Source organism: Salmo salar, chromosome 09 (assembly GCF_965601325.2).
Source record: "Salmo salar chromosome 09, fSalSal1, whole genome shotgun sequence".
NCBI lineage: Eukaryota > Metazoa > Chordata > Actinopteri > Salmoniformes > Salmonidae > Salmo > Salmo salar.
In genome coordinates, this window is record NC_138299.1 from 135,164,315 (window position 1) to 135,236,403 (window position 72,089).

Here is a 72,089-nt window from a genome sequence, read left to right on the forward strand (position 1 = left end):
TGTGCATGCCTTAATTCTACAAAATCGCATTTGGAAAATATTTTCGATATTCAAAATTGGAAAGCCAGTTGAGTGTAGTCTCCCACATCGGGGAGATGTTACAGTTGAATCTTGGTTAAGTAAGTAAGCCTTGACTGAGGAATCTCTAGGGCAGAATCTCCTGTTTCTGTAGCGAGAAGCAGCTTGATGAACAAGTACAGAACACTAGTGAATGTCGGTTAAAATGTACGATTTAATGTTAATTATCTAATTAGCTGGCCCCTATGACATCTCTGACCTTTCTCTGTGATTGAACCGGGAAAGGAACAGGGTCAGGGATAACCATGAGTGAAGACACTGATGGACTGGCAGAGCTGGCAGAGCTGGACTCTGAGCACAATGCAGAGCTGGCTGACATGGTGGCCGCCATGAACGTGGCATCCAACCGGATGACCCCTCCCAACGGCCATCGAAGGCCCCTTGCACCAGCGCGCCGGAAGCTTTCATTGTCAGACAGGAAGCTATCATTGCAGGAGCGATCAACCCAGCCGCGAGAGGCTCGACAGCCCACCATCGAGTCCAAGCGGGTGTCCATTTCGGATTCCCAGGTCAGAGGTCAGGCCTGTGTCCCAAATGGAGATCAGGGTTCTGTCCCGAATGGCACCCTATTCCTTATATAGTGTACTACTTTTGACAAGGGCCCATAGGGGAATAGGGTGCCATTCGGGACGCAGTATATGGGGGATAGGGTGCCATTTAGGACCCATCCATGAAGTCTCAAAAGAAATAGGCATGAGCCTAAATAATGTGTAGTCAATGTGCATTATCCCACCACCTTCACTTTTTCTCTCCCTAGGATTGTATCCAGCTCAACCAATACAAGTTGAAGGATGAGATTGGAAAGGTAAGAAAGTAAAAGTTAGAATAGATGCTGAATTTGTCTGACAAGAGAAAACATTATTTCATAAAGAATTCTTGTGTAATAAGTCAAAATGATTCTGTCAGACTTTCTTCTTTTTCTATTCTAGGGCTCATATGGTGTGGTGAGATTAGCTTACAATGAAGATGATGAACAATACTATGTAAGAATCTCTGCACATTTCGTTCTTTATCATCTCCTTTGTGGGAGCAGAGAAATGTGCAGTTCCTCAGCCCTCTGTTTTGGCCTTTTTGACTATTATACCATAGGAGCAAACTGATCATGTCTTTCCTTGCGTAGGCAATGAAAGTTTTTTCAAAAAAGAAGCTGATGAAGATGTGTGGATTTCCTCGTAGGTGAAAATGTTCCTTTTAAGTCTTTAGTACTGGTATGAACATGAACTGGTGATGATCACCACTATATATAATGGCGGTTGGTTATAGGACGCCCCCCTCCTCGAGGAGCCAGCACAGAACAGGGACTGCCACCCAAACCCCTGGGGCCACTGGAGAGAGTCTACCAGGAGATCGCCATCCTGAAGAAACTAGATCACCTTAACATTGTCCATCTGGTGGAGGTGAACATATTGACATACATAAGTGGAAGATTTAAAAGGTTCATATGGTTCATTTACATTTAGTTTTATTAATTTCAGAGATTTACACTTTCCAATTGTAGGTTCTCGATGATCCTGCTGAAGACAATCTCCACATGGGTAAGTATGCATTCATCATGTCAGTGCATTGAATGGTGATACAAGGTGTTACATGGTAAACTATGTTTTCTGTTGTATCTCCTTGTACTAGGTCCATAGTTTGTATATTATAATACTCTATCCAGTTTGATTATTACATAGAAACTAATATGACTAGTCATTTCATTCTCTGTTTGTTTATTTTCTAGCCTTTGAGTTAATGCCAAAAGGGTACGTTTTACTCCTTTCTGAAATATACTGTATTACATTACATTATAACACTGGTCCTTTGTAGCTCAGTTGGTAGAGCATGGCGCTTGAAATGCCAGGGTAGTGGGTTTGATTCTTGGGACCACCCATATGTAAAACGTAACTACGCATGACTGTAAGTCACTTTGGATAAAAACCATCTGCTAAATGGCTTATATTCGTATTATTATATTATTACACTGTACATAACACTTAAATTATGAATTTTGTTATTTATATATAACTCCTCCAGTTACGGAATTTGGTGAATATAAGGTGTCCATTTTTAAGGGATATAAGATACCAATGACAAGGTTCAGGCATTGTTAGTGGTAGGAAGACCACTGTTTGGAAGATTATGGTGGTGATGCTTACTTACCTTTCTCTGTTGCTTTTCCTGGGCCCTAGCCCAGTGATGGAGGTGCCCTCAGACACTCCCTTCACAGAGGAACAAGCCCGCTTTTACTTCAGAGACATCATCCTGGGGATTGAATACTGTAAGTCCTCCACCTGGATTTCGTCGCAAATGGCACTGTATTCCCTATATACAGTAGTGCACTACTTTTGACCTGAACCCTAAGGGCCATGGTCAAAAGTAGTGCACTAAATAGGGAAATGAGTGCCATTTGGGACGTATGGCCTAATAGCATTCTGCTCAGAGACCTGCAGCATACTGCTAACCCTGCTGATGTTTTAGCAAGACATTGGTTTGAAAGTCACTAGTCAGATACGTTCTGAAAAGACAGGATCAGTTGGTGCTTTGACAGCTGAATGTCAAGACCTAAATCAAATGGGCAATGCTGTTTGTATACTTATAAAAGTTTATCTAAAAAGAGAACTAAATCAGTGTTTCCTGTCCTTTTTCCCTGGTCCTATTCTCACACTCACCTCCTTCTCAGTGCACTACCAGAAGATCATCCACAGAGACATCAAGCCTTCCAACCTGTTACTGGGAGACAATGGGCATGTGAAGATTGCAGACTTTGGTGTCAGTAACCAGTTTGAGGGGAGTGATGCTCTCCTGTCCAGCTCAGCAGGGACTCCAGCCTTCATGGCCCCAGAGATGATGACTGATCATGAACAGAGCTTTACTGGCAAGGTTAGACACTAATTGCTAATTTATCTAATCAGGTCACTCATCTTTGATTGTATCCTAGAAATAATATTTACCCCATGAAAATGTATTGCATTGACTTGGTATCAAACGTCAACATTTTACTGTACTGTAAAATATACAGCAAGCTCTCTTTGTAAAGTAATGGTCAATGTTCATGTTTGTTAGGCCTTGGATGTGTGGGCCATGGGAGTCACCCTGTACTGCTTTGTCTATGGGAAGGTAGGTTCTGTTATTATCATAATGTACAGTATTCTGCCATGGATTATTTTGGCCCACTAGTTTCTGATTTGCTGTGTCCATTATGCTGAGGACTACAACTATTGTTTGATCAACCGTTGCATCTCACATTACATTTACATTACATTTAAGTCATTTAGCAGACGCTCTTATCCAGAGCGACTTACAAATTGGTGCATTCACCTTATAATATCCAGTGGAACAACCACTTTACCATAGTGCATCTAAATCTTTTAGGGGGGGGGGGGGGGGTAGAAGGATTACTTTATCCTATCCCAGGTATTCCTTAAAGAGGTGGGGTTTCAGGTGTCTCCGGAAGGTGGTGATTGACTCCGCTCCCCATAATAATGCTTTTAAAATAAATACATTTAATGGTTTATTTGGGAAACAGACAGCATGCGTATGCATGTAGCCTATCCTTTTATAGCAGCATTTTAATGCCTTTTCTTCTTCACTATCTTCCTATATCAGTGCCCTTTCATCGATGAATACATCATCGGCCTGCACAATAAGATCAGGAATAGGCCTGTGGAGTTCCCAGACACGTGAGTTCCACTAAGGGACACTATTTACCATGCAAAAGCAATTTAGTCTGCTCTCTATGCACCACTCTAAAATATGGGTAGAACTTCACATTATAGCATGTAATAACTTGATAATAACATAGTAATAGTATTGTTTTAACATTCCTAGCCATTCACTGCTACTGTAGTTACTGTACTGTAGACGGGTCTATTGTATTTGGTAGGTGGTCATCTCAGTCACTCTTTGGTACCACAGGCCTGAAGTATGCAAGGAGTTGAAGGAGCTTATTATAAGGATGCTGGATAAAAATCCTGATACAAGGATCACCATTCCTGAAATCAAGGTAAAAGGGGGCAGATCTAGACCTTCAATAGTGCCTATAAAAAACAAATCCTTCATGAAACCATCTATGACACTTTAAATGAATGTTTTACTGTCCTGGTAAAGTGTTGTGGGACGATTGTGTTCCCCCTCCTGTTTGTTGCCAGGAGCACCCGTGGGTGACGGAGGATGGCACTGACCTTCTACCCCTGGAGGAAGAACACTGCACTGTGGTGGAGGTGACTGAGGAGGAGGTCCAGAACTCCATCAAACTCATCCCCAGTCTGTCTGCTGTGGTGAGTCAGTTCACTAGTGTCCTGTCCAGGGGATATACAGCTCTTGTTCTGGCTCGGACAAGGCTTACTTACTAACTTACTCATCTATCACAAATAGGGCCAGGAGTTTTTGTGTCTTAACAAGGGAAAAAGTCTGGGACCTACACCAGGGCCCAGAGTTTTTCCAGGTCAATACACATGGTCAGGGAACATTTTTGTCATATGGCAGATTGCTACAGTGAATGTGTGTCCCAAACGGCACGCTTTTCACAATATAGTGCACTACTTTTGACGAGGGTCTATAGGGCTCTGGTCAAAAGTAGTCCACTATAGAGAATAGGTTGCCATTTGGGACGCACAGCTGACACTCACTCTCCCCACGTTAGATCCTGGTGAAGTCCATGCTGAGGAAGAGGTCCTTTAGTAACCCCTTTGAGTGTCACAACAGGAGGGCAGAGAGGTCTATGTCTGCTCCAGGAGGTCTCCTTGCGTAAGTCCCCTATAAATCCTCCTTATCTGCTTTCTTTATCTGCCAATTTTGGGATTAGGAAACAAACAAAACAAAACAAAGTGACAGAAATACACAGAGTCGGTTAGATATATAGGCTACTGTAAATGGGATTAACACAAAAGAAGCGTACATATACAGAATACTGTAAGGACAGGTGTATGGCAGAAGACTGAAGCTACAATGAGAAACATGACATACAGTGAGCTCCAAAAGTATTGGGACAGTGACACATTTTCTGTTGTTTTGACTCTATACTCCAGCACTTTGGATTTGAAATGATACAATGACTAGGAGGTTAAAGTGCAGACTGTCAGCTTTAATTAGAGGGTATTTTGTTCGATTTTTTGCATTTTGTGTAACTTATTTTTGAACTTATTGTGTACATAATGTTGCTGCTACCGTCTCTTATGACTGAAAATAACTTTACCGCGGACTAGAAGAAACTTTTTCCTTTAACGAGTCCGACGAGAAGGATATCCTGCTTTCACTGGAACAGGCCCAGACCCATTTGGCAAATCTGACCATAACTCTATCTTCCTGCTTAAAGCAAAAACAAAAGCATAATAAAGGTATATTCTTTTAAAAAGTATGTCTGTATATATGTGTATATGTACGCATGCATGTATGGATATATATATTTACCAAGAAAATATAAGGGGGATTGGAAATGATGCAGATAATTACATTGATGGAAGCAATATTCTTTCCGCAATATTAAGCTGATCGACCCCTAAAAAAAAATATATTTTAATTTTATTTTAAATAATTTTAAAATAAAAATAAACAAAAAAAAGCAGGAAGTACCAGTGACTCGCTCAATACGGAAGTGGTCAGATTGTCACGGTTGTCGTAGGGTAGAGACCAAGACGCAACGGGAAAATGTACACTCATCTTTTTTTTTTTTTTGGTGAAGAAGGAAAACACATAAACGTATACAAAACAAAACGAACTTGACAGTCTCATCAGCCACACAGCTAAACAAGAAACAATCTCCCACAAACTAACAGGTGAAAACAGGCGACCTAAGTATGACTCTCAATCAGCAACAACGATGTACAGCTGTTCCTGATTGAGAGCCACACCAGGCCAACACAGAAATACAACACTAGACCAGCCCCCTAGAAATACAATACAAGAACATACCCAACAACCCGGAACACCTAAATCAAACACCCCATCTTACATAAATACATATCTAATAAACCCCGAACCACTTAAATCAAATACCCTTTCTACATAGATACACCACTAAACCCAGAAACACTCTACAAAAAATAACCTTCTATATAAACACATAACCAAAAACATGTACAACAAATACCCTCTGCCACGTCCTGACCAAACTACAATAACAAATAGGCAGAGATGACTCGGATGCTACACTACAGGACTGTTTTGCTAGCACAGACTGGAATATGTTCGGGGATTCATCCAATGGCATTGAGGAGTACACCACCTCAGTCATCAGCTTCATCAATAAGTGCATCGACGACGTCGTCCCAATCAGAAGGCATGGATTACAGGCAACATCCGCATCGAGCTAAAGGCTAGAGCTGACGCTTTCAAGGACCGGGAGACTAATCCGGTCGCTTATAAGAAATCCCGCTATGCCCTCAGACGAACCATCAAACAAGCAAAGCGTCAATACAGGACTAAGATTGAATCCTATTACACCGGCTCTGACGCTCGTCGGATGTGGCAGGGCATGAAAACTATTACGGACTACAAAGGGAAACCCAGACGCGAGCTGCCCAGTGACGTGAGCCTACCAGACGAGCTAAATGCCTTTTATGCATTTAGCTGAAGCATGCACGAGAGCACCAGCTGTTCTGGATGACTGTGTGATAACGCTCTCGGTAGTCGATGGGAACAAAACCTTTAAACAGGTCAACATTCACAAAGCCACTGGGCCAGACGGATTACCAGGGCGTGTACTCAAAGCATGCGCGGACCAACTGTCAAGTGTCTTCACTGACATTTTCAACCTCTCCCTGACAGAGTCTGTAGTACCTACATGTTTCAGGCAGACCACCATAGTCCCTGTGCCCACAGAAGCAAAGGTAACCTGCCTAAATGATTACCACCCGTGGCACTCACGTCGGTAGCCATGAAGTGCTTTGAAAGGCTGGTCATGGCTCACATCAACAGCATCCTCCCGTACACCTTAGACCCACTCCAATTCACATACCGCCCCAACAGATCCATAGATGATGCGATCTCAATCGCACTCCACACTGCCCTTTCTCACCTGTACAAAAGGAACACCTATGTGAGAATGCTGTTCACTAACTACAGCTCAGCGTTCAACACCATAGTGCCCACGATGCTCATCACTGAGCTAAGAACTCTGGGACTAAACACCTCAATCTGCAACTGGATCCTGGACTTCCTGAAAGGCCGCCCCCAGGTGGTAAGAGTAGGCAACAACATGTCTGCCATGTGTACTTAGTTCCCTCCTGTATTCCCTGTTCACCCACGACTGCGTGTCCAAACACGACTCCAACACAATCATTAAGTTTGCTGACGACACAACAGTGGTAGGCCTGATCACCGACAATGATGAGACGGCCTATATGGAGAAGGCCAGAGAACTGGCAGTGTGTTGCCAGGACAACAACCTCTCCCTCAATGTGAGCAAGACAAAGGAGCTGACCGTGGATTACAGGAAAAGGCAGGCCGAACAGACCCCCATTAACATCGATGGGGCTGTAGTGGAGCGGGTCGAGAGTTTCAAGTTCCTTGGTGTCCACATCACCAACAAACTATCATGGTCCAAACATACCAAGACAGTCGTGAAGAGGGCACAACAAAACCTTTTCCCCTCAGGAGATTGAAAAGATTTGGCATGGGTCCCCAGATCCTCAAAAGGTTCTACAGTTGCACCATCGACAGCATCCTGACTGGTTGCATTACCACCTGGTATGGCAACTGCACGGCATCTGACCGTAAGGCGCTACAGATGGTAGTGCAAACGGCCCAGTACATCACTGGGGCCAAGCTCCCTGCAATCCAGGAACTATATAATAGGCGGTGTCAGAGGAAAGCCCATAAAATTGTCAGAGACTCCAGTCACCAGTTATAGACTGTTTTCTCTGCTACTGCACAGCAAGTGGTACCGGAGCGCCAAATCTAGGACAAAAAGACTCCTCATCAGCTTCTACCCCCAAGCCATAAGACTGCTGAACAATTAATAAAATCTCCACCGGACAATAGATATTGACCCCCCCCCCCCCTCCCTTTTGAACGCTGCTGCTACTCGTTGTTTATTATCTATGCATAGTCACTTCACCCCCACCTACATGTACAAATTACCTCAACTAACCTGTACCCCCGCACACTGACTCAGTACCGGTGCCCCCTGCATATAGCCTCATTATTGTTATTCTTATTGTGTTACTTTTTATTTTATTCTACTTGGTAAATATTTTCTTAACTCTTCTTGAACTGCACTGTTGGTTAAGGGCTTGTAAGTAAGCATTTCACAGTAAAGTCTACACTTGTATTCGGCGCGTGTGACAAATAAAATTTGATTCGATTTGATTTTGATTTGATTTTTATCCATATCGGGTGAACCTTGATTGAGCCTACTATTCCTAATGTGATGAGTAGATTGGATGGCCTAATAATATAACTCAATCACTGTTCACAAAAAGACCGATCAGTGCTTGGCTGAGCATGTAGTGCCTACAGTAGGTCTAGGCTATATTTTTTATATTTTTTATTTAACCTTTATTTAACTAGGCAAGTCAGTTAGTAACAAATTCTTATTTACAATGACGGCCTACCAAAAGTCAAAAGGCCTCCTGTGGGGACAGGGGCCTGGGATTAAAATAAATAAATAAATAAATACGATATAAATATAGGAGAAAACACACAACACTACATAAAGAGAGACCTAGGAAAACAACATAGCAAGGCAGCAACACATGACAACACAGCATGGTAGAAACACAACATAACAACAACATGGTAGCAACACAACATGGTAGCAGCACAAAACATGGTACAAACATTATTGGGCACAGACAACAGCACAAAGGGCATAGGCTATATAAGATACGTTTCTTCTCCTTTCTTTGCATGGGAAAAATTTGTTTTTTTATAAACACATTTCATGCAATTCTACACTTCATATGACTGGAGACATTAGCAGAATCTTTTTTAATACAACAATAATTGCAGGGTAGCCTACTCCGCTGACACTGACAAACTGACAAATCAATAAAAACGACATTGATCCATCTAATATGGCTATGAGAAGAGGAGACACAAATACAATATGACGTCCATCTAACCTGGGGGAAGAAATTATTGTCCAAAAACAAACTTTCAAATGGCACTGATCCAACAATGATAAAGAGTGAATATACACACTCACTGTGGACATGGCCAATGTTCTCCATTCTCTCCAATAAGATAGGCTACACTGTTCGCTAAATTAAGTTGACAATTTTGCTAACTAATAGACAGAGTATTTTCTTTGTCTTCTCTTTACAGCATTAGCCATTTGCTTTCCAAACTGTTTTCTTGCAATTGTATTTTGAAATATTGCAATATACAGTGCCTTCGGAAAGTATTCAGACACCTTGACTTTTTCAAAATTTTGTTACAGCCTTATTCTGGGTTCAAAAGGCACTCGCACATCTGAGCAATCTTGTTACAGGTGCATGGCAACAGTTGAAACAGGATGAAGGAAAAAAAGGAAACCGCACACTGTTCTTGATAGTATCACTGATATTTAATAAGCTTACGTATCGGCCTCACGGCCTTCGTCAGAGCTTTTGTGAATTTTCTGAAAACAGCACCTCTATGTAGACCTAGCCCCACCCACATCCGTTCCACGTATGGAAAGGGGTTGGAGGCAAAGGAAAAATAAATAAGTGCTACCAAACATAACAATATGCATTTCACAAATATTACAAAAGTGTATAGACAAGACGCACCGAACACGTCCATAAAATCACAACGAGGACATAGCAAGTTTTCATTAATCATTGGGTACATCATACGAAAAAACAAAGTAATCTTAAATAGAAACATATTTTAAATTCACAACATAACATACATAGGCAATTCATCATTAAGTCCTTTAGGAAATAATGTCTGGAGGGTGAAAATCCAAAAACATTCTCTTTTGCTCAGAGTATTATTAATATCACCTCCCCTGTCTGATATCTTGACTTTCTCTACGCCACAAAATCTAAAGGTAGAAATGTCATGCTTTTGGTCATTAAAATGTACTGCGACTGGATAATCCCTGTCGTTTCTCCTGATTGAACTTTTATGTTCACTAATTCTCTGTTTGAGAGAGCGGGAGGTTTTACCGACATAGCAGAGCCCACATGGACATTTAATAATGTAAATAACATGGGTGGTGGTGCACGTGATGATATCGTTAATTTGAAACCGTTTTCCTGTGTGTGTGTGGCAGAAATATTCACACTTCATCATATTGTTGCACTGTGCGCATCCTCTACATTTATAGCTACCATTTGGTAGAGGGCGTAAAAGAGCCTGGCTGATTTTCTTTCGTGGCTGGCAGTTGGCATGAACCAATTTATCGCGCAAATTGCGACCTCTCCTATACACAATGAGTGGTGGATTCTTGAATTCAGCCGGCAAAGCTGGGTCCGATGATAAAATATGCCAATGTTTCTTAACCACACCTCCCACTTTTCGCGAATTCAAAGTATATGTGGTTGTGAACATAACGGAGTGTTCTTTTGCTTTAGCTGGTCTTTTTTGTAACAATTCTCTGACGTGTTCGGTGCGTCTTGTCTATACACTTTTGTAATATTTGTGAAATGCATATTGTTATGTTTGGTAGCACTTATTTATTTTTCCTTTGCCTCCAACCCCTTTCCATACGTGGAACGGATGTGGGTGGGGCTAGGTCTACATAGAGGTGCTGTTTTCAGAAAATTCACAAAAGCTCTGACGAAGGCCGTGAGGCCGATATGTAAGCTTATTAAATATCAGTGATACTATCAAGAGCAGTGTGCGGTTTCCTTTTTTTCCTTCTTACAGCCTTATTCTAAAATTGATTAAAATGTTTATTTTTCCTCATCAATCTACACAAAATACCCCATAATGACAAATTAAAAACTTTTTTTTTTTTTTTATGAAATATTACATTTGCATAAGTATTCAGACCCTTTACTCGGTACTTTGTTGAAGCACCTTTGGCAGCGATTACAGCCTCAAGTCTTCTTGGGTATGGCACTACAAAGCTTGGCACACCTGTATTTGGGGAGTTTCTCCCATTCATCTCTGCAGATCCTCTCAAGCTCTGTCAGCTTGGATGGGGAGTGTCGCTGCACAGCTATTTTCAGGTCTCTCCAGAGACGTTCGATGGGGTTCAAGTCCGGGCTCTGGCTGGGCCCCTCAAGGACATTCAGAGACTTATGTTTTCATCAAGGATCTCTCTATACTTTCCCTTGATCTTGACTAGTTTCCCAGTCCCTGCCGCTGAACAACATCCCCACAGCATGATGCTGCCACCACCATACTTCACCGTAGGGAAGGTTCCAGGTTTCCTCTATTTACATTTTAGTCATTTAGCAGACGCTCTTACCCAGAGCGACTTACAGTAGTGAATGCATACATTTCATACATTTTTTTCCAAAATTTTGTTTCCGTACTGGTCCCCCGTGGGAATTGAACCCACAACGCTGGCATTGCAAACACCATGCTCTACCAACTGAGCCACACGGGACCATCCTCCAGATGTGCCGCTTGGCATTCAGACCAAAGAGTTCAATCTTGGTTTCATCAGACCAGAGAATCTTGTTTCTCATGGTCTGAGAGTCTTTAGGTGTCTTTTGGCAAACTCCAAGCAGGCTGTCATGTGCCTTTTACTGAGGAGTGGCTTCCGTCTGGCCACTGTACCATAAAGACCTGATCGGTGGAGTGCTGCAGAGATGGTTGTCCTTCTGGAAGGTTCTCCCATGTCAACAGAGTAACTCTGGAGCTCTGTCAGAGTGGCCATCAGGTTCTTGGTTAACTCCCTGACCAAGGCCGTTCTCCCCCGATTGCTCAATTTGGCTGGGCGGCCAGCTATAGGAAGTGTCTTGGTGGTTCCAAACATCTTCCTTTTAAGACTTATGGAGGCCACTGTGTTCTTGGGGACTTTCAATGCTGCATACATTTTTTGGTACCCTTCCCCAGATCTGTGCCTCAACACGATCCTGTCTTGGAGCTCTACGGACAATTCCCTCGATTTTGGCTCTTAAATGCACTGTCAACTGTGGGACCTTATATAGACAGGTGTGTGCCTATCCAAATCTTGTCCAATCAATTGAATTTACCAAAGGTGAACTCCAATCAAGTTGTAGAAACGTCTCAAGGATGATCAAGAGAAACAGGATACACCTGAGCGCAATTTCGAGTCTCATAGAAAAGGGACTGAAGATTTATGTAAATACGTTTTTTTGTTTTATTTTTAATAAATGTTCAAAAAAATAGAAAAATCTGTTTTTGCTTTGTTGTCATGGGGCATTGTGTGTGGATTGCAGAGGATATATATTTTTTCATCCATTTTAAAATAAGGCTGCAACGTAACAAAATGTGGAAAAAGTCAAGGGGTCTGAATACTTTCTGAAGGCACTGTACCTGGCTGGGCCCTACTTTTCATTGACAGTTGCAACTCAACACTCATATATTTGGCATTTGCCGCGTGCGCTGCCCAAACTCCGACTGTAGGCAATGTGATTTAAAACAATCCACAGCAACAAAAAAAATGTAAGAAGCTAATGATCCTATGTGTCCAAATCACGCTTTCTGGTGTAGTAGCCTCTTTTGAATGACTTCATGTATTTCTGTCTCAACAGGAATAGGCTAATTAGGCTATATCATTTTGGCAATTCAATTTACTTTAGTGGAAGCTGGACGCACCGTCTATGGTTATACAACTAACTTGATTGATAGCCTGAAATGGCTTCTTGATAGCAAGTTATGAGTTTGGGAGACTAGGAACCTATCTGGGTTAGCTAATGCCAACTTCATAACATTTCAAAGTGGCTAGTAGTATTACAGAGAAACAACAAAACATAAAGCAAAACATTTAAATTATGATTATTATTATTGAAAAAAATGACAAATCTGAGGGGGCACATGCCCCTGTGCCCTCTGAGCATGACGACTCACACACTTACAGTTCAGCTCAGTCAACTACATCAGGGCACACAACAGCTTTGATGACATTGCTAAGTGGTTTATTAGATTGTGCCTTAACGAAATATGCTAATATTAATTAGTCCATCATAGATGTTCAGATTTTTTTTCTACAGTATCTATCTCCATCATGTAATGTAACTTTATGATTACATTGCTTATTTACCATTGACGTGCAGTCTTTAACAAGCACATATTTGCTGATATTGTCCTTTTCTTGTCTATCTCTTACCCATTGCAGGGACTCTTGGGGGCGACTGGAAACCGAGGTTCATCCTTCATTGAGGTAAGAGCCCTGGTTAAAAGTAGTGCATACTCTATAGGGAATATTTTGCAATTTGGAATTGGGACGCAACACCAGTCTTGTGCTAACAGGTTTTCTTCTGGGGTTTGATCACTATCATTCTACTCTATGTGATTCTATTTCTATGGTCTCAGTACTGTCTATTTATGCGCTGCGTATTGGACCTGATTGGTAATGCTGTTCCTGACATGCATGGCATTTAATGCAGTGTTCTTGTCATGACCCTTCCCCCTTCTAGTTGCCTTTAACAACACACAGTAGCAAGGCAACAGTAAACATGTTGTCCCCCACGAATGATGCAGAGCCCCCCTTGGGGGCCAATTAGTGACAATTATTGGCAATTATACAAATGTATGTCGCGTGGATTAATGAGAAAGATAAAAAAACATATTTTTTCCCTTGCTGGAAATCAAAACTTGATAGCTGACAATGGACGGGATGTTAGAGACCGGACTCCACTGTCTGATAGGGAGATGCATTGATATAAAACAGGACTTATCATGAGGAGATGCATACATTTTTTTCTCTCGCTTTGTCATTATGGGGTATTGTGTAGATTGATGAGAATTATTCTTTTTATTAATCCATTTTAAAATCAGGCTGTAATGTAAAAAAAATGTGGAAAAAGTCAAGGGGTCTGAATACTTTCTGAATGCACTGTCTGTACAAAATGTCATGACTGTAGCTCAAAAGGCACTGGAGATATGCTTGTAAAACATTTGCTGGGAGACAAAATGTATAGTTTCTGGAAATTGTAATAGGCCGAGATAATAGGTCCTTATGGGACACGTGTTGCTCATGAGGAGATGCTTTGCAAGTTGCAAAACTATTCAGACCCGTTTGAGTTCTTCACATGTTGTGTTACAAAGTGGGATTCAAATGGATTTAATAGTAATTTTTGGTCAACAATCTACACAAACTACTCTGTAATGTCAGAGTGGGCAAATAATTATATATTCTGTATATATTACATAGCTAAAATATAGTCTTTGCATAAGTATTCAGACCCTTTTTAGGCAAGCCTAAATTAGTTCGAGTAAAATATTGCTTAACAAATCACATAATAAGTTACATAGACTCATTCTGTGTGAAATAATAAGGGTTGACATGATTTTTGAATGACTAAACCTTCCTCTGTCCCTCATATATACAACATCTGTAAGGTCCCTCAGTTAAGTATTGAGTTTCAAGCACAGATAAAACTATAAAGAACAGGGAGCTTTTCGAAAGCCTCATAAAGAAGGACAGTGATTGCTAGATGGGTAACAACAACACATCATACATGGAACATCTCTTTAACTATGGTCAAGTTAATAACTATGCTGTGGATTATATAGTAAACCACAAAAACACATCAAAGATAAAGTCGTCCATCTGAACTGAGCTTTAGGACAGGAATGAAACTGCTCAGGGATGTACGAGTGGCAGGTAGCCTAGTGGTTAGAGCATTGGGTCAGTAACCGAATGGTTGGTGGGTTGAATCCCTGAGCTGACAAGTTGAAAATCTGTCACTCTGCCCTTGAACAAGGCAGTTAACCCACTGTTCCTAGGCTGTCATTGAAAATAAGAATTTGTACTTAACTGACTTGCCCACTTAAATAAAAAATTGGTGATGCCATTGGTGGTTTGAAAACAGCTACAGAGTTCAATGTCTGTGACGGTAGAAAACTGAGGATGGCTTAATACCATTATAGTACTCAACAATAATGAACTAAATGAAAAAAACATACATCTTGGTTAATACAAGGTATTAAGGAATCAAATCCAACACAACACATCACTGAGTAACTGCCTTGTGTTTATGCATGGTGGTGGCTGCATCATGGTATGACATCAGCAAATGCTGGGGAGATTTTCAGGACAAAAAGAAACGGGATAGAGCTAAGCACAGGCAAATCCTAGAGGAAAACATGCTTCAGTCTGCTTTACACCAGAGGTTGGAAGAGGAATTCACATTTCAGCAGGACAATAACCTACTACACAAAGCCAAATCTACACTGGAGTTACCAAGAAGACAGTGAATGTTCCTGAGTGGCCAAGTTACAGTTTTGACTTAAATCTGCTTGAAAATCTATGGTAAGTCTTGAATTGCTGTCTAGCCATGATCCCCAACATCTTGGCAGAGCTTGAAGAATTTTGAAAAGAATAAAGGGCAAATCAAATAAACTAAAATCAAATCCATTTTTATTTGTCACATGCTGTAACGGCTGTCTACGGAAGAAGTGGACCAAAATGCGGCGGAGTTAGGGTTCGTCATTTTTAATGTTACGAACACTATGCAATTAACAAAAACAACAAAACTGACAGCCAACACAGTCCTGTCAGGTGCAACAACAGTGACAAGCACAATTACCCACACCACACAACGGAAACGTAGGCAACTTATGTGTGACTCCCAATCAACCACAACCCTCTACAGCTGTGCTTGATTGGAAGTCACACGGCCAAAATTAAATGAAACAATAAAACACTTACTCCCTTCTGCCACGTCCTGACCCAACTACACCCTCTACTGGTCAGGACGTGACAGTACCCCCCCCTCAAGGTGCAGACCCCGGGATGCACCTAAAAAAAGGAAAACACAAAAAAAATCCCCAACAAAAAGGAACACCTAAACAATAAGGGAGGGAAGGGAGGGTGGCTGCCGTCACCGACGGCACTGTGCTACACCCTCCCTCCCCAACCCACCTATCCTGGAGGTGGCTCAGGTGCAGGACGTGGACCTCGCTCCACCTTCGGCGTCGCCCACTCTGTTGGCGCCGATCGCTGCGCCGGGCAGACGGGCCACTCGGGCTGACCCTGGCAGACGGACCACTCGGGCTGGGCCGGAGGGCATGCGGGCCACTCGGGCTGGGCCGGAGGGCATGCGGGCCACTCGGGCTGGGCCGGAGGGCATGCGGGCCACTCGGGCTGGGCCGGAGGGCATGCGGGCCACTCGGGCTGGGCCGGAGGGCATGCGGGCCACTCGGGCTGGGCCGGAGGGCAGGAGGACCACTCGGGCTGGACCGGAGGGCAGGAGGACCACTCGGGCTGGACCGGAGGGCAGGAGGACCACTCGGGCTGGACCGGAGGGCAGGAGGACCACTCGGGCTGATCCTGACAGGCCGGGCACCCTGGCAGATCAGGGCAGGCGGCCACCTCTGGCAGAACCGGGCAGTCCGGCCACCTCTGGCAGAACAGGGCAGTCCGGCCACCTCTGGCAGAACAGGGCAGTCCGGCCACCTCTGGCAGAACAGGGCAGTCCGGCCACCTCTGGCAGAACAGGGCAGTCCGGCCACCTCTGGCAGAACAGGGCAGTCCGGCCACCTCTGGCAGAACAGGGCAGTCCGGCCACCTCTGGCAGAACAGGGCAGTCCGGCCACCTCTGGCAGAACAGGGCAGTCCGGCCACCTCTGGCAGAACAGGGCAGTCCGGCCACCTCTGGCAGAACAGGGCAGTCCGGCCACCTCTGGCAGAACAGGGCAGTCCGGCCACCTCTGGCAGAACAGGGCAGTCCGGCCACCTCTGGCAGAACAGGGCAGTCCGGCCACTCTGGCAGAACAGGGCAGTCCGGCCACTCTGGCAGAACAGGGCAGTCCGGCCACTCCGGCAGAACAGGGCAGTCCGGCCACTCCGGCAGAACAGGGCAGTCCGGCCACTCCGGCAGTTCAGGGCAGTCCGGCCACTCCGGCAGTTCAGGGCAGTCTGGCCACTCCGGCAGTTCAGGGCAGTCTGACCTCTCTGGCGACTGTTGACTGGCGGGCAGCTCTGACGACTGTTGACTGGCGGGCAGCTCTGACGACTGTTGACTGGCGGGCAGCTCTGACGACTGTTGACTGGCGGGCAGCTCTGACGACTGTTGACTGGCGGGCAGCTCTGACGACTGTTGACTGGCGGGCAGCCCTGACGACTGTTGACTGGCGGGCAGCTCCGACTCAGGATTCACCAGGCTGGGGAGACATAACGGAGGCCTGGCTTGAGGAGGTGGCACAGGAGAGACCAGGGTGGAGAGACCCACTGGAGGACCGGTCCGTGGAGGAGACACGGGCTTGACCAGGATAGGGAGATCCACTGGAGGACTGGTCCGTGGAGGAGACACGGGCTTGACCAGGATAGAGAGACCCACTGGAGTACTGGTCCGTGGAGGAGGCACGGGCTTGACCAGGATAGGAAGACATGCAGGAGGCTTGGTTCTGGGCGTAGGTACAGGATGTGCAGGGCTGGGAAGACATGGAGGAGGCCTGTTTCTGGGCGCAGGCACAGTCTTTACCAGACAACCAGCACGCACCTCAGGACGAGTATGGAGAGCTGCCTCAGGTGACATCATACCCACGACACGCTCATTAGGGCGAATGCCGTACTTTATGCACCACACTAGCAGCTCTCTCATCTCTCTCTCTCCTAATTTTCCCATTAACCCCGTCACAGTCTCTGTCTCATAGCCCTCGCTCACCTCCAATGTCATCCCGACTGGCTCTGGTTCCGACCTCAGCTCCACCGACTGTCCCGTGTGCCCCCCCCAAAAAAAATATTGGGGCTGCCTCTCGCGCTCGTTGCGCTCTCTCTCCTCGTAGTATCGCCTCTCCGCTCTCGCCGCTTCAATCTCCCACTGCGGGAGGCGATAATCCCCAGCCTGAGTCCATGGTCCCTCTCCGTCCAGGATCTGTTCCCATGTCCATTTGTCCATAACGCAGTAGTCCTGCTGCTCCTTCCTCTTCCGCCGCTTGGTCCTGGTTTGGTGGGTAATTCTGTAACGGCTGTCTACGGAAGAAGTGGACCAAAATGCGGCGGAGTTAGGGTTCGTCATTTTTAATGTTACGAACACTATGCAATTAACAAAAACAACAAAACTGACAGCCAACACAGTCCTGTCAGGTGCAACAACAGTGACAAGCACAATTACCCACACCACACAACGGAAACGTAGGCAACTTATGTGTGACTCCCAATCAACCACAACCCTCTACAGCTGTGCTTGATTGGAAGTCACACGGCCAAAATTAAATGAAACAATAAAACACTTACTCCCTTCTGCCACGTCCTGACCCAACTACACCCTCTACTGGTCAGGACGTGACACATGCGACGAATACAACAGAGCTTACTGTAAAATGCTTACTTACAAGCCCTTAACCAACAATGCACTTAAGAAATCAGAGTTAAGAAAATATTGACTGAATAAACTAAAGTAAAAAAAGTAACACAATAAAATAACAATAACAAGGCTATATACAGGGGTAACCATTAAACCATTAGACCTCTCAATAAAGGATTCAGTAATGCAAAAGTTATACTTAAATCCAAACTGGTTCTCTAGCAGATTAGTAAGAACGTCTCTTTTCCCGTTTTCCAGATTACAACATCTCACTTTTGGTTTTTTGAAAATGAAATAATCTCCAAAATAACATTTTTAAAACAAGCCATAGAAAGTTGGTTGCAATTTCAGTTTAATCCACCAGAAAAGACAGAACAAATAATGCAACAAAAATGATGGTTAAACTCAAATATACTAATAAAAATAAGGTATCATCTTTGGAAATTAGATCACAAATAGGACTGGTGGAGTTACGTCACACATGCAGCTAAAGAAAATATATGGAAATGTCTGCTCTGACCCAAATTACAACCAACTAGTTGCAGCATTACCGCAAAAATGGAAGACGCAAGTGAAAGAAGGAAAAAGTAAGTAACTTGACTGTCGGCCCTGCATTAATAACTAAAATTGGTTAAAGAAAATTGTGATCAATAAAAAGGTATAACAATTTAATTTAAGGACCCGAAAAATTGACAGCTGTGCCATATAGATTGCAAAATAGTTCGATAGATATTTTTGATGTACCGAATCCATGGCACATGGTGTATGAACTGATACGCAAAACACCTCCCGGATTCAAAACTTTGAATTATTATACAAAATTCTTGCAACCAAAAGAATGTTATGTATATGGGGGATACAACCATCCCAGCTCTGCAGATTTTGCTGCGAAGAGACAGAATCATTAGATCATTTGTTTTGGTAGTGTCCATATGTAGCTTGTTTTTGGTAGCAGGTCCAGGAATGGCTGAAGAATTGTAGCATTTACCAGGAGCTAATTCTGCAAATAGCACTGCTAGATGATTTGAAAAGTCATAGTCAATCGATCGATAACATACAGTTGAAGTCGGAAGTTTACATACACTTAGGTTGGAGTCATTAAAACTCGTTTTTCACCCACTCCACAAATGTCTTGATAACAAACTATAGTTTTGGCAAGTCGGTTAGGACATCTACTTTGTTTATGACACAAGTAATTTTTCAAAAAATTGTTTACAGTCAGATTATTTCACTTATAATTCACAATTCCAGTGGGTCAGAAGTGTACTTACACTAAGTTGACTGTGCCTTTCAACAGCTTGGACAATTCCAGAAAATTATGTCATGGCTTTAGAAGCTTCTGATAGGCTAATTGACATCATTTGAGTCAATTGGAGGTGTACCTGTGGATGTATTTCAAGGCCTACCTTCAAACTCAGTGCCTCTTTGCTTGACATCATGGGAAAATCAAAAGAAATCAGCCAAGACTCAGAAAAATAATTGTGGACCTCCACAAGTCTGGTTCATCCTTGGGAGCAATTTCCAAACACCTGAAGGTACCACATTCATCTGTACAAACAATAGTATGCACGTATTAACACCATGGGACCACACAGCTGTCATACCGCTCAGGAAGGAGACGCGTTCTGTCTCCTAGAGATGAACGTACTTTGGTGTGAAAAGTGCAAATCAATCCCAGAACAACAGCAAAGGACCTTGTGAAGATGCTGGAGGAAACAGGTACAAAAGTGTCTATATCCACAGTAAAACGAGTCCTATATCGACATAACCTGAAAGGCCACCCAGCAAGGAAGAAGTCACTGCTCCAAAACCGCCATAAAAAAGCCAGACTACGGTTTGCAACTGCACATAGGGACACAGATCGTACTTTTTGGATAAATGTCCTCTGGTCTGATGAAACAAAAATATAACGGTTTGGCCATAATGACCATTGTTATGTTTGGAGGAAAAAGGGGGACGCTTGCAAGCCGAAGAACACCATCCCAAATTATGTGGATATATTGAAGAAACATCTCAAGACATCAGTCAGGAAGTTAAAGCTTGGTCGCAAATGGGTCTTCCAAATGGACAATGACCCCAAGCATATTTCCAAAGTTGTGGCAAAATGGCTTAAGGACAACAAAGTCAAGGTATTGGAGTGGCCATTACAAAGCTCGAACCTCACCCTATAGAACATTTGTGGGCAGAACGAAAAAAGCGTGTGCGAGCAAGGAGGCCCACAAACCTGACTCAGTTACACCAGCTCTGTCAGGAGAAATGGGCCAAAATTCCCCCAACTTATTATGGGAAGCTTGTGGAAGGCTACCCGAAATGTTGTACCCAAGTTAAACAATTTAAAGGCAATGCTACCAAATACCAATTGAGTGTATGTAAACTTCTGACCCACTGGGAATGTGATGAAGGAAATAAAAGCTGAAATAAATCTTTCTCTCTGCTATTATTTTGACATTTCACATTCTTAAAATAAAGTGGTGATCCTAACTGACCTAAGACAGGGAATTTTTACTAGGATTAAATGTCAGGAATTGTGAAAAACTGAGTTTAAATGCATTTGGGTAAGGTGTATGTAAACTTCCGACTTCAACTGTAATAAATACTTTTTGCAAACATTTTTATATTTAATTTACATTCTGTAGAAACTAGGAGAATAGAAAGGTTCAGAACTTTTGTGAAACATCACAGCACAGTTGAAAAATATATGGCAAATAGAAAAAGAAAATGAGATAGATGGGAGGGGTTGAGTTGAGGTGAAGGGTGGGACTAAAAACAACAAGATAACTAATGTAAAATATACTGTATCCATAAAATGTATATAGGTGCAGACTTTTGTGAAGCAGCACAGTTAAAAATATATGGCTAATAGAAATGGATGGTCTTCAGAGATAGATGGGAGGGGTTGAGGGTAACTGAAGGATGGGATTAAAAACAAACAAAACTTAACTATTGTAAAATACATTGTGTCTGTTAAATGTATATAGTATGTTTAAGCTGGAAGTAGAAGCCTAAGTGTTGTTGTCCATTAGTTTACTCCAATTTGGGGAGGGGTGGTAGGGTTAGGTGAAAATAACAATGGAAAATATATTGAAAGTAAAAATATATATACTGTATATATATTTACAACAAAATATATGGGGGATTGAAAATGATGCAGACATTTACATTGATGGAAGCGGAAATCTATCTGCAATATAAAAAATATATTTTTTAAAGAATTATGGGCAAATATTGCACAAGCCAGCTGTGCCAAGCTCTTATAGACTCACCGAAGAAGACTCATAGCTGTAATCGATACCAAAGGTGTTTCTAACATGTATTGCCTCAGGAAGCTTAGTAGTTATGCAACAACTATATTTTAGTTATTTAATTTCTATTCATCTTTAAAAATACTTTTTTATCCCATTTTGTAACATCATAAAATGTGACGAAATCCAAAGGGGTCTGAATACTTTTGCAAGGCATTGTATGTACAAAATGTCATGACTGGAGGTCAAACGGTACAGGAGACATGCTTGTTCCAATTTTGGAATTTGAGTTGATTACAATAGCGCCTCCCTTGGGCCAATCTGGGTAATTTTGTAAATGTGAATCTTTATGGCAAGACACATCATTCACTCAAGTTTCGCCAAAAGATGTTGTGTGGGACTAACGTATGTACAAACGTATTGAGACTGATCCATAGTCGTCCCCCTTGCCCCGATTTCATCATGGGGGACAATAAAACATGTGTTGCCCGCAGGAAATCAAGCAGAGAAGGAGAGTTGGATGGAAACGGAGAAGGAGAGTTGGAGGACCTTACTGAAGATGATGGTGCAGTTGCAGAGGGCTGGTAAACCTTTTTTTCCTGATAGACCTGTTTAAATTAGGGGACAGACCTGTACAAAGCAAACTCTTTGCTGTATCTTCATATAATATGTAATATTAATGTAATATATTTGAAGAGAGATCCAAATGAAAGAGCTCACCCTTACAGTCTTTTAGAAAGATTTGTGATAACTACAGTACAAACCATGTATTAGGTTTTTAACCTTTGTCTTATTCCATCTGCGTGATGTTTGTGTCTGCTGTTAACATAGGGTTTCATTGTCTGTTCATGATGCACTGTACTATATTACTCATAATAGTCAATGCCTTTTGTACTATTAGCTCTGTGTTTTCCAAATATTACACCTATGGATTGAACTGAAATGTGGTTGTTACAATGTAAATATGTACCATTCTAAAGAAGTAATTTTTGCATGCTTTCATACAGTTGATGTTGAAGATAATTAAAGGTAGCAAATGAACATTCTTGTTTGTTCTCTGTATGGCTCTCTCGCTAACATGATGTGCTGGCTCTTGTACGCAGGTGTTATAGCAAGCAATCTTTCATCTGGGGCCGTTTCAAAAGAAAGAGTAGAAGTAAAGGCTTTATTTTGAATATATATCTTTTTTACTGTTTTACAAATTGAAGTGAGTGATATCACATCTAGATGTCAAATGGACTTCTGGAACATGTGTCAGAATAGCCTGACCCAGCTTTTAGGATTTAAGAGGGGAAAACAAGTTAGGTCGACACAAAGTCTGCATTGTGAGGAGCTAAAATGTGCAGCTTATTCTGAATCATCTCAGCTGACATGAAAGTCATATAATATCACAATGTAAACACTTGAATAAAAAAAAATCCATCTGTTTTTGTTTTCGGTCAGATTTTTTAATTGGTATTTCTGAAATGCTGAAGTATACCACATCATTTTCCAAAATATGACCACCTATTTGTTCAATAGTTGATATTGATATTCCCTCATGTCACGGCCCAGTGGGCTAGTCAAGTATGGCTCTCTGACACCATCCACATGCTTTTGTAAAAAACTAACTGGAATAACACTTGTATTATTGTGACAGGGTAGGAACCTTAGTTTTGGTCAGTGTTTCCCCTGTGACCTTAATTAGGATGGGACAGGTCAAACGTATCAAAGCGCCCCTGTGACTTGTTTAGGTAAGAGATTTTGTACCTGAAGTTGGTGGAAACTGTGTCTGAGAACAATTTTGAGAACAATGCTGTTTTTAATAAATATTTGTGGTGTGTAAAGTTTGTGTTTACTTTGGTTATCAGTGTTTGTTTATTCAAAATTGACAGACAAATAGTCATAGGCCTTATGTTCAAAGTCCCTGTTTCTTTGTAAATATACCACTAGATGGCATCCTTGTGTCTGACTGTATTATCTATTGTGCCTCAGGTCAGTTTTTTCTTCTTCATTGTTCTTCATACAGAGGCTACATTAGGCTTACTTCAGACAGACATGTCACAATGTATTTGACACCAACTTCCTTCTGTAGAATGATCTAATACCACTTGCCAACGACCACAATGAAACATCATGCCATTTGTCCCATGCTTTTTTTCTTTCAACAGTCAGGGAACACAATGCATGTAAAGGTGTGCCCACTCTTGATAAGAGGTGTACATATGAAGTCCTTATGTCTCTGTCATGCACTCCTCAGCAAGAAGAGGTAAAAATAGGTATGTTTATCCTGTGATTGAGTACTATAGAGCCATTTATCTCAAGGGGCTGTCATCCTAGTCATATGTGTTATGACAGGGGATTTGGCATGACACACAGTCCCTTTATCTAAAAGAAACACTCCAGGGGTTAAGTTTCCCTATACTGAAGTGTCTGACTTCCTGTACAGGTGTCAGGGGTACATGCTGCATGCACAGCCTCCATGTGAGCTGTAACAAAATAAAAAAGGCATGTTCATTATATGTCCATTCATGTATTGTATTGAAGCATGCCCATCACTTTGGACCATATTTAATCATTCTTTACATTAGTTAGCATTTTTGTGATCAGTTTATTTTCCCATTGCTATACATGGCACTCCTCGAAAACCACAGTGGAATGTTTCTGAGCAAGGGTTACTGTGGAAACAGTTGCCAGGCAACAGCACAATAGTGCTCTGTTTTTGATCGGACCACACCTTAGAAATAGAATGCATAAAACTGACTTGTTTCTCCACATTACACATCAAAATCCATTGGTCTACTGATAGAGGTACAATTCAGTTGGTAATTGATTGTTATGATTCCTTACATAAAATAGACTACACAGGAAACAGAAAATGTGTTGTATTGTAACTGATAAAAAAAACGATCTCCCTAAGCCTGTGTGAAGTACATACCTGTGTATGGTAGAGCACACCTCCCTATGTGCTCGGGAGACCACCAACCCTCCAGCACAGCCTGTCTTCTTTGGGAGAACTGTATGGTGTATAGCTGATCATTCTCTGCTCCCTTGCCAGTGACATCTGCCATGACAGCCTCAGCAACAGGCTGAGCCAGCCAGGCCAATGCAGAGGCCAAGTGGGACTCCCCCGGCCCAGCTAAACCCATTACAGCTGTTATAACCCAGTCAGCTCCATCATGGGCTTGGGTTTCTCAGAGTCCATTTCCCATCCCCAACTCTGTCAGTCTGTTCCAAGTCCCTCACGACTCCATCATGCTAGCAGTCATGTTGCCCATGTCTCTTTCTCTCTGAGCTTCATATAACTGACTGGTTTGCAAAACCCAGCCAAAACACACTAAGGTCCCAGTTGATTTTCACACAAAGACAATGCTGGTGTCGCTGACATGCTGTCAAGTCCTAAACACACAAATTAAACAATCACTTTCAGACCTGCCAATGCGCCAGAGAGCTCATCTCTCGGCTATACTCCTTGGTAGACTGTTTTCACAGTCCTTCAGTTCATGATTCTTAATAACAAAACGTTTCATCAAATTGTTTTTGAAACTCAATGCAAATAACTGCAGATTACAAAGTATTTGTTTTCATTTGCAAGGTCTTGACAAATCTCCACTGCTGTATACTGTCTCTGTTGGGTCTGCTCTCTGTCTCTCCCTCAGTGTGTGGATACTAACCAACCAGAACCAACAATAGATAGCAAAACAGGAAATACACAATTACACGTTTCAATCAAAAAGGTAATGATTTACATGATCAAAAAGTGCAACAACAGGAAATAAAATGACTATTTGCAATGCTCAAGCCGAGCCTTTGTTGCTACCGCTGCGTTTTGCAGTGTAATCCTTTGGGCGTGTTTGTTGTTGCTTTTGTACCATGAGGTCTGTGCAGTAGGTACGGTGTATTATTTACGTTCCTGCTGTGTGGGCCCACAGCATGTCACACCCAGCATAGAGAGATTACCTCTAATGTCCATGGTCCTGCTACACGTCATTTTTTCCATGGTGGGTACAGAATATCTCATATATATGTCTTAGGACACATGAGCTTATCTTTGATTATTTATATGGCTCCACTGTTGTGGATGAATGGTTGGATGGATGGTGGTGGTGTATTAAGCGCTTAAATCTGTACAATCTTGTTCATGTTCTCTGAGTGTGGACAGTTGTCAAGGTGTATGGAAATAAACAACTAAAGTGCTTCTGGCCGGGCCTGTATGTCAGACCAGACATGTGTCCCTCCTTTTTATTTATTTATTTACTACAGTCATTGGCACATATAGCAACTGGTTGCTCCACTTGACATGCATGTTTCTGGAAAATCGCTCATGGCTTGCTAACAGCTTAGCTGTTTGGAGCAACTGTACCACTGAAATGCATTCCTCTCTCTTTTTGATATTTTAACCACAAGGCATTGTATTTTAAGGACTGCAAGTAGCCCATTGAGATGGATTTGCACTGTATGGTTTTTGAAAGCCCATAAAACTACTGGACAGACAAAGCTAGAAGATATGCTACATTTCTTAGTCATGTACAGTACTGCAGCCTATAGTTAAGGGTCAATGCCAAATCTTTGTTGGTAAAGGTATCCCAGAGCAGCTGTAGGAGGGAGACAAGCCTTTTAAAATAGCAGCCCAATACACATACAATATACTACAGCCAGGTGCACTCTAAAGCATATACTGTAGACCGAACTCAATGTGGGAACTAACAGTCATACACCTACTGTACACACTGAAGATACACTCCAAACCCCAATGTGTCTGTCATATCAACAGGAAAGCACTAGGAGAGAAGAGATGAACACGGCTACGTGCCAAGGCACTTCACCAGGAAAATCACATGAGTACAAAGCAGATCATTTGGATAGTTATCAAACTGTAAATCTAAAGTAACATCTCTTGGGTGATGATTGCAATGATACGTCCCAAATGGCACACTATTCCTTATATGGTGCACAACTTTTGACCAGAGCCCTTTAGGCCTTGGTCAAAAGAAGCACACTACAGTATAGAAGGAATATGGTGCAATTTGGAATGCCGACATGGACAATAATAACTTCTGCCACATGAGAGTACTCTCCTCTGATAGAAACGTTTTCTGTCTCCTGGCTGCAGCCTTCTCCCCGGTGTGGACTCTGAGAAGGTGACCTCCTCTCTCTCTCCAGAGGGTGTGCCCAGCGTCGAGGCCCCACTGCCCTTGCCAGCCATACAGGAAGGAGGCCGCTCCATGGCCATCAGCAATAAGTAAACTCCCCATGAGTAAGCTTCCAACGACTCAGTTACACCAGCTCTGTCAGGAGGAATGGGCCAAAATTCACCCAACTTACTGGGGGAAGCTTGTGGAAAGGTACCCGAAAAGTTTGACCCAGGGTAAACAATTTAAAGGCAATGCTACCAAATACCAATTCAGTGTATGTAAACTTCTGACCCACTAGGAATGTGATGAAAGAAATAGAAGCTAAAATAAGTAATTCTCTACAGTTATTTTGACATTTCACATTCTTAAAATAAAGTGGTGATCCTAGCTGACCTAAAACAGGGAATTTTTACTAGGATTAAATGTCAGGAATTGTGAAAAACTGAGTTTAAATGTATTTGGCAAAGGTGTATGTCACGCCCTGACCATAGAGAGCCTTTGTTTCTCTATGGTGTAGTAGGTCAGGGTGTGACTAGGGGGTGATCTAGTATTTCTATGTCTATGTTGTGTTCTAGTTTCTTTTTCTATGTTGGTGTTCTGTATGATTCCCAATTAGAGGCAGCTGGTAATCGTTGTCTCTAATTGGGGATCATATTTAAGTAGCTATTTTTCCACCTGTGTTTGTGGGATCTTGTTTCTGTGTAGTTGCATATGAGCACTGCTTGAGCGTCATGTATCGTTTATTGTTTTGTGCATTTCACTTAAATAAAATATGTGGAACCCAGATCACGCTGCACGTTGGTCCGAGTATGCTTCCAGTTCGTACGATGATTGTGACAGTGTATGTAAACTTCCGACTTCAACTGTATATATATTTCATGGCCAAAGGTAACAGACAAATCTGAGTAAGAGGAAATTAATCCTCAAAACAGGTCAGCAAATCTTGAAGTTTGATAAAGGATTAGATTGGGACAATTGTCTGATAGAATGCCAGATTTAACCAGTTTCAAACTTCTCAAGCAATAAGGTATGCCATTCCCAACCCTGCAAGCTGTGGTTATCTGTATCCCAACATGGAACTATGAAAATGCTTTGTTTTGGTACTCCTAACTTACTAATACTTGTATCTTTGGTACTTGTAATTTACTGCATGTAAAATATACCAGAAGACAAGCAGATGCATTAGATCACCATGCATTTTGTTATTAATAATCCAAAATGTGAAGGGAAAAAGAGAATACCAGTGGAGCTCCAGAAATATCATCCTATTAAAAAGCTAGAAGTACTGTAGAATCTGAGTACACAGATAATTCTAATAACAGTACTCTCCGCCTGCAGCCTGTGAGTAGACACTGAGAAGACTGGGTACATCAATGTGACAGCCCACCCCAGAGACTAGGCTACTGTGTAGTCAGTCCATCAGAGACCAACATACTCTTGTATAACAAGCAAAAATCTCTGAGCCAAATTTAGCACACCACCTCACTCTACGTTATGATAGTCATTTACACTGTAAATAAATACTTTGTAGCACAGCAGGCTAGCTTCAGATTCCACAGTGGACGTAGCAGGCAAATTATGTAATAACATTACTGTAAGAATACAATACAATAGCATAGTTAATTCTGTCAAAGACTATTAACACATGTAGTGCACGGTTCAGATGGTGCCCGTGAGGTTTCCTCTATACACTGTACACACAGCTTTTGTCAGGAATGAATGAAAACACAAAACATGTATTGTCTTGAATGAAGTTTATAGAGTTGAAGTCGGAAGTTTACATACACCTTAGCCAAATACATTTAAACTCAGTTTTCACAATTCCTGACATTTAATCCTAGTAAAAATTCCCTGTCTTAGGTCAGTTAGGATCACCACTTTTTTTTAAGAATGTGAAATGTCCGAATAATAGTAGAGAGAATCATTTATTTCAGCTTTTGTTTCCTTCATCACATTCCCAGTGGGTCAGAAGTTTACATACACTCAATTAGCATTTGGTAGCATTGCCTTTAAATTGTTTAACTTGGGTCAAACTCCTGACAGAGCTGGTGTAACTGAGTCAGGTTTGTAGGTCTCCTTGCTCACACACGCTTTTTCAGTTCTGCCCAGAAATGTTCTATAGGTTTGAGGTCAGGGCTTTGTGATGGCCACTCCAATAACTTGACTTTGTTGTCCTTAAGCCATTTTGCCACAACTTTGGAAGTATGCTTGGGGTCATTGTCCATTTGGAAGACACATTTACGACCAAGCTTTAACTTCCTGACTGATGTCTTGAGATGTTGCTTCAATATACCCACATCTTTTTCCTGCCTCATGATGCCATCTATTTTGTGAAGTGCACCAGTCCCTCCTGCAGAAAAGCACCCCCACAACATGATGCTACCACCCTCCCTCTTTTTCCTCCAAACATAACGATGGTCATTATGTCCAAACAGTTCTATTTTTGTTTCATCAGACCAGAGGACATTTCTCCAAAAAGTACGATCTTTGTCCCCATGTGCAATTGCAAACCGTAGTCTGGCTTTTTTATGGCGGTTTTGGAGCAGTGGCTTCTTCCTTGCTGTTGTTCTGGGATTGATTTGCACCTTTCACACCAAAGTACGTTCATCTCTAGGAGACAGAATGCGTCTCCTTCCAGAGCGGTATGACAACTGTGTGGTCCCATGGTGTTTATACTTGCGTTCTATTGTTTGTACAGATGAACGTGGTACCTTCAGGTGTTTGGAAATTGGTCCCAAGGATGAACCAGACTTGTGGTCTACAATTGTTTTCTGAGGTCTTGGCTGATTTCTTTTGATTTTCCCATGATGTCAAGCAAAGACATTACTCAAATGATGTCAATTAGCCTATCAGAAGCTTCTAAAGCCATGACATAATTTTCTGGAATTTTCCAAGCTGTTTAAAGGCACAGTCAACTTAATGTATGTAAACTTCTGACCCACTGGAATTGCGATACAATGAATTATTGATTATTAGTGAAATAATCTGTAAACAATTGTTGGAAAAATGACTTGTCATGCACAAAGTAGATGTCCTAACCGACTTGCCAAAACTATAGTTTCTTAACAAGAAATTTGTGGAGTGTATTGAAAAACTAGTTTTAATGACTCCAACTTAAGTGTATATAAACTTCCGACTTCAACTGTATATAGCTTGGTTATTACTGTAGCTTTTGTATTTTTTCAGGTAGTGAATCATACATTATCTTCTTTTATTATCTGTCAACACCTTTAGCAGGGCTGCCTTTTGAAACTAAACTCCAAACTAGATGGTCAAGAAGTTCATTGTTGGGCCTCCCGAGAGGCGCACGGTCTAAGGCACTGCATTGCAGTGCCAGAGGCATCACTACAGACCCTGGTTTGATCCAAGGCTGTGTCGCAGCCGGCCGTGACTGGGAGACCCATGAGGCGGCACACAATTGGCCCAGCGTTGTCCGGGTTAGGGGAGAGTTTCGCCGGCCTGGATGTGCGGCTGGCTTCCAGGTTAAGCGTGCAGTGTGTCAAGAAGCAGTGCGGCTTGGTGGGGTCGTGTTTTGGAGGAAGCATGGCATGTTATCGGTTATTTAATCATTTGTAAATGCAATATAAACCCTTTATAAACCCTTGAAAGTGTTACCATGTAAATAGAGCTCATAGAATAGGTGTTGGTTTGACATGATTTATCAGTGATTTATACATAGAGATCTTATCTGGTTAACTTGATTATACTTTAGTATTGTAATTGACTATGCTGTCTAGTCTGTTGCCTCAATCCAGGAAATCATCAGATAATCAACAGATAAATCATTTTGCAACAATGTGTTTCCTTGACTATTTTGATATTGTTTCATGGATACTTTCACAATCTATTGGCCACTGTGTGAATGTTGGTTTTGTCATCCTTGGTGCAGATAATGTAGTGCACTACAACACCGCGTGGGGGACAGGTTGGTGCTGCTGAATTCTAATGCTTCCTCTGCTGCTTGAGCTTTCATCTTTTTTTGCAGGATGCTATAGGTGTCTGAGCAGTGCAGCAAGGAACTGGGGCTAATAACGGGAGGCTTATTATAGCCCTAGCAACAGGAACGGGATTGGTGGCTGCGCAGGGTGAGCCTATCAGCTATTGGCTGGCAAGGGAGACAGTTCCAAGCACAGAAATGAATCTCATGAAAGCTTCAGTACAGCAGGCTGCAGCAAGAGACTGCAGTCTAGGGTAGGGGGATCCAACAGCTTGCCACTTCAGCTTATCAGTCAGTTTGGGGTGCTGTTTCCGTATTGGAATAAACAGATGTGCATGAATAATTGGTGTGTGTGTGTGTGTGTGTGTGTGTGTGTGTGTGTGTGTGTGTGTGTGTGTGTGTGTGTGTGTGTGTGTGTGTGTGTGTGTGTGTGTGTGTGAGAGAGAGAGAAACTACTGTCAGGGAATGGCAGATAGTATTGGCTTATAGCATCCACATGACAGAGATTTGTCATGTAAATTACATTTAGGTTTTGAGTAAAGAATCCTATATTTCACCCATAGCAAGAGTACAGTATACGTGGTCTCTATTGTTATAGCCTAGAAGTATGCTTTGATCCATATTGTAATGTTGTAGATGATGATGAGCAAAGCACCTTATCTCTCTCTCACACACACATACACATACACATGCACACATACACAGTTTCTACAGATACCTACAAACATGTTTGAACTTTAATCTCTGACCCAGCATCTTTGACCCAGCACATGAACAGCACACGAGTGTTTCAAATGAGAGCAGTGTCCCAAATTAGTTTCTCTGTCACACTGTCTATGGTGCACTACACTCCTTTTTAAAATGTCTATGGTGCACTAAACTCCTTTTTAAAATGTATATGGTGCACTACACTCTCTAAATGTCTATGAGTAAAATACTGGAGGGGACTGGGAACATTGTAGCACTGAGTAAAATACTGGAGGGGACAGGGAATATTGTAGCACTGAGTAAAATACTGGAAAGGACAGGGAATATTGTAGCACTGAGTAAAATACTGGAAAGGACAGGGAACATTGTAGCACTGAGTAAAATACTGGAGGGGACAGGGAACATTGTAGCACTGAGTAAAATACTGGAAAGGACAGGGAACATTGTAGCACTGAGTAAAATACTGGAAAGGACAGGGAACATTGTAGCACTGAGTAAAATACTGGAAAGGACAGGGAACATTGTAGCACTGAGTAAAATACTGGAAAGGACAGGGAATATTGTAGCACTGAGTAAAATACTGGAAAGGACAGGGAACATTGTAGCACTGGATTCATAGGATGAAGTATGGTGAAGGAGCTGGTAGTTCAGCATGACACTAATAAAAAAAAATTACATCTATATACTGACAAACAACTAACTTGAATGAGCAACAGATAGCAACGAAGTTTCTTAAAAACATCCTCCATTTTAATGGTAGTCGATTTGTTGACAAGATTATGTGCCTTCAGTCTACATGTTTTCTTTTGTATAGCCATGGTGCCAAGCCTTTACTTGATTCAATGGAAGTTTAATTTAATTTCAGAGCAAAGAGAGCATACATGTTACAGTGGTGTTCTACCTGAACTTACAGACACAAGGATCTGGGTGAACAAATTGAAAATGAAATAAATAAACACAAACTAAACATGTACTTAATGCATAAACCATCCCTTCTGATGTGTCCAAAAATCTACACCAAACAAATGATAGAGTTGAACGTTTCTTTCAGAGGAAAAGCAATCTGAATTGTTAACTCTCGCAATCTATGTTGACATAGAGGAAAAAGTAACACAGTGTTCCAAAGTGGCCTTGTGTCCCAGAAGGGACTATGTCAATTAATGAAGTACCAGGTTTAATTACATATGTTAACTGTACTTACTAAATTACATGTGTTAACTGTTCGAGTAGCATGGTAAAAATGGAAGGTATAACAGTGTCTCTCTGTTGATGGCACTAGATGAATGGCATAAAGTAACACCGTAGGTTTATGAATATAAATATCTAAATCTGACACACCTCAAGGTGTTTGGGTTTCCCAGGGCAAGTGATAATGTCTGAGACCAACAACAACAAAAAATAGCTGAGTTTTAGCCAATTATGATCAAGATTATAAATCTAATAAAATCTAGAGCATAGCAGCAAGACGGAAAACAACATCCTCAGCAATATCTATTTGGATACATGGTTAGCTCAGAGGATGTGAGATGTACAATGGGTTAAAGACTAAAAGTGGCGTCCCAAATGGCACCCTATTGACGCCACCAAATGGCAGCCTATTACCTATAGTGCACTATTGACCAAGACCCATAGGGCTCTGGTCAAAAGTAGTGTACTATATAGGGAAGAGGGTGGCATTTGGGACACTGTTAAAGTCCTAAATCATTTAGATCTGTTCTTTTGTCCTCGTGGGAATCATTCAGTTGGGACATTCAGCCCTCGGTGGTAAATAACTTTAACAGTGTATGACAAATGACTCTCCCTGTTTGCTTCAACCTGAAGTCCTAATAGCCAGCTATTATTTGACTAGCTTTTGCATTATATTGCATGAGCAGAAATGTGCATTCACTGCACTGGAGTCATGCAAGTTTGTGTAGATCTACAAGCATAAGTGGGTTTTTACAGTGTCGTTATAATTCTCTTTTTGCATACATGGTTATGGAGGATGCCTATGGAGTATGCTGAATCAACTATTTCAAGTGGGAAAGGAGGCACACACAAGAATAGCATACTAGCAGCACATAAGAGGTTACAACAAAACACAAACGTTGACTTAGTGACATCACAACAATACACTAGACTGCCATGGAAATGGTGAATTTATAATTGTCATAATTTTTTTATCATCATAGTTCTCGTTTCTTGTGCAACTGCTACATAATGACTCACATTCAAGATATTCGTCACTCAGAAACAGCTAAAAAGGTATAAAAAAAAATAAAAAAATGTATACTGTCAGAAATAAATTGTGGTCCATGTTGTGAATTCATAACAGAAACACTGATTCTGAAAACTTCATTGTTCAAACTGGTTAATAACATGACAAAATAAGTAATCAAATAGTTCAAAGAACAAAGTATTTGTTTTACAATGCCATTATTATAATTTAATGTGACAAAGCCATTATTATAATTTAACATGACAAACATCAGTTGGTAAGATTAAGCAATCACTGGTATGTTTTTCCCCACTTTTTTTTTCTTCCATTAACAAATTAAATACATATTGCATGCCACTATAGCAATGCTCATAACATGTCAATTTTTACGATGTACATTTTGATATAGCAAATAATAACAAAATAAGAATCAGTTATAAATAAGAAATAAATCAGACAAAGCCTGTTTTCTCAATCATATGAATACTTAACACCCACAGTATAAGTTAATAAAGTCAAGCTACTGTATGTTTAAATACTCCACCAGCATGCACAATACTGAATAATCGATATTATTGTAGTAATCATCTTACACTGAAGAAACAGTATAGTAGGCAAGTGCATTTAATAAAACACAGAAGTAAACCACAAACTCTGCAGCTGCTTTAACATAACGTCTCTGTTTTAAACTGTCTCTGCCTTTAGATAGACTCGATTGGAGGTTAAGCTTTGGTTCCAGTATCATACTGAGAGCAGTCAGAGGACAGTCACAATGGATATAATGCCCAATATTCCGAAAAAACTAGAAGTCATGTGAAAGAGTAAATTGATAGGTATTTTATCCTTACCTCATTGCCATGATTGGTATTAACTTCACAATGAACATCCAACATTTTAACAAAACATCTGCATTTGACTTTTTCTAGTTGATTTGGTCAGATGAATACTATTTGCATTTTCTTGGCTGTCCTGCACTCCCTTCAAGAGTGAGTGATATCTTAAAAGGGCAACTCCGCAACTTTTCAAACATCATATTCATTATCTCCAGCACTAAACGATATTGTTGTCTACATATGTGAAAGCGGCGCATTTGTATGTTTTGTAGAAGAAATAAAATAGCATTAAAATGTTCTACCCGATGACATCAAAAGTTTCAACATTTTAAAAACAGTGAATGATCTTTTGAATGAAAAAGGAAACCGCACACTGCTCTTGATAGTATAACTGATCTTTAATAAGCTTACGTGTCGGCCTCACGGCCTTCGTCAGAGCTTTTTGTGAGTTAAAACAAAATGTGCACCCTTATTTAGACCTAGCCCCACCCACATACGTTCCACGAATCGAAAGGGGTTGGAGGCGAAGGAAAAACAAATAAAAGTGCTACCAAATATGACAATATGCATTTCATAAATATTTTAATAAAGTGTGTAAATAAGACGTCTGTAAAACCACAATGAGGACATAGACCTACTAAGCAAGTTTTCATATATCATTGGGTGCAAAAAACAGAGTAATCTTAAATAGGGGCATAATTCATGTTCAAATTCACAACAACAAAAAATTGATTTTCAAACACTAAGATTTGCGGTGACGTGGGGAGCAAGAAAAGAGCCCATCTCTGGCTAGAAATCCTACCCGGTGATGTCACAGAAGCATTTTTTAGGATCCTTCTTATCTTTTTAACCACAGATCATAGAAATGCGCTATTTTCACATAAGTAGACACTGGTTTGGTGCTGAGATAATGAATATGAGGTTGAAAAGTGGCTGAGTTGCTAGTACTGGAACCATTGCAAACTATTTGCAAACTTCCCCCCTTCCTCAAGTGTCTGCATCTCTATCATGCATAAACCTAACTAAGCAGCTTCCCTTGGTACGACACCAGTCCCTATGCCAGTGTGAGACTGCCAAACCAATCCAAAAACAACCACTTCAGGATTGACTGACATTTCAGTGGTTTTGGCAAATGTCAAAGAGAAAATCAAGAAGAAGCAGGCCCTTTCAACCATATATATTAGCCTATGTAACCTCCCCTCTCACCTTTCTTTCTTTTAACACATGGAAAAATAAAGAACTGCTGCTGTGGTACGATCATCAGCAAAAGCGCCTGCCAAAGCCCACCGGCCCTTCATTCTATATTTTTTCTAAGTGTGGTTTATTAATCTTTGTTGCCCTCCCCTCCCTCATCATCCTGCTGGTCACTTGTCCACAGTGTTAAGTTGTCTCGGAGCAGCTGCATGATGAGAGTTGAGTCTTTGTAGGAGTCCTCGTTCAGGGTGTCCAGCTCAGCAATAGCGTCATCGAAGGCGGTCTTGGCCAGATGACAGGCCTGCTCAGGGGCATTCTGGATCTCGTAGTAAAACACAGAGTAGTTGAGGGCCAAGCCGAGGCGGATGGGGTGGGTGGGCTGCATGTGCTCTTTGCTGATCTCATGGGCCTCGTTGTAAGCCTTCTCTGATGACTCGATGACGGTGGCCCTCTTCTCACCCGTGGCCACCTCGGCCAGGTAGCGGTAGTAGTCGCCCTTCATCTTCAGGTAAAACACCTTGCTCTCGTGCTGCGTCTCGTTGCAGTTCTTGATCAGGTAGTTATCCAGCAGGTTGAGCACGTCCTGACACACAGCCTCCAGCTCCTTCTCAATCTTCTCTCTGTAGGCCCGAACCATTTCAATCTTTTTCTCATTTCCATCTGAAGAGGTCTTCTGCTCGATGCTAGAGATCACCCTCCAAGAGGAACGGCGGGCCCCCACCACATTCTTATAGGCCACAGACAGGAGGTTCCTCTCCTCGTTAGATAGGGCCTCATTCAGCTCTGTTACCTGGGGAGGGGACAGAGCAGTGGTCATAAATGCACTATCCTGTGTAAGACAGCCAATAACCCCCTAGGTTATGCATTCATGAATGTAAACAGTTATTTTTCAACAATATCACGTACAGAAGGTATGGTTTTACATGAAATCATATCAGAGCATGTCACAACCCTATACAGTATCACACCTATCATATCTACTGTACAGTATGATCTGTTAGAATACAAACTGGATGCACACACAGCACTGCATTGGGAATGAGCAAGATTCAATTAGTTTCCATGGCAATCAGGTCACTTAGTGCACCAGTAGATCAAACTGCCACGTGGACAGCTAATGCTCGCTTGTGGAGAACCAGATTGAAGATAGTGAGAGAGTGAGAGAGAGTGGGGGTTGGGACTGGAGAGGGGGCAGAGGGTTGGAGGTAGTTATGTTCCCACGAGGAATCCAGAGGCAGCTGCAGTGTAAGTGTAGACGGTCAGTCCATCGCACAGGCAGTTCACGTGTCTCCCTGACCTTCTCCTCTGCTTAAAACTGACCTTTTCACCTGTCTAAAACCCCATGTAATGCTGTCACCCTGGACATGCTTTGAACCTACTACTTGACTCTATACGTACAAGGTGGGAGGTAACGTGTTAATCCTGGGAATGTCAAAGAGTGTACAGTAAAAAGCACAACTGATCAGTAACCTTTGAACTTTTAACGTTGTATATCCTGACTTGGTCTAAATGCTACACTTCGTTCTACTAACCTACAAGGTATTTAGTGTCTGACTTAAAGACATTATGTAGCAAATTACAATAAGTAACATTAAATATTCTCAAGACTTATTATAACGAACCCACACACCAATGTCACATATACAGTATCTTACCTGGGTCAGTCTAACAATTCGGTGCCTTTTGAGATGTGTAACTTGGTGAAAAAAAAAGGTTAGACTTCACCTACTTTTGACATTGTCAAAGATCACATGTTTAACATAATAAAATAAACATGTTTTAAAATCTCAAGAGGTTAAATAAAAAAGTCAAATAAAGTAACAGGGTTGACCGTAACACAGCTGACATCTTAAATCAGCCATAAATTCCCTTTTGACAGGGGGAAATGGAAGTTTGTGTGCAACTGGAAGGGGCAATTGAATGCAAGGTTCAAAAAACTAAATTGTTAAAACATTTCTAGTCTGTCTATGGGTAACACTGTTGACGTGTTATGCTCGACCCACTCAGTTTTCCACCACAAAACACCTGAAAATGGCCAAAAAGAGTAGAACCAGCTCACCTGCTTTTACACTATGATTTGACTATTAGAAGTTCAATGTTTATTTTATTTTTTATAATCTATTTAACTCTGCATTATTGGAAAAGGACCCGTAAGTAAGCATTTCACTGTTAGTCTACATATGTTGCCTACGAAGAATGTGACAAACAATATTTGATTTGTTTCTTTTGATCACATTTCTTTAAAGGAATAGGGTAGACCTTAAAATGAAGGGCAGGATCTTGTTGTTTTTACCTTAAAATGGATCAATAATCACATGAAATAAAGAATAATATTCAGAAAGGATTTTTTCAAAACAACAAAATAACTAGGGCTTTACAATAACGCTGAAATTCTGGGGTTAAGTAGGTTAAAGTCTTCCTGGAAGTCACAGACAGTGCACAGAGGGACATGTCAAAATGCTGAATCTTTATTCATGTTAAAAATCTAATTCATTGAATTATTCATGTGGTCTATATTAAAGGGCATTTCATTTAATATAACTTGCTTTTAAAATGCACTATTGGTGCAACATTTATAATTAAAATATCAAAGGGATGCAAAAGACACATTTTATGGAACAACCCCCATATCTGTGTTGAATCACATTAAGAGCAACTGAAAAGACCTGAGACGATCAATATCACTTCCAATCCACTTCCAGATAACCTTACATTGATAAAACACATGTATTTATATCCACCTAAATCAATATCTGCAAAATAATTAGATTATCTAGATTAGAACTATAGAGAGGGAAGATGCAGACAGCAAAAGGCTACAGAGGAAATACAGCTTAATGGGTGGCCCATTCTAGCAAAGTGCTCTCCCTCATTGAGAAGCTAACGTTGCTCCTTTCTGGTGAGCTGATGTGACATTACCCTCCCAGCCTGATAGAGGAGCGGAAAGAATGCGGCTGATAGGTGACATCACAGCCATCGTGTGCATGGATGACAGAATATTTCTAAACAGGCCTTTTTCCTTCCCAGCTTGAAATGCAAGAACATACAATTCACAGCTCAAATGCATTACTAAGCTAATGTTATGCTATCTAATTGTTACTCCATCTGATTGTAATGGATCCGTGAGAAACCTAATGGACAGAGTGCAAAAGACCTCAAGCGATGTTGGAAAAGCTCATCATACGCATTTCTTGTCAGTGAATCATCATTGTACCAAAATGCTGATATCAGTGAATATAACTGAAGAGAGGCAGCCTACCATACTGATCTGAATACCTAATTGCCAAGCTGAACAATTATTGATGGGCTGGGTAAAAATCTGTCACGACTATCCTGAACACATTATGCTACTGTAAATACATGACATAATAAAAATAAAGAAATGTCTTCAATGACATTCAATGCATTCACTGACAAAGCAGCACTGCTTATAGTTGCACCTTACTGCATTGATGCATTAAGGAACCAATGCAAACATGTATGCAGGATAATATTGTACAAGGTGAGATCAGAACATAAAAGTATACTTCTCATTGCTTTTTCCTGCCATCAAGAGAACCCTGGCTGCAGTGGCAAGGGATTTCCCATTGGAGAGGGGTACGAGTACACACCACTACACTGCAAAAGGCCTAGCACTGACTGCATGCACTGACACAGCAGATTGCTTAAAGGGAAAGGAATCCTACAGGCACACATCACTAAAATGGCATTGCTTGCAACAAGAAATCTGCAGGGGAAAGATATCTAAATTATGCAGGCGATGAGACAAAGTATTACTAGGAAGTAATAATAATGGTTAAGATTTCATTTCATTACAGTTAGAAAAAAAAGTTGTTGAGTACAGTTTTAATACTAAAGCACTAGGCTAGGCTACATAATGATTGGAGGAGACTGGGCATATAGGTTTAGGGCCTAATGACAATGCATTTTTCACAGTGTGAGACCTGTATCAATAAACCAAACAATAACCTATATTTCATTAAAATTGCTTTAAAGAACACACAGCTCAACCATATCCAGACATACAGCATGTCTAGACGCTACTGCACACGTTGACAATGACACACAATGCAACATACATTATCATTCTGCAATGCACCTGTAACTTAATGTAGCTCAACAACTGAACACAAAATGATCAATATCCAATCTGATCATTGACTCACTGCAATATGACAAAATACAGAACATTCTAGAGAGAATTATGCTGCCTCCTACATTTGTTTTGTGTAAAGAGCTGGAAACTGAATAACCATTTATGCAGGAATAGATCCTCATCCAGAGAACATATGTAGCCTATATGAACAGATATACAGTACCAGTCAAAAGTTTGGACACACCTACTTATTCAAGGGGTTTTCTGTATTTTTACTACTTGTTGGCTGTTTTTCCTTCACTCTGTGGTCCAACTCATCCCAAACCATCTCAATTGGGTTGAGGTCAGGTGATTATGGAGGCCAGGTCATCTGATGCAGCACTCCATCACTCTCCTTCTTGGTCAAAATAGCCCTTACACAGCCTGGAGGTGTGTTGGGTCATTGTCCTGTTGGAAAACCAATGATCGTCCCACTAAGCGCAAACCAGATGGGATGGCGTATCGCTGCAGAATGCTGTGGTAGCCATGCTGGTTAAGTGTGCCTTGAATTCTTAATATGTCACCAGCAAAGCACCCCCACACCTGCTCCTCCATGCTTCACTGTTGGAACCACACATGCAGAGATCATCCGTTCACCTACTCTGCGTCTCACAAAGACACGGCGGTTGGAACCAAAAATCGCAAATTTGGACTCATCAGACCAAAGGACAGATTTCCACCGGTCTAATGTCCATTGCTCATGTTTCTTGGCCCAAGCAATTCTCTTCTTCATAGTGGTCTCCTTTAGTAGTGGTTTCTTTGCAGCAATTCGACCATGAAGGCCTGATTCACACAGTCTCCTCTGAACAGTTGATGTTGAGATGTGTCTGTTACTTGAACTCTGTGAAGCATTTATTTGGGCTACAATTTCTGAGGCTGGTAACGGTAATGAACTTATCCTCTGCAGCAGAGGTAATTCTGGGTCTTCCTTTCCTGTGGCGGTCCTCATGAGAGCCAGTTTCATCATAGCGCTTGATGGGTTTTGAGACTGCACTTGAAAAACCTTCAAAGCTCTTGAAATATTCCGGATTGACTGATCTTCATTTCTTAAAGTAATGATGGACTGTCATTTCTCTTTGCTTATTTGAGTAGTTTTTGCCATAATATGGACTTGGTCTTTTACCAAATCTTCCACCCCTACCTTGTTACAACACATTGGTTCAAATGCATTAAGAAGGAAAGAAATTCCACAAATTACCTTTTAACAAGGCACACCTGTTAATTGAAATGCATTCCAGGTGACTACCTCATGAAGCTGGTTGAGAGAATGCCAAGAGTGAACAAAGCTGTCATCAAGGCAAAGGGTGGCTACTTCAAATAATCTCAAATATATGTATTTGTTAAACACTTTTTTGGTTACTACATCATTCCATGTAGAAAATAATAAAAATAAAGAAAAACCCTAGAATGAGTAGGTGTGTCCAAACTTTTGACTGGTACTGTTATATATATATATATATTATCAATAGAGGACACATTTAACTTACAAAAATGTATTTAAAATATATGACCATTTTTACTAGGTTATTATTTAATTAAATCTAGATATTGATTGATTCTTCCTGTAATATTTGAGCAACCTCACATGGCACTACCCTAAAGACCAAATTCTTAACGATCTGAATTGAATAAATCACATGGGGATATTAAATCCCACTGGGCATACACTGGTTGAATCAAAGTTGTTTCTACGTCATTTCTATGAAATTATGTTAAAACCAACGTGGAGTAGACGTTGAATTGACGTCTGTGCCCAGTGGCATAGAACATTTATCAAATGTAATGTGAGGGACACGTTTGACAGAGAAATCAATGTTCTTTGGTGCCTCAGAATACATTTGGTGGTAATATTACTCCACTGTATTTCTTTTAAAGGCACGAGACAGGCACCGCCCAAGCACTGCCCAAGGAGCATTCGATAGCAAATATTGATTGCCTTTCTTGAACGTTTGAGCTCCACATTTTAGCTATTTTATTCGTTATAAATAAACAGAGATTGAGCCCTACGAAACAGACGTGATATTCTGAATGCTGTAGGCTAGTATTGGTGTATTTCTATACACATCACATCCATGAAAAATCTCCCGGGAATGCAATCAAATACCTAAATAGAGATAATTCATATTTATTAGAATTACATTGTAGAGAATTCAATGTTTTATTGAACACCATATCACATACCTTATTCATACAGTAGTCAATTCACATGCAATGGTTTTGGAGGAGTGACTTACCGACTTCATGGCAGCTGCCATATCATCATACCTTTCAGCCTGTTCAGCCAGCCTGGCTTTCTGCACCAGCTGCTCGCGATCAACCATTTTAATATTTGGTTAGTGTGAACGTTATTCTATAGGTTTTGGGATGAAATTATATGTGTACTACTCGCAATGCTGTGAAACTCTATGTGAACCTAGGCTGCAGCTGTTCCGTGCAGTCTGTGCTAGTGCCGACGGGCCACCCTTTCTCGTTCCTCACACTTTCCCCGGACTGCGTCATCACTCAGAAAGGTGGGTGTCTTGCTGCTGATGAAACAGTCCTTACATGGGAATCCAGAGGTCCTGCATATGTGGGATGAGAGCGAATCAGATTTCCTGTTTCATTCCCACTAGGCAAGCAATGGCTGTGTGGGAAATTGAGTCCAATAGGTATCCTTAGTGACTCTAAACCTAACCTTAACTTCATGTCCACACCCCAGCTCAACCTTACCTCTACCTGACACCTGTCACTGAACTAACCAATCACAGTTACCAATGCAAAGGCTGACCTCTCCTGGCAAGATAAGCTTAATACAACTATTTATCATATGCTAGTGCCACAACTTGATTGTGCTGCCTGTTTCCTCTGAGAAAATCAGATACTATCCTTGCAACGGAAGTCTTGCCAAACATTTCTGAAAGGTCAGATATCCTTATTAATATTCAATGGGTATTGGAAGTCCCAAATGGGACCCTATTCCCTATATAGTGCTCCGTTTTGGACACCAAGTAGTGCACTATATCACACACAATGTCAGTGCATTAAAATCAAGTTTATGCAGGGAGATGGAGTGATGGAGAAGGGACCTCCTGCTTTCTGTACATTTAGTCCAGCAGCACCAATCCAATGAGTCATTCAGAACCCCCTCTGCTGGTACAGCATGGTATTACATCATGACTCAGTGCAAAGGATGGACGAATCATCACGGCCTGTGCTAACTCATTACATTTGCGAATCACTTAGGGGTGAATCCTAACTTCCCATTGACATTAATGCATGACTAAGTGAAAATTCAACCTAAGTGGCATATTGACATAGTTTCAGAGTACTGTAGGTGCAGGTAGTATATGTTTGTCAGTCACACAAGTCTCAATATTAGCTGGAAAGCAGTCCTGCATGTATTGTTGTATTGGGGAGAATGGTGAACATGCATTCTGCAGAATTAGCATAATAAAATAATCCCCATAAAAATATGTCTGTTTAAGATAGAAATATCTGGGGTTTTTTGCATTGGCTGTGTCTATGACCCCTCCAAGGTATCCCCTTTCCCTTTTCTTTCCCTTCTAAGGGCTAATAGCAGTAAAGCCAAATTCAATGTTTCATCAGATAATTTTTGTATATATATTTTTTTATACTTAAAGTGATCCTAAAATTCTAAATCACATACAAACAACAAAAACATAAATGCAACATGAAACAATTTAAATGATTTAGTGAGTCACAGTTCATGTAAGGATATCAGTCAATTGAATGGAATTCATTAGGCCCTAATCCATGGATTTCACATGACTGGGAATACAGATATGCATCTGTTGGTTACAGATACCTTAAAAAAAGGTAGGAGCATGGATCAGAAAACCAGTCAGTATCTGGTGTGACCACCATTTGCTTCATGCCTCTCCTTCGCATAGAGTTGATCAGGCAGTTGGTTGTGGCCTGTGGAATGTTGTCCCACTCCTCTTCAATGGCAGTGAAAAGTTTCTGGATTTTGTAGGAACTGGAACACGCTGTCGTACACGTCAAACCAGAGCATCCCAAACATGCTCAATGGGTGACATGTCTGGTGAGTATGCAAGCCATGGAAGAACTGGGACATTTTCAGCTTCCAGGAATTATGTACAAATCCTTGCGACATGGGGCCGTTTTGGTAATGAATATAGGCTACAAGATAGGGTAATTCACCTATTACAAACAGCCTATGTGAATGCACCCGTACACACAGCTGTTTTAACAAAATAATGCAAATGCTAAAAGTAGTAGTCTAGTTATTTATGCACGCAAACAAATACTGAAAAGCAGTTTGGCTTACACTGTAAATATTAGGGGTTCAACAACGGTTCTTCTAAGATCCTCAAAGTTCTTTGAAGAACCTTAGGGTTCTTGGCACTGACAATGCCCCCCAAAAGGTTCTTCCAGGAACCCCATAGGAGGTGGGGTTCATCGAGGAACCTCCTTAGTTGATGGGGGTTCTTTCAGGAACCTAACTGCCCAACTGAAACATTTGGATTTGAATATGAAAGGACAGCAGGTGCAGGCACTTAACTGAAAAATGAAATAAAGATCTCCTCAATTTAAGATAAGGTTTGTCTCTTGTATGGTTACATTTTTTTACTTAACCTTTATTTAACTAGGCAAGTTAGTTAAAAGACGGCCTACCCCGGTGTCACGTCCTGACCCTGGTATGAGGTCATTTTTCCCTAGTAGATTGGTCAGGGCGTGACAGGGGGGTGTTTTGTCTATTCTGTTTTCTATGTGGGTTGTCTAGAGATTCATTCTATGTTGTCATTTTCTATGTTGTGGCCAGGTATGGTTTCCAATCAGAGGCAGCTGTCTATCGTTGTCTCTGATTGGAAGCCATACTTAGGCAGCCTGTTTTTCATGGGGTTTTGTGGGTGGTTGTTTCCGTTTAGTCCAGAGCACCTGACGGGACTGTTGGTCATTTTGTTATTTTGTTTAAGTGTATTCATTAAAGAAACAGAAGAAACAGAACGAGCACTATACACGCTGCGTCTTGGTCTCCATTCAACGACCCCTGTGACACCCGGATGATGATACAGCCTGGAATCAAACCAGGGGCTGTAGTGACGCATCTTGTACTGAGATGCAGTGTCTTAGACCGCTGCTCGACTCGGAGCCCACTTGGGAGCCCCATGTGTTACATCTGCTCCTGCCACGCCCCCTACTGCTCATCTTGTGTCTCCTTGACCTGCCGCCACTCCCCAGTGATTGTGTGAGTGGAGACAGGTGTGCTGGAGTCAGAGCAGATCCCCAACTGGCTGCAACCTGTTCCATAATCAAGACATCTACAAATACTTAGCCCTGCCACTTCCACGCTGCCAGATCGTAGCCTCTGATCAGTCAGTCTGTGTTTTAGTCATTGGCTCATGCATAGATCCTGTTTTCAAGTTGTGCCTGTTTTCCCATGCCTGACACTATTTTCTCTCCACTACAGTTCTGTCCGCTCTGACTCTGGTCCCTGTCTCCAGTCCCACATCTCGTCAATCCTGCCACCTTTCCCAGAACCCCCACTCCACTGCTTCCTTGGATTCCGCTCCGGACCTGCTTACCCAGCCCCAACTCCCCTCGCTCCAGCCTCGCCTCAGAACCTAGCTTCCTGCAACCCACCCAAGCTTCCTCTGGCCTGCAGCCCATCTTTCCCCTGCTTTTCAATAAATACCTTATCCCAATCTCCTCGTCTGTCTGCTCTTGGGTTCACCTGCTCCGCGTAACACCATGAACTAAATAGATAGTATCATCATAAAGAAATATCAATCTTAACATATTTATGCAAATCTTTCTAAAACAGAAAATAGACACAATTCAATAGAAATCAATCAACAAAGAGTTAAGAATATGTACTGTAGGCTATAAGAATATGTTGAAGGCTAGCTGTATTGGGTGCAGATGACTGAACTGTTCCCTTTTGTGTCTGTGTCTGCAGGTATACAGACAAGGAGGCATACAAAGGTATGTCAATTGGTTTTGGTATGTTATGCAGATCACATTTACCATCCTCCTCCCTTACCTCTTTAATGAAAATCCCATAGACCTCTACATTATGGACAAGGTATGTGTATGAAAACCATTATCAAAATAGATTTTTTCATTCACATTTACCACAGAAAACAAGGTATGAATACTGTTCTGGATGTTTTCTTAATCATCTGTATAATTACTACACCTCTGATGAATATAACAGGAAACCTGTTCGATCACCATTCTCTGCTAAATCATTCTGGCTATGGATACAGAGAACATCAACACATTAACATCAACATGCCAGAGGATATACCCGCTGGGTTTGGGTTTCTGCTGGGTTTGCCTCATATTAGATTTTTTTTTCTTCTGCTTTGCCACTAAAATCATAAACACAGAACTAAAATATTGTGATATTGTGTGTATTGTCAGTATTATTAATAATAATAACAGGGGAGGGGGGGTAGTTCAAAAATGTACCCCAAAAGGTTATTCGAAACGTTCTCGAGGATCCTTTAAAAGGGGTTCTTTGAAGAAACCTTTTAATGGGTTCTTCAAATAACTTATAGGGGTTCCCCCACAGTTTCAATTTGAAGAACCACTAAAGGATACTCCAGGAAACTTTTATTTTTAGAGTGTAGAATACCAACATCACTGTGAATGTAAATTAATGAATGCAAACAGAACAAAACAGCAGTACCAAGTAGGCCTAGTAAACAAAATGTCAGATCAATATGAAACAATCTATATTTAGGCTAGTTACACTAACAGTAAACAAATGCAGTAAACAAAAGGCAAATGGAGATCCAAATAACCAAAACATAGCCTACAGCCTATTGCAGTGAGATACAGCCATGACCAGCTGTCTTGCCCAACAAATAGGCATATAGGCCCACTTCAAACATGGAAAACCATACTGCTCATGAGTATAGCAACACGTGATATGACACAATATACTTCTGTGGATTAAATTCCACCAACGTAACCAGTTAAGCAATTCTAGCCTACCTTTAACACATTTCCAATATGTACAGTTCCATTTACAACCACGAAAACCAATAGGCTACCACGAAAATCCTAATAGAATGTATTTATTTCTAAATCAAATCAAATCAAATTTTATTTGTTACATACACATGGTTAGCAGATGTTAATGCGAGTGTAGCGAAATGCTTGTGCTTCTAGTTCCGACCATGGAGTAATATCTAACAAGTAATCTAACCTAACAATTTCACAACAACTACCTTATACACACAAGTGTAAAGGAATTAATAAGAATATGTACATAAAAATATATGAATGAGCGATGGCCGAACGGCATAGGCAAGATGCAGTAGATGGTATAGAGTACAGTATATACATATGAGATGAGTAATGTAGGGTATGTAAACATTATATAAAGTGGCATTGTTTAAAGTGGCTAGTGATACATTTATTACATTTACATTTACATTTACATTTAAGTCATTTAGCAGACGCTCTTATCCAGAGCGACTTACAACAATTTTTCATTATTAAAGTGGCTAGAGATGAGTCAGTATGTTGGCTGCAGCCACTCAATGTTAGTGATGGCTGTTTAACAGTCTGATGGCCTTGAGATAGAAGCTGTTTTTCAGTCTCTCGGTCCCTGCTTTGATGCACCTGTACTGACCTCGCCTTCTGGATGATAGAGGGGTGAACAGGCAGTGGCTCGGGTGGTTGATGTCCTTGATGATCTTTTTGGCCTTCCTGTGACATTGGGTGCTGTAGGTGTCCTGGAGGGCAGGTAGTTTGCCCCCGGTGATGCGTTGTGCAGACCTCACAACCCTCTGGAGAGCCTTACGGCTGTGGGCAGAGCAGTTGCCGTACCAGGCAGTGATACAGCCCGACAGGATGCTCTCGATTGTGCATCTGTAAAAGTTTGTGAGTGTTTTTGGTGACAATCTGAATTTCTTCAGCCTCCGGAGTTTGAAGAGGCGCTGCTGCGCCTTCTTCACCACGCTGTCTGTGTGGGTGGACCATTTCAGTTTGTCCGTGATGTCTACGCCGAGGAACTTAAAACGTTCCACCTTCTCCACTACTGTCCCGTCGATGTGGATAGGGGGCTGCTCCCTCTGCTGTTTCCTGAAGTCCACGATCATCTACTTAGTTTTGTTGACATTGAGTGTGAGGTTATTTTCCTGACACCACACTCTGAGGGCCCTCACCTCCTCCCTGTAGGCCGTCTCGTCGTTGTTGGTAATCAAGCCTACCACTGTAGTGTCGTCTGCAAACTTGATGATTGAGTACCTAAAGCGTTACCTCCCATTTTAAAGGGGTAGATATGATCAAACCAAGTTTGAACACGGCTGGTTTAATATGAGGTAGGCAGATTCTAATCAGTTATATAGTATATTGGATTTTCTTTTTTATCAGTCCTAGATGCTGGTGTTTCCTGTTTGTTCTCTGTTAATGCGTAGGCCTACTTGATGTGCAAAAGCTGTGGTTTCCTCATTTCCTGTCATCTTTTGCAACTGGTTGATGTTGAACTGATAACTTTCCACTCATGTTCCTTTCTTTTACACATGCACAGTAGAGCTGTATCATTACCAAACAAATCTCAGTGAAACAAAATGGCTGACTCCTATCTCTGTCTCTGCCAGGTGTTTGGAGATGAAGATGATGATGGTTTCTACCACGGGGAGTCTGGTGGTCTGTCTGGTGCCGTGACTAGTAACATGGTTAAGTAGTCTTTGGAGAAATTAAACCTTGTTTGCCATTGGTTGTATATCTAAATGACGACTGCTTTGCCAATGTCTAATCTCCATCCAGGGGGACCTTCATGGGCTGAGAGGTCTGGTGCCATCCAACTACCTGGAACCACTACCATGGGAATAGGATTAACAAGGAACATCGGATACGTGAGATTATGCCAAGAATCGGAATTAGATACAATGAAAAAATGAAACTTTTTCAAGTATATCTGAAGGGATATTATGTTTTACTGTGTCAAATATTCAGATTTTGTCATATTTTTTCTTCTGCATAAATACTTGTGACCACAGAAATCTCCTCCATAATTTGTAATGATCATGGGATCGTTTTTTTGTTGTTGCCGTTTGCAGGTCATCATGCACAGTAACGCAGTAGACAGATTTAGCTCTGTCCAAAAAAATCCTATGAACTACAAACCTTTTGTTGGACATTTTAAGGTGCAGTAAGATTGGCCAAAATAATGAAATCATGGTTATCGAATGAAGATATCTACAGTATGCAGAATTTAGCAGTACTATTAAACTGTTCATTTTCTGAACATCTGTTTCATTCCCTTGCTCCTATGTACCTCATGTTAGCGGGTTTAGAATTATACAGGGCAGGATCTTCATCACAACCGGATGCTGAACACTGAAACAAGTGTAACTGTACAACTACTTTTACTATCAACTGCACTGAGATTGTTATACAAAAATCTACAATTGTTAAATAACCATAAACCATGGAAAGCAAACCATGAAGAAACACTATTTATTTATTTTCATAAGTACAATATTGCAATCAAATCTACTTTTATTTGAGAAACATGATTGAATACGTAACGGGAAGATTTATTCGGAGGACTGCATTTCTAGTACAAAAATGAAATACAACTTAAACATAGACCATGGTCTCCAAGCTTTTCAGAATCTTTCATTGATGTCACTGGAGTCCCTGTAGTGTTTTCCTCCGTAGCCAACAGTACACTCATCCATAAAGTAGGAAACACTACACTGTGCAGAGGAGTTTAGTAGTACTCTCTACTTTATGGATGACTGCACTGTACATCAGTATCTTCTTGTTGCTGTGGCAGCTTCATGTTTGGTGCTGCTCAGAACCCCTCCTCAGTCCAATCAGCAGAGCAAATTCAAGGTACGAACTAACTAAATCGTCACAAAAGCTGTAATGTTTTTTGTAATACAATGCGGATGTGTAACAAAATGATCTAATAATTCATAAAAGTGTACTAAAATCATCTCAACCAGTAGAACCAGTAAAATGTTACAATATTTTTGTAATACATTGTCTTTACTGCCACCATACAGTAAAACTATCCTCTGTTTTATACAAAATGATATTCAATGAATCTATTAAGCTACATCAATCAGTATATCACAGGGTCTTACCAGCTTTCTCTCCTCTATCCCAGCAGAAACAGAGTGTCAACTAACAGTCGTGTTCTTATTAAGCCTCTTAGTCACGTGGTATAAACCACAGGAAGAGGTTCAACAGTCTCTCTACAGCGATACCTCCTTCTGTCTCTGAGATACACCAACCAATCTACGCCCATACTGCCCACATAGACAGACATCTTCACTACTGACAGAGAATGTCTCCCAAATGTCACCCTTTTCCCTTTATAGTGCAATACTTTTGAACAGATACCATGCTCTGGCCAAAAGTAGGTCACTATATAGGGAATAGGGTACCATTTGGGATACAGGCAGAGACAGTGGTCCCCCCTTTTAAGGACATGCAAACAGACGATAACATCAACTATTAAAAATGAGCTACTTAAATATCGTGAAATTGACACATATTTTATTGATCCCTTTTCAAATTGATTTAATGTACTTACGTGGTGTCCATGTTGACTATAGTCTAGAGGAGAGATCAATGTTTTAGGCTTATAATAGAATATATCCACTATTAAAGGAGTGAAGTATAGGTAAAAGAACAGTCTTATGAGGATTTCTCAGACATGCTATAACTAATTGATTCACAACCTGTTTTGTGCAGATATCAGCTTTTCATTGCATTAAAAGATTTGATAGGATAGGTTACATTGTTGCTTGTTCTCTTGTCTTCTAATGCACTTTGCTAACAGACAGGAACCCATACCTCTACCCAGTTTACAGCAACAGAAGAAGTGCTATATGCAATAGGCACAACTGAAACACGTGAGATGACGTTTAAGTGAGATATGCACTATGTTGTCAAGACAACCTAAACCTCAGAGTCAAGTCAAGTGAGAGAGGAGGAAGTGGGTGATGGGTGGAAACTGTGTGTGCAACTGTGCAATATATTTTTGTGAAACGTTGACAACACGAACCTACTATGTTCCAAACCTACACTCTACCTTTTCTTTGTTTGGTTGAAGACAGTTGAAGACCTACCAGTTCTCTCACATTGAATGATTTCAATGGGCATCTTTACTAGTTTTCCAACCTCCCTACACTGTAATTACACTTTACTTGCCTATGTAACTACCATGTAATAGCATAGATATTACAGACACATGGTAAAGTTATGGTCCTTGAGTAGCTCTGGTTCAGGGCGTTGTGTGTGGCTTTAGCCTCCTTGGAGGAGTCCTATAGCAATAGCCAAACATGACTTTGCAGCTAGGAGATTATTCCCGTGGCTCAACGCACTGAGGTGCTATTTCTGTGTAACATGGGACTACTTAAGGTGAAATGGATAGTGTAGCCTACCTGTACCTAAATGAAATGAGTGGCTATTATCCACAGGTTGTTGACAAGGGATTGATTGAATTATGATTAGACAAGTATGAAATTGTTAGGCGTGGGGTATCCTGAGTAACCTGACCTGGATATGGGAAGTATAAAGTCCACAGAGTGGAAATGATATTTTCAGTCAAAACACGTGGTTATATGACCAAATTTTCCCTGCTTTGTGCAGTGTGAAGTTGGTCAAAAAGGATGAAGAAAGGAACGGAGTGTGTGCTGTTCCCCATTACTGACACTTGCTGGATTGTAGAAGAAATTACATAGAAGATTAAATCACATATAGCCTTTGTGCTGCCCTGTGCTTAGTTAGTGTGAATAAAGTGAAGTAAAAACGATATGTTTACAGCTATAACTGATTGGGTACACCTAATATAAAAATGACATGGATGTGCTTTGTTTCCGGACAATATAGATCAGAGTTCCAGCGTTTGATACTGATTCTCACCAGTTGTGTTGTTGGTTCTGTGGAAAAGCACAGGTCAAATAATGACACAGATTGTTCAATAACAGCAATGGGAAGTTGATGTGAATTAAACAATTTTTTTAAGGATTAGGAGGTTTAATAAGAGGGTAACAACTATAATTATTATATAACAATATGTAATGCCCTCAAGTATTATTTGAATACATAAAATAAGATAAAATGAAATCTCTATGTGCATCATTAATGCTGTCTCCTTAATTGTTGAATAAACTATAACAACTATAATTTGGAAAGTGAAGTGAACTTTATTGAAAACAACTGCATTGCCGTCATACACAAACATATTCTGTGTTGTTTGGGTTGTTGATGCTGGGTTATTAGTTCTGGGTAATTGAGACTGAAGGCATAGTTTAGTAAGAGAGTGGCTTTCAGATAGTTATTTTTAGACACCCGTGAGAGTAAATATCTTTCCTGTTCATCTGTTCTGTTGTGTAGTTATCACATGTTAAGGTTGAACATTCACATTTGCGTAGCTTCATTGAGGCTTACAGAAGTGTATGAGTTCCTTAAAAGCCTCTGCAAATCCCAATTTTGGGATGGATACCACCTTATTATATCTAATAAATAATAAATTAATATTCTAGAAGAATGTGTAAAATACAAAACATTAAGATTAAATGTGCAGTATGTAAACTTAACATGATGAACAAGAATGACATTTACTCTCACGGGTGTCCAATAAGATCTATCTGAAAGCCATTCCCCTAATAGGCCACGCCTCCTGAAAATAACCTAAGGATTACATTCAAAAAGACCCAGCTGATAGGTCAACCCAGCACGAAAGTAAAAAAATACCAAACTGAAGGTTAAATAAAACCATGTTTGGGTAATCCCAACCACCCAACATGTTGGGTTATTCACGCAACCCCACTGGCTGGGTCAAAATAAACCAGCTTGTGTTCTGTCCAATATTTACCCAGTGCTGGGTAACCAAAAAACCCAAATTGAGTTGTTTTTAACCCAGCATTTTTTAGAGTGTTGCATTTGAGATTATGATAATATTGGGCACTCTCTAATTCACTGATACACATATCCAAAGATGCTAGTATTTATTTGGGCAGTGGGAGTACAATGGCTGATATCACAGAGGTGATGAGTAGCAGAGTGCTGACTAAGATAACTTGACTTCCAGAGCGATACACCAGGCGACCATTCAACGGCTGGACTGGGCGATAGGTTCCCACCATAGGCTTTCCATCAGCAAACTGAAGCCGAGAAAATGCAGCAAGCTGTATGACACAAAGATAAGAAAAAACATGTTAGACATACAGTAAAAAAATACAACTCAATAAAGACATACAAATAACTTTATGGACTTTATTTTGCAATGCATTTACTATACATTCACTGACAGCAGGTATAGGTATAATGTCAGGTATAAAAGTGACCTAGGTAAGGTGAGGTGTAATGTCAAGCTGTATACACCTGTTGCCTGCTGAGAGGAATGGTATTTCTGAACACGGTCCAAACTACAGCTTCTTTACAGGGAGGTGTGGTGAGAGAGCCCTGGTAGCGGAAGTAGCTGGTCATATTACTCTGAGAGGGGATGAACATGTCCAGGGACACATCACTCAGGGTAGTGTTGGAGTCTAGAGGTGGACACAATAAAGACAATGGAACAAATACAGGGTAAAACTATCTTAAGATGCCCCTATGGAACTACACAGTAATAATTTAAGGTAAAGTGTTGCCCAATACAGTTTATGATGAGAGCTGTAACTGGTCTACAAAATAGGCTACTGTTCATACTACTAGTGATTGCTAATAGCTTTATCGAAGACACTGTGGTTAAAAAACAAGGGTTTTATTACTTTGTATCTAAACTGTCAGCACACTATCACATAGGCCTATCCCTGTATGATCCGGAACATGCATCATTTAGTACCTGGATCCATGCTATTAAAGATACATAACAATAGTTGTTGTCTATAAGCTGACTTACTGGGTATATTGCTTGTGTTCAGAGCATTTATGATGGAGTCGTATTTTTTGTTGGAGCTTCCTGATTGCTGAAAATATAAGAGATATTATCAGGATTATCAGAGAGTATCATCTATCAAATGTCATATGAACCCCATTTTTTCATGTTGTAGAACATTTTATAAGATTAAGCTGAAATAATACCTCATAAAAGAATCCTAGAACTCCAACCCCTGCAAGGTCTTTCAGAGCTTCATCCAAAGAGTTGTACTCCTCTTTTATGTTTACTATATGCAGCTGAGGACGTCAAGAGATATCACTGACAAATATGTCAAAGATTGCAATAAATGTGAATTTGCAAAAGTGTACGTTAATGTGATTGATGTATAATTACTGTACACTTAACGTAGTTTACAAAAGTTAAATCAGAATGGCTGATCTGAATGCTCATTTAAATTCATCAAGTAAGTAGTACACAATTCACTTTGTTTCCTATTCTACAGGCATAGTGCGAATGAACACAAACTTATCATCATCAGCATAACGTCTTGCTTCTTCTTTTCTTTTCTATTAGCCATGTGTGGAATAATAATAACCTTAAGGCCGCGTGCGGGGTTCGATGACAGCTGCTGTCATCAGCATCTGGCTATGGGGAACATTCCTCCGAGACAAGGCCATACCCCAAACTATTCAAAATTCAATATTGCATTCTGTCTCTGTTGTCCATTCAGTTAAGCCTGTACTCGATTGAACTGTATCTAAAAGACCTAAAACTATGTGATAATCATAAATAAATATCAGGAGTTTGAAAATACATTATGGTGTATTATGGGAATGTTTCCTTTCTTTTGGTCATCAAACCTCCATGGGATATCGTTCTCCATCGATGGTGTGTTCTGATCCAGGGCCTCCATCTTTGCCCAAGTGCAGGTGGAGCTGTACTGCCTTGTACGGCACAGCCAGATCTCCACCCTGTACTTTTGCTGTGGCAGGCAGGTCCACCTGAACTGCAGAGAGATGAAAGCTTTAGTCCATGTAAAAGGAAATATCTGGAGTCCATAAACGTTGCATGTACTGTACCATTGTACTGTTAAGCTAATGTTATGGAGCTTTGAGCTTAGATCAGATCTGTGAAATATCAAGGCATTGACTGAATAAGCCTTGCTATTCGTGTTCAATACAACTACAATACACCATGCTGATAATACTGTAACATATGCAGGGGGTTCTGTACTGTAAATGTAAATGCAGCATCTATATCAGGGGCCCACGACCCCATTTTGAAATCTGAAAATTCTCTCCACCCTAACCATGTGAAAAAAATTATGTAAATAACAGTCAATGTTTACTTTTTATTTGGGGCTATGGCAGTCAATTGAAAAACATTGTAACAGTATTTGATTGTCTTCTCAACTTACCATCCCATACTTTTAACGTGGGGCTATGACAGTCAATTGCAAATTAGTCTGACATAATGTTGCTTATCTCACCACCACTAATGAGATGGGTGTGGCTTGATGCATGTCGTGCAGGGGGCGTGGTTGACAGTACACACCTCATCTCTGCTGTCACATCCAACCTGGATCGATATTTGGTTTTAATGCAGACGAGAGCAATAAATCCAGCTTCACACATATGAGCTGGCAAAGGGTACCATGAGTTTTAATGCTCAGAGGGAGGCGACAGGGTATTCCTTCGTAGTGACCCGTGAGTGTGTTGTCTGCAGCAATCGGTCACATGACATCTCGATCAGCTGTTCAATTTCAGTTACCGACATGTCAACAGAGACAGGATCATACAGTCAAATGGATTGGGAAGTAGGTCCCAAGGTGCTCTTCCAAGCGTTGGAGGTGAGCAGTCATCACTCATGTGGGACACTTACTGATGCTGTTGTCTGTTAGAAACATGCACAGCCAAGGGAAGGGGGCATGGTTCGCTTTTGACTCTCTACAATAATAATTATTTCCTCTGAATCCACTGAGTCAGTCACTCACTCATCTGTAGAATGTTTTTGCATTTCCCCTGCATGCTTGTGTGTGTTCAGTATCCCAACTATGTCTGTTACATAGGCAAGGAGACACATTTTCTTTTCATTAAACAGAAAGTCAACCAAGTCTGTTTGTTTTACCTCCATTGTGAATGACAACAGTTCCTATCTCAATAAAAGAAATCTTTCCAACACTCCCCCTTGGTAACCACCAAGCCTCGTGTGAAATAAAACATTGTCTTGCTCTGATCCTATATGTCCACATTGTGTTGTGAACAGGCATGCGCGCAATGGATGTGGTTTGATGCAGATTACAATCGAAGTTACCTGCTGCAGTATATCTCAGAGTTCTGTGCCCAACTTTTTTGCCGCCAGTTGCTCTCGGTGTATCATACAATGTGTCCATATGGCAGAGGGAGACACATTCATAACTAGAGTGCAGAGGCCTTCCCTTTGTCCTGCCATAGATGGTGTCCCATCTGTGCAAAAGCCCACCATTCGATCCCATGGAATCTGTTTTTCAAGAATATAGCCACATAGCACACTGAACATCCCCTGTGCCGTTTCATGCTCGGGAGATATGTCCTCGTGAATAGCATCCCGGGATATGTATAGCAAACAAAATTCAATACATGGGCATCTCGGCCCTGACAGCTAACATCCATTTGGAGAGCATAAGCTGGGGAGTTTGAGTCGTTCAGTCAGAGTTTCCTGTTGATTGCCAGCAATAGCATAAATTCTTTGTTAAACAGTGTTATCTGACAAAGGTATTGATATGAGTTCATGTGCTTCTGCCTGTCCACACAGTTTTTTACACCATATCAATTGCGGCCGGTAATACCGAAGTCTCTGCAATAGTGTGCAATAGCTCTCTGGTTGAATTTTGTCTTTAATATTTGAATAATTCTCATGTAGATATTTAAGGTTAACCACATTACAAAGCTTTTGAGATACAAAGATATTATAATATTTATTTTTCTTCAGGATTTGGTCAATTCTCCTGCGACCGCATTTTCATATTAGGCGATCCCTTGTTTGGGAACCACTGATTTATATAGACATTATTATTAATATTGTTTTTTTCACCCATTTTTCTCCCCAATTTTGTAGTATCCAATTGGTAGTTACAGTCTTGTCCCATCGCTGCAACTCCCATACAGACTCGGGAGATGCGAAGGTCGAGAGCCATGCTTCTTGACACACTGCTCGATTAACCCGGAAGCCAGGCACACCAGTGCCTGGCCAGTGTCAGTGGAAACACAGTCCAACTGGCAACCGTGTCAGCGTGCATGCTCCTGGCCCGCCACAGGAGTCGCTCGAGCGCGATGGGACAAGGACATCCCGGCCGGCCAAAGCCTCCCCTAACGACGCTGGGCCAATTGTGCGTCGCCTCATGGGTCTCCCAGTTGCGGCCGGCTGCGACACAGCCCAGGATCGAACCCAGATCTGTAGTGATACCTCAAGCACTGCAGTGCCTTAGACCGCTACGCCACTCGGGAGGCCGATTTACATAGAAACTCACCAGTGCGACCATTGTTTGTGATGAAACTGTGGAAGGCCTCTTGGTACCCAGTGAATGTGAATGGTGTAAGGCGTCCATCTGGTAGAGTTCTTCTTGTCACAATGTTAATGGGGGACTGGGCTTTTCCGCCACATGCCCCAGCAACCGTTGTCCAACCATCAGGTCCTTCACATGAGTAACGAGACAGAACATTGGTTATGTTTAAGAACTTTGATTCCAATGGGTATTTTAGCATATGTACTGAATGTATATGGTTTACCTATGCAGTTGCCACCACATGTAACCTGGGACTGGTAGCACCAATCTGGAGAAGGGAGTTTTTGGACATTAACCATTTTTTCCCATTGAATGCAATGTACTGACAAAAATGTCAAGCATGTGACGCACATTTTTACCCATTAAATGCAATCTATTAACAAAAATGTCAATGGGACACACCTTTTCCCATTGAATGCAATGTATTGACAATGTCATATATTGTGAAGTATTCCTTTTTGAAAAAACGTGACAGGATGACGTTTTCCTATGATATCATGTTGGGACATCATGAATCATCCAATGGCATAAATAAATGCTGTTTGAGTATTTCACTACCTAAATTCAAAATAAATGACATAAGAGGAGTGTTTAAAAGGAGTGTTTGAATTTTTGTTGTATTAATGCTATTGAATCTCTCCTCAGACTAATATTATTCTGTTTGTCCTGAGGGTACCATTGCCACTGTTCCACCCCTTGTGTTGCGCTGTCATGGTGTATTTGTTATGTTATGGTCCCCGTTGTCAATCAGATAAAGACTGTTGTAAAGGAACACAATTTTAGTGGCTTTTGACAGAGACCATTACCCCAAGGCAAACAACCACAGAGGCAGGCCAAAGTACAATCAAAAGTTCTTGATTATAAATCCAGCTTTTACAACAGTGACAATACACAGTATCACTACGGTCCGATTAGAAACGTACAAAGGGCTAGGACTTAGGGCTATGAGCACCGGCGCAAACTAACACAACAGTTGATTCACTCATGGAGCAGTGGCCAATGTTTGTTTGTCTGGCTCTTTCCGAGCAGGGTTCGTTCGTTCAGCTCTACCCGAACAGGGTTCATTAGTCGATGGCTGGTTTGGTCATCAATGGCAGATTTGGTTGTCGTTGCTGCTTGCTGGACTGTCTCTTGCTCTACGACAGGCCTGCTGGGTTGTAGCGTCAGGCGTGTCCCCCGTGTATGTAGTTGTGGGGGACACAAAACATACGATTACAGCACGAGTGACGAATTTCCGGGCAAGGGTGCTCCATTTAAATCTGCTCCTGCCACACCCTCTAGTGCTCATCCGGTGTATCCTTGACCTGCCGCCACTCCCCCAGTGCTCTCTCCCTCTCCCTCTCTTTGTGTGTGTGTGATTGTGTGGGTGGAGACAGGTGTGCTGGAGTCAGAGCAGATCCCCACCAGCTGCAACCTGTTCCATAATCAAGACCTCTACAAATTCTCAGTCCTGCCACTTCCACACTGCCAGATTGTAATCTCTGCCCAGTCAGTCTATGTTTCTAGCCGTTTGTTCCTGTTTTCCCTTGCCTGATGCTGTTTTCCTCTCCGCTACAGTTCTGCCCACTTTGACTCTGGTCCCTTTCTCCAGTCCGACTTCTCGTCAGTCCTGCTACTCTGTCCTGGATTCCCCACTCTATGCTCCCTTGGATTCCCCTCTGGACCTGCTTACCCTATCCCCACACTTCTCGCTTCAGCCTGATTTCCAGCAACCCGCCCGAGCTTCCCCTGGCCTGCACTTTTTTTCATTTTGAGTGTTAACTATAACCTAGGTGTCCTCTTTAACAATGTCTACAAGGCTTGCTGCCACCAAATGCATCTGAGACATGGGATGTTAACTTAATGCACATTCTACCCACTCTTTTGCTAGTGTAATCCCTCCAGTCGTTTCTAGACCCAAGTTCCATACCTTTTTGCATGTTCTACAGCCCAACTTTGAATTATGTGTTATAAATCAGGGGTTATACATTTTCTTGTTCTTAAACTGCAAATTGCACCTGCTCCAAGCACTTCGAGCACATTGGTGGATGCACTGCCCCCCTCGCCCCCAGCTCCCTGTCTCCCTCTCCAGCTGAGTCTGACTCGCTAGTACGGCATCTAGCTAGTGGATGTGCCGGTGATGATGCTGAACTGGTGGGATTAATAGCAACGCTGCTAGCTAAGGCATCGCTATCAGGAACAGTTTGCCCCTCACTCCTCTCCTCCAGCACTGACAGTTCTCTGGCTTGTTCTGGGTTCGATTCACCATTTTCTCTGAATTTCTTTACTTAAAAAATGTCATCAAACTCAATTGCCTTTTCTTATCCATTTTTTATTTGGCTTTCCCACGATTCAAATTCAGTTGGAAGATGACCAGCTTAGGCTACGTGATGTAGCCTAAGCTATAGTAATGTACGTAGGGACCTCTTCACTAGCTAACCACCACTACCAAGACCTGTGTCAAGATCAGTTACTTACCCCACCGGCCCGCCCCATAACTTCTATGTACAAATAAGATAGGTCTGGAATCAGTGTGGAAGGATAGGATGATTACACAGAAGGATGATTGCGCTTTTACATGATGGTCTTTCTGGGGGCGGGAGAAAGAACAAGGAGACAACTTGATTTAACGCTCTCTGCTTTTATTAGAATGTTTACAGTGCGAACAGTGAAACAATTCATAAATCAGGCTGCGAGAGGTACCGGCTCAAATTAAGCACTGCTTACTGTAGTATCCTTCTACTTTTTCTTCTTATTATTATTGTTTGCCTTCCGCTGCCACCTGTAGGGCCAAAACTGTAAAAGTTACCAAGTCCAAAACAACTTTAAAAAGTGCAGGCTGACCTGTCCACAGGTTGCTTGTAAAAAGTTTTGATACTCTTATATGTTTCACACTACTACAACAACAACAACCACAACTACTGACAATGTGCATACTGTAGGGCCCAAAAGCCTGCAACACAACCACACAAGCACTGACCAGAAATATTGACAACAACCACACAACTACTGACCCCAACAACTACTTACCACAACTACAGACCACAACCACACAACTACTGAGCACAACTACAGACCACAACCACACAACTACTGACCACAACTACTGACCACCGCACTAGCTCTATTTCAGCTCTGATCCTGGACGTGGCTAGCAATCTCTGGTCCGCACTAGCTCGGTCTAGCTTTGGTGTGCTCTAACTAGCTCTGTTCCAGGGTGTTGATAGTAGCTAGCTAGCTCTGGTCTGCACTAGCTGTGGTCTAGCTCTGATCCGCACTAACTAGCTTTGGTCCAGAGTGTAGCTAGTAGCTAGTTAGATCTGGTCCACACTAGCATTTGTCTAGCCCACACCAACTAGCTATTGTCCAGGGCGTTCCTAGTTGCTAGCTCTGGTTCAGCTCTGGTCCAGGGCGTAGCTAGTAGCTAGCTAGCCAGCTCTGGTCCGTACTTGCTCTGGTACAGCTCTGGTCCATGGCATAGCTAGTAGCTAGCTAGCTATCCCTGGTCTGCGTTAGCTCTGGTCTAGCTCTGGTCTGCACTAACTAGCTCTAGTCCAGGGCATAGCTAGCAACTGGCTAAATCTGGTCTGCACTAGCTCTGGTTATCCAGCTTGGCAAAAATGCTTGATTTGATGAGGCAATTCTGACATTATGCATGGCAATATACAATAATTTTGTCCAATTTGTCATGAAAATGCATTGAAGAGGGAAAAGGTTTGTTGACGTGTCGCTTGATTTATGCCTTTATGTGTGCATCAGTCCTTCATGGTCGAATTGCTGCAAAAAAACACCACTAGAGGACACCAATAAGAAGAAGAGACTTGCTTTGGCCAATAAACAAAAGCAGTGGACATTAAAACAGTGGAAATCTGTCCTTTGTTCAGAAGAGTCCAAATTTGAGATTTATGGTTCCAACCGCCGTGTCGTTGTGAGATGCAGAGTAGTTGAACAGATTCTCTGCATGTGTGGTTTCAACCTTGAAGCATGGAGGAGGAGGTGTGATAGTATGGGGGTGCTTTGCTGATAACACAGTCAGTGATTTATTTTGAATTCAAGGCACACTTAACCAGCATGGCTACCACAGCATTCTGCAGCGATATGCCATCCCATCTGGTCTGTGCTTAGTGGGACTATCATTTGTTTTTCAACAAGACAATGACCCAACACACCTCCAGACTGTGTAAGGGCTATTTGTCCAAGAAGGAGAGTGATGGAGTGCTGCATCAGATGACCTGGCCTCCACAATCACCCGACCTCAACCCAATTGAGATGGTTTGGGATTAGTGGGACCACAGAGTGAAGGAAAAGCAGCCAACAAGTGCTCAGCATATGTGGGAACTCCTTCAAGACTATTGGAAAATTATTCCAGGTGAAGCTGGTTGAGAGAATGCCAACACTTTTTTGCTTACTACATGATTCCATATGTGTTATTTCATGGTTTTGATGTGTTCACTATTTTTCTACAATGTAGAAAATAGTACAAATAAAGAAAACCCCTTGAATGAGTAGGTGTGTCCAAACTTTTGACTGGTACTGTATATTTTACTCTGTTTGAGAAGATTGCCACATCCCTAACGTGGCCGCACAGTATCTGGTCACTGCTCCTCCGAAGTGTTCTTGTGAGAAAAGCTCAGAATCTGTATGCTGCTTTATCTCTTGATCAGAGTTCAGATTATGACACTGTTAAAGCAGCTATCCTTAGGGCTTATGAGTTGGTTCCAGAGGCATATAGACAACAGTTCTGTAAATTGTGAAAGACACAATTACAAAGTCATGTTGACTTCGCAAGGGAACAAGCATGTATTTTTGATCGGTGATGTGGTTCACAAGAGGTCAAAGACCTTGAGGATTTAAAGACACATACTACTCGAACAGTTCAAGAATTGCCTTCACGAAAGGGTTGCTACCTGCATTTATGAGCACAAGGATCTCACTCTTGAGAAAGCTGCAGTCCTTGCATATGAGTTTGTGTTGACACATAAAACTACCTTCACAAACAAAGCACCCAGTAGTCTGAGGTTTCAGTTTTTTTCCCCGGGGCCCAAAGATAAGGATCGTCAGAAAACTGATTCTTTGTATCCTTCAGTTTGTCATTACTGCTGTGAGAAATGACACATTGCCTTTCAGTGTCCTAAGTTGGAACAGAAAAATGAGAGAGAAAAAAACAGTTTCTTATTGTGGGAGCACTCCAGACCATTAAGACTCTGGTTGGGACTAGTGTATCCCCTAAACAAGATTTTGGATCAGATGTGTATGAACCCTTTGTTTCAGATGGGTTAGTGTCTCTGAAGAGTGGTGATGCTGTTAAGCAGCCTGTGAAAATACTGCGAAACAGTGGGGCAGCCCAGTCCTTCATATGTTAGGGTGTTTTGCCTTTGTCTGACACTTCTGCAACTTGTTTCTGGTTATTTTGTTGTAGGAGTGAGGCCTAGCCTACTGGTGAAAAGGGTCTCATTCATTTTGGGCAACAATTTGGCTGGCAGGAACGTTGTGTCAAATCCTGTCATTTGTAGGGAACCCAGAGTGGAGGAACCATGCGGGTTATCGGAAAAGTACCCTAGAGTGTTCCCAGCATATGCCGTTACACGTGTTATGTCTAAGAAGATAGCCGAAAGCCAATCTAGTATTGAGGAGGATGTCAGTGATTCCACCATGTTCGATCTGTCTAAGACGTTTGTGTGGTCCTGATTTCAGTAAACCTCCTGAGTTGACCTCTCCTTTAAAAACCCCAAAGGTGAGCAAGTTTGTATCACCTCTGACAGAAGAGAGGGTCCCTACAATTGACATCAATGTCTAGTAAGCAGCTCAATGCTGAACAGAGTAAAGATGTTTTCCTCGCCTCTATTTTTATTAAGTTGATATGTCCAGAGGAGGACTTTGATGAAGTTTGTGTGGGTTACTTTGACAGAGATGTTCTGATGAGGAAAGGGCGTTCTTGCACCACTTCTGGGTAAGACGATTGGCCCAGTGTCTCAAAATTGTCACTCCAATTACACTTTGACAAGAGATACTGAGGTTGGCTGATGATGGTAGTATGGCGGGTCAATAAGATGCATGGCCATATCTTGGGTAACTTCTTCTGTCCCGGTCTGAAACAGGATGTTGTGGCTTACTGTAAATCCTGTAACATTTGCCAGCGGACAGGTAAACCGAACCAAGCTGTACCGGTTGCACCTTTGCAGCCTATTCCTGCTTTTGACTAACCTTTCAGCAGTGGACTATGTTGGTCCTTTGCCCAAAGGAAAGAGTGGTAACCAGTTCCTCTTAACTATCATGTGTGCTACCACTTGTTTCCCTGAGGCCATTCCAATGAGGAAAATCACAACTCCTAGTATGGTTAAGACCCTTGTGAAATAATTTAATGTTTGGACTTTCGTAGGTAGTGCAATCAGACCAAGGTTCAAATTTCATGTCAAAGGTCCAGCAAGTGCTACAGCAGTTGGGTGTTACCCATTGTCCTTCTAGTACCTACCACCCAGAGTCTCAAGGTGCTCTTGAGAGATTTGAGAGACTTTGAAATCTATGTGGAGAGTTGACTGCTTTGAGTTCAAGAAAGACTGGGATGAAGGGGACGTTCATGTGCTATTTGCAGGTCAAGAGATTGTTCAGGAATCTCTAGGTTTCAGTCCGAATGAGCTCGTGTTTGTACATCATCTCAGAGGTCATTTGAGCTTGCTGAGAGAGAGGTTGTTGCAGGACAAACACAAAAAAAACCTTCAATACAGATTGCACCGCGCCTGTGAGTTTGCCAGTGAGAATTTTGTTCCACAAACCAAAATGAAAGTTTGGTATGATCAAAAGACCCAAAACCACACGTTCGGTGTGGGTGACCAAGTCCTGGTTTTGTTGCCCATTCTGGGGTCACCATTACAAGTTCACTTTTCAGGACCTTACACCATCGATGAAAAAGTTGCTAATCTGGGTTACCGCATCACCACACCAGAGCGCAGTAAGAGCATGTGTCATGTCAAAATACTGAAACTGTATTTCTCCCGCTGCAATCGGCAGAGAAGTCGGTGGGAACCGGTTTTGATCCTCTACCTGTTGCCACTGGCGTCACTTGTCCATAGCCTTCTTCGAGAGCTCAAGGAAAGCCCAACAAGCCCGGTCGGTTGAGTAAGTTAGACATTCTGGAAAACCTTGATATATTGTTGCACTGCTTTTTAGAATATCAGGGTTTAATTTCAGATGTGCCAACTCAGATAAATGCACTAGAGCATTATATTGATGTTGGGGACTCTGCCAATCAAACAACATGTCTATCGAGTGATTCCTGAAAAGATAGAAAAAATCCGCAGTGAAGTGGAGTTCATGCTTGAGCACGGCATTGCACAACACGGCAACAGTCCGTGGAGTTCACCCTGTAAATTAGTAACTAAGGCAGATGGCTCTCTGTGGTTTTGTTCAGATTTTTTGCAAACTCAATGCCATTACTAATTCAGACTCGTAACCTTTGCCCCGGGTCGACAATTGTGTAGGCCGTGTTAGCACTGCCAAGTACGTTAGTTCGACCTGTTGAAGGGATATTGGCAGGTCCCTCTGAGCATACCAAAGAGCTGTCTGCTTTTGTCACTCCAGATGGTTAATTGTCCTACCTTCATCTTCCATTCGGTTTGAGAAATGCCAGAGCCATGTTTCAAAGGCTCATGCACATAGTGCTACGTGGTCTGGAAAATGCAGAGGCCTATTTTGACGATGTGGTTGTATTTAATGTCACCTGGCCAGAACACCTTCAGAAAATTGAGTCTGTTAGAAACAATTTTTCCCCTGCCAACTTGACAGTGAACCTGTCAGAGTGAAATCGCCCAAGCATCAGAGAAGTATCTTGTGAAGGTGGTCGGGCAAGGGAAGGGCCAACCGGTCTTGGCAAAAGTGGAGGCCCTCAATAACCTTCCAGTGCGCAGATTCTTGGGAATGGCTGGCTACTACCGGGCATTTTGCAAGAACTTTGCCCAGCATGTTGCTCCAATAACAGTTTTGACGAATCCGAACGTCGTTTTCCATTGGAGCCCAGACTGTCAGGAAACTTTTTTAAGAAGACAAAGACTCTTTTGGTCTCTGCACCAGTGCTAGCTGCTCTGGATTTCCATTGTCTATTTGCTTTGAACGCCAATGCCAGCGACGTAGGAGCAGGTGCGGTGCTTCCACAGAAAGAGTACAACAATATCGAGCACCCTGTGGGGTACTTTTCAAAGAAATGGGCCTCATATCAGAAACACTACTTGACAATCGAGAAGGAGACACTAACTTTGGCACTGGCTCTTCAGCACATTGACGTTTATGTATTGGTCTCTACCCCTCTTGTGGTCTATACCGATCATAACCTTCTTATTTTCCTGCGAAAGACGCGCTCCACGAATCATCGACTCCTTTGCTAGAGTCTCATATTTCAGGAGTTTCCCCCTGAAATCAGACATGTCTGTGATAAGGACAACTTGGTTGCTGATTGTCTTTCAAGGGTGGGCAGTCAATAAGTTTAGTGTTTTGTGTTTAGCCAGTGTGTAGCTCTGGCACACATTTTGTTTTGGCTGCACATTTTGGCGTAATGGAGACGGGTTTTGTTTCGGTTGGGCTCGTCAAAAGGGGATGAGAGTTACAGAAACGTACAAACATCAAAATGTACCTGTTCTTCAAAATGTCAGATTTTTAGGTAGCTATATAAAAATAAATAAATGAAAAAAAGTTATAGAAAAATGTATATTTATCAAAATGTATAAAAAAGAAGAGATCTGTTTTGTCTTGTATGAGAGACCGCCAGTTATCACCATGTTTTTATTGGCGAAAGCGATACATTTAAGTTGATTTTAAAATGGAAGTTGTTTTCTGTTGGTAAAAATATGGGATATATTTGCTGTCTTACCTGGAAAGGTGTTATAGGCTTTGGGGTTTTGCACAATGTAGTTTTTGATTTCAAGGTTGGTTCTGTTTGGGTGTGGCTTGCTCTGATTGGAAACATCCTCGTTGGTCAGGATGTGTTGCACCTGTCACCTCGTTAGTCAGTCGTTAGTTTCACCTGTGCTGGTTTGCTCCACTTGCTTTTAGCTCAATACTGTCCCGCCCTGACCTGAGAGAGACGGTTTATTTCTCTATTTTGTTAGGTCAGGGTGTGGGGTGGGCAGTCTGTGTTATATTTCTATGTTGTCCTTTTCGTTGATTGGCCAAGTATGGTTCCTAATCAGAGGCAGCTGTCTATCGTTGTCTCTGATTGGGAATCATACTTAGGCAGCCCTTTTTCCCTCCTTTAGTGTGGGATCTTGTTTTTGTACAGCTCAGTAAGCCTGCAGAACGTGATGTTCGCTTTTCGTTGTTTATTATTTTGATTTAGTGTTCTGAGTTAAATAAAATAGAAATATGAACACTTACCACGCTGCACCTTGGTCTTCTCCTTACGACGATCGTCACAGAAGATCCCACTACAATAAGACCAAGCAGCGTGGTATGGACCAGTGGACATGGGAGGAGATTCTGGACGGGAAAGGACCCTGGAGTCAGGCAGGGGAGTATCGCCGTCCGAGGGAGGAGATTGAGGCCGCGAAAGAGGAGCGGCAATATTACGAGGCACTATACCAACCACGAGGCAAGCACGAGAGGCAGCCCCCCCCCCCCAAAAAATTGGGGGGCACACGGGGAGATTGGCAGAGTCAGGGTGGAGACCTGAGCCAACTCCCTGTGCTTACCGTGGGGAGAGTAGGACTGGTCAGGCACCAGGTTATGTGGTAATGCGCACGGTGTCTCCAGTGCGCAGCCACAGCCCGGTGCGCTCTGTGCAAGCTCCCCGCAGTGGCCGTGCTAGAGTTGGCATTCAGCCAGGAAGGATTGTGCCGGCCCTAAGCTCCAGACCTCCAGTGCGCCTCCACGGCCCAGTATACCCTGTGCCTGCTCTGCACACCCAGTCTTCAGTGCATCTCCCCAGTCCGGTGAGACCTGTTCCGGCTCCACGTAAGAAGCCTCCAGTGATGATTCATGGTCCGAAGCCTCCAGTGATGATTCATGGTCCGACGCCTCCAGTGATGATCCATGGCACGACGCCTCCAGTGATGATCCATGGCCCGGAGCCTCCAGGGATGATCCATGGCCCGGAGCCTCCAGTGATGATCCATGGCCCGGAGCCTCCAGTGATAATCCATGGCAAGAAGCCTGTAGGGATGATCCATGGCACGAAGCCTCCAGTGATGATCCATGGCACAAAGCCTCCAGTGGTGCCCCATGGCAAGGAGCCTGCAGCGATGGTCCCCAGTCCGGAACCTCCTGAGAGGGCCCCCAGTCCGGAACCTCCTGAGAGGGCCCGCAGTCCGGAACCTCCTGAGAGGGCCCGCAGTCCGGAACCTCCTGAGAGGGCCCGCAGTCCGGAACCTCCTGAGAGGGCCCGCAGTCCGGAACCTCCTGAGAGGGCCCGCAGTCCGGAACCTCCTGAGAGGGCCCGCAGTCCGGAACCTCCTGAGAGGGCCCGCAGTCCGGAACCTCCTGAGAGGGCCCGCAGCCCGGAGTCTCCAGCGGCGGCCCGCAGCCCAGAGTCTCCAGCCGTGGCCCGCAGCACAGAGCCTCCAGCGATGATCTACGGTCCGGTTCCTCCGACGATGACCCACGGTCCGGTGGCACAAAAGCAGAGGGATCAGCGGGCAGAGCGGGGGCTACGCCCCGAACTGGAGCCGCCACCATGGGTAGATGCCCACCCGGACCCTCCCCTATAGGTTCAGGTTTGCGGCCGGGCGTCCGCACCTTTAGGGGGGGGGGGGGTACTGTCACGCCCTGACCTGAGAAAGACGGTTTATTTTTCTATTTTGTTAGGTCAGGGTGTGCGGTGGGCAGTCTGTGTTATATTTCTATGTTGTCCTGTTTGTTGATTGTCCGAGTATGGTTCCTAATCAGAGGCAGCTGTCTATCGTTGTCTCTGATTGGGAATCATACTTAGGCAGCCCTTTTTCCCTCCTTTAGTGTGGGATCTTGTTTTTGTACAGCTCAGTAAGCCTGCAGAACGTGACGTTCATTTTTCGTTGTTTATTATTTTTATTTAGTTTCTGAGTTAAATAAAATAGAAATATGAACACTTATCACGCTGCACCTTGGTCTTCTCCTTAAGACGATCGTCACAAATACTATAAGTTGGTGTGTTGTTTTTTTGGGGGGGGTGTGGGCGGGATTTAGTGGGCACTTATGGTGGGTTTCTTTTAGGACCCAGATTATTGTTGCTAGTCAATTTTTAGTGGACACCCCCTTGAGTGTCTTTGAGAATCCCTCCTAAAACCCCACCTGTTTTGTTCTGGTTGCCGTGGCTTATTTGTTAGTTCCCTATTTCTGAGCTATGATGTTTTTCGTATTGGGGAACATAACAAGTTTATTCATGCATTTCTATGGTATTTATTGTGAAGCTGCAAAGTATCAAGCGTTTGGTTTGTGGGATATTTAACTAGTTATTTTCCACTCAAGCATAGCTTTGCTGTAGTTTAATTCATTTCAGTTAGAAATAACTTAAGGTTTAGCTGACTACATTTTCACTGAAGCTTCCCCAACATTGTATACCCAATGCCAGTACACACAAATACAACAAATACATCAAGTTTCAACCCCTTTTAGGTACTAAGATTGAATAAATCAAACAATAACAAAACTCACCTGCCCCTTGAATCTTCACAAAGATGGCGAAGAAAAATGAAATAAGTAAATGCATTGTGATTTATGTTTGCTTGGGTCAAACTCAATCAGTTATTTTCTAAATGATGCCACACGCAGAGCATCTGGTAAATAACTGTTAGGTGGCAAGGTCCTCTAGAAAAGGCAACCCCTCCCACTAGGTTGTATCCATACCTGTTAATATTAAATATTAGTGAGATCTCCTTGTAGGCTATTTTCTCAGCACTACTCTGATCAGAGAGTTGGCATATCATTTTATGACTTTGGTGTACTCTCACATGATGAGTAAATAGTAACTATTTCAACTGTGATGAATACAACTAGCTATGATATTTCACCAATTTACTAAAGGATTGATTCATCACCACTAAGCTACTCTTTAGAAGTAACATGTCATATGTAGCCTACGGGCCAAAAAATTAATTATTGACTTTCATCTGCATTCTGTCACAAGGTTTGCATCACAGGACGTTTTACTGCCCTAAGGCCTATTATAGCTAACTACAGTCTAATGACATAGAACAGGTTTCAATGTCATTTGTGAAGTATTCTTTGCAAACTGCTTAATTACTTTTATGATGTGCTCCACATTCCTCACAGTAGAATATGATCTTGTAGAAAACATTCTGTGTCAAATGAAGCACATTTGTAAATGACTCTCAAATGGTTTCACCATGGTGTTTTAACCTATGGAACATTGTGCATGAAGTCCTCTTAACTTGATTTTAGAAACTGGCAGCTGAGTGTCAGGGCGCTGGGCACAGGGGCACCTATGTGGATGTGTGCATGAACAAAGCTGGCCTGGCCCATCCAGAGTCACTGCAGAATGGCAAAACCGATGGCTAGAGGACGATGATTGATGTAGGTGTCACTGTCAATGATTATATATGGAAGCCCATTCCCACCACCCAATTAATTTTTCAAATGTCGATACTATCTAAACATTTTGAGATAAAAACAGAGAACAAGTCAAGACTTTGGTACTATAAGGTTCTATCTGCGCAACGCATAGTTCTGAGATATTGAGCATTTACGTTTCACATCCCAGATTCTCACATCTCAGTTCTTCTTTCATAATCCATTAAGGTCCTCACCGTAAAGGTACCTAAAGTGTGAATATCAAAATCCTAAGACATTTGTAAATCCGTTTTTTTAGGGGGTTGCAATCGCAGATTGAACCTTATGCCTCTGGAATGTCAATCTATTTAAATAAGGTTCTATCTGCCACAGAATGTTAAAATTCTTTCAATTTCAGAAAAGTGCAGCCATTTAATTATTAAATATAGAGAATACACTTCCTTCTTTCTAATCACATCATCAAATATATGAATTCATATTCATCACACATTTGTTAAAGTGATAGTTCCCTAAAATGACACTACTGTATATCCTATGGATAACTAGCAACATTGCTAAAGCTTAGCTCTGGATGACTATACTAATATGTTTTTCTGTTCTCTGACACCCAACGTCAGTAATCTACTTGCTAGTTATCAATGAAATGTGGTAAGTTTGTATTTTTAGTGAAATACCCCTTCCATGGAGGTTTTCATATCGATATAGAACAAGACAAAAACAGCAATGCCTCTGCTACGGGCCTTAAACATACTCTAAGGCACTTGTTTTTATTTGTTTTTACCATAAAAAGTTTACGTTACGGCCATTCTTCTGAAAAAGTGGTGAAAAAAAATCTAAGTAATTTAAAAAGAGTACAAGAACCTATGATATGAATAGTCAAGGACTTGGGACTATAAGGTTCTATCTGCAAAATGTATAATTTTGAGAATTTTTCAAGTCCCAGATCTCAGAACTGTTTTGTGATGTCTTCAATCAATCAATCAATCAATCAAATGTTTATAAAGCCCTTTTTACAAAGTGCTATACAGAAACCCAGCCTAAAACTCCAAACAGCAAGCAATCCAGATGTAGAAGCATGGTGGCTAGGAAAAACTCCCTAGAAAGGCAGGAACCTAAGAAAAACCTAGAGAGGAACCAGGCTCTGAGAGGTGGCCAGTCCTCTTCTGGCTGTGCACGAGTTGAGATTATAACAGTACATGGCCAAGATGTTCAAATGTTCAAAGATGACCAGCAGGGTCAAAAAATAATAATAATCACAGTGCTTGTAGAAGGTGCAACAGGTCAGCACCTCAGGAGTAAATGTCAGTTGGCTTTTCATAGCCGAGCATTCAGAGACAGCAGGTGTGGTAGAGCGAGAAAGAGTCAAAAACAGCAGGTCCGGGACAAGGTAGCACGTCCAGTGAACAGGTCAGGGTTCCATAGCCACAGGCAGAACATTTCAAACTGGAGCAGCAGCATGACCAGGTGGACTGAGCACAGCAAGGAGTCATCAGGCCAGGTAGTCCTGAGGCAAGGTCCCAGGGCTCAGGTCCTCCGGGAGGGGAGGGAGAGGGAGAGAGAATTAGAGGGAGCATACTTCAATTCACACAGGATACCAGATAAGACAGGAGAAGTACTCCAGATATAACAGATTAATCCTAGTCCCCCGACACATAAACTATTGCAGCATAAATACTGGAGGCTGAGACAGGAGGGGTCGGGAGACACTGTGGCCCCGTCCGACCATACCCCCGGACAGGGCCAACTAGACAGGCTATAACCCCACCCACTTTTCCAAATTACAGCCCCCACACCACTAGAGGGATATCTTCAAACCACCAACTTACTACCCTGAGACAAGGCTGAGTATACTGTAGCCCACGAAGAGCTCCCCCACGGCATGAACCCGAGGGGGGTGCCAACCCGGACAGGAAGATCACGTCAGTGACTCAATCCACTCCCTCCTAGGGATGGCATGGAAGAGCACCAGTAAGCCAGTGACTCAGCCCCCGTAATAGGGTTAGAGGCAGAGAATCCCGGTGGAGAGAGTGGAACCAACCAGGCAGAGACAGCAAGGGCGGTTCGTTGCTCCAGTGCCTTTCCATTCACCTTCACACCCCTGGGCCAGACAAGACTCAATCATAGGACCTACTGAAAAGATGAGTCTTCAATAAAGACTTAAAGGTCAAGACCAAGTCTGTGTCTCTCACATGGATAGGCAGACCATTCCATAAAAATTGACCTTTATAGGCGAAAGCCCTGCCTCCAGCTGTTTGCTTAGAAATTCTACGGACAATAAGGAGGCCTGCATCTTGTGACAGTAGCATACGTGTAGGTATGTACGACAGGACCAAATCGGAGAGATAGGTAGGAGCAAGCCCATGTAATGCTTTGTAGGTTAGCAGTAAAACATTGAAATCAGTCCTAGACTTAACAGGAAGCCAGTATAGAGAGGCTTGCACTGGAGTAATATGATCAAATTTTGGGGTTCTAGTCAAGATTCTAGCAGCCGTGTTTAGCACTAACTGAAGTTTATTTAGTG

At 42.0% G+C, this 72,089-nt stretch overlaps 3 protein-coding genes and 1 pseudogene across 3 annotated transcripts; 2 read left to right on the forward strand and 2 right to left on the reverse strand.

The window, feature by feature from the left end:
• Window positions 1-256: 256 nt before the first annotated feature.
• LOC106612916 (calcium/calmodulin-dependent protein kinase kinase 1) lies at window positions 257-22,660 on the forward strand. Its single transcript, XM_014214578.3, has 16 exons — window positions 257-587; window positions 836-883; window positions 1,008-1,061; window positions 1,199-1,250; window positions 1,342-1,475; window positions 1,577-1,613; window positions 1,802-1,823; window positions 2,250-2,338; window positions 2,741-2,940; window positions 3,124-3,177; window positions 3,667-3,740; window positions 3,976-4,063; window positions 4,209-4,337; window positions 4,703-4,806; window positions 13,241-13,285; window positions 22,114-22,660. Exons 1-16 carry the CDS (start codon window positions 324-326, stop codon window positions 22,205-22,207), a joined length of 1,488 nt encoding a protein of 495 aa, XP_014070053.1. The 5' UTR covers window positions 257-323; the 3' UTR covers window positions 22,208-22,660.
• A 3,463-nt stretch (window positions 22,661-26,123) lies between these two features.
• Window positions 26,124-27,269, forward strand: LOC123724094 (heat shock protein beta-1-like; annotated as a pseudogene).
• A 4,837-nt stretch (window positions 27,270-32,106) lies between these two features.
• Window positions 32,107-42,246, reverse strand: LOC106612802 (14-3-3 protein gamma-2). The gene is made up of 2 exons (XM_014214318.3): window positions 41,972-42,246; window positions 32,107-36,392 (listed from the first exon to the last, which is right to left on the reverse strand). Exons 1-2 carry the CDS (start codon window positions 42,056-42,058, stop codon window positions 35,733-35,735), a joined length of 747 nt encoding a protein of 248 aa, XP_014069793.1. The 5' UTR covers window positions 42,059-42,246; the 3' UTR covers window positions 32,107-35,732.
• Window positions 42,247-52,669: 10,423 nt separating this feature from the next.
• On the reverse strand, window positions 52,670-68,861 carry LOC106612801 (carbonic anhydrase 4). The gene is made up of 8 exons (XM_014214317.3): window positions 68,693-68,861; window positions 57,324-57,368; window positions 57,065-57,229; window positions 54,417-54,562; window positions 53,760-53,852; window positions 53,578-53,644; window positions 53,061-53,224; window positions 52,670-52,864 (listed from the first exon to the last, which is right to left on the reverse strand). Exons 1-8 carry the CDS (start codon window positions 68,745-68,747, stop codon window positions 52,685-52,687), a joined length of 915 nt encoding a protein of 304 aa, XP_014069792.1. The 5' UTR covers window positions 68,748-68,861; the 3' UTR covers window positions 52,670-52,684.
• Window positions 68,862-72,089: the final 3,228 nt, after the last annotated feature.

Excerpts from the sequence above, each read along its gene's own strand:
- LOC106612916 (XM_014214578.3), top strand. The coding sequence starts at position 324 with ATGAGTGAAGACACTGATGGACTGGCAGAGCTGGCAGAGCTGGACTCT. Across the intron at positions 1,062-1,198 it reads AAGATGATGAACAATACTAT|GCAATGAAAGTTTTTTCAAA; the intron begins GTAAGAATCTCT and ends TTCCTTGCGTAG. Across the intron at positions 3,741-3,975 it reads CCTGTGGAGTTCCCAGACAC|GCCTGAAGTATGCAAGGAGT; the intron begins GTGAGTTCCACT and ends TTGGTACCACAG.
- LOC106612802 (XM_014214318.3), bottom strand. The coding sequence starts at position 42,058 with ATGGTTGATCGCGAGCAGCTGGTGCAGAAAGCCAGGCTGGCTGAACAG. Across the intron at positions 36,393-41,971 it reads TGGCAGCTGCCATGAAGTCG|GTAACAGAGCTGAATGAGGC; the intron begins GTAAGTCACTCC and ends TCCCCTCCCCAG.
- LOC106612801 (XM_014214317.3), bottom strand. The coding sequence starts at position 68,747 with ATGCATTTACTTATTTCATTTTTCTTCGCCATCTTTGTGAAGATTCAA. Across the intron at positions 54,563-57,064 it reads CACAAACAATGGTCGCACTG|TTCAGGTGGACCTGCCTGCC; the intron begins GTGAGTTTCTAT and ends ATCTCTCTGCAG. Across the intron at positions 53,853-54,416 it reads GAGAACGATATCCCATGGAG|CTGCATATAGTAAACATAAA; the intron begins GTTTGATGACCA and ends TGACGTCCTCAG.